The sequence below is a fragment of the Mirounga angustirostris genome, unplaced genomic scaffold, assembly GCF_029215605.1.
Source record: "Mirounga angustirostris isolate CCGP_5_RB_7025 unplaced genomic scaffold, mMirAng1.0.hap1 SCAF_11, whole genome shotgun sequence".
Classification (NCBI taxonomy): Eukaryota; Metazoa; Chordata; class Mammalia; order Carnivora; family Phocidae; genus Mirounga; species Mirounga angustirostris.
The window spans coordinates 885,948-956,821 of record NW_026991719.1 but is presented as its reverse complement, the minus strand read 5'-3'; the positions used below and the strand labels follow the sequence as shown (position 1 = coordinate 956,821).

General features: G+C 51.0%; 1 protein-coding gene and 1 long non-coding RNA gene across 4 annotated transcripts; both read right to left on the bottom strand.

Moving 5' to 3' along the window:
• Positions 1-19,931: 19,931 nt before the first annotated feature.
• LOC123851100 (uncharacterized) lies at positions 19,932-31,419 on the bottom strand. 2 transcript variants are annotated; one of them, XR_006792489.3, is made up of 3 exons: positions 31,141-31,419; positions 24,363-24,456; positions 19,932-21,641 (listed from the first exon to the last, which is right to left on the bottom strand). It is a non-coding gene; the product is annotated as an uncharacterized LOC123851100 (long non-coding RNA). The 2 variants fall into 2 exon arrangements; XR_010406295.1 differs by lacking the exon at positions 31,141-31,419 and adding an exon at positions 30,487-30,992.
• Positions 31,420-35,092: 3,673 nt separating this feature from the next.
• On the bottom strand, positions 35,093-60,233 carry CSF2RA (colony stimulating factor 2 receptor subunit alpha). Of its 2 annotated transcripts, XM_045873835.3 has the most exons (13): positions 60,133-60,233; positions 55,045-55,146; positions 53,302-53,444; positions 52,066-52,189; positions 49,022-49,151; positions 48,761-48,933; positions 46,482-46,615; positions 45,648-45,677; positions 44,700-44,835; positions 42,818-42,914; positions 40,749-40,830; positions 39,091-39,956; positions 35,093-37,887 (listed from the first exon to the last, which is right to left on the bottom strand). In XM_045873835.3, the coding sequence occupies exons 1-12, from the start codon at positions 60,194-60,196 to the stop codon at positions 39,861-39,863; spliced, it is 1,311 nt and encodes a 436-aa protein (XP_045729791.2). In that variant the 5' UTR covers positions 60,197-60,233; the 3' UTR covers positions 35,093-37,887; positions 39,091-39,860. The 2 variants fall into 2 exon arrangements, with proteins under 2 accessions (XP_045729791.2, XP_054362946.2); XM_054506971.2 differs by lacking the exons at positions 52,066-52,189; positions 60,133-60,233 and having other exon boundaries at positions 55,045-55,122.
• Positions 60,234-70,874: the final 10,641 nt, after the last annotated feature.

Here is a 70,874-nt window from a genome sequence, read left to right as displayed (position 1 = left end):
GTGCAGATACTTTGCGCCTGGGGGTTCATGAACGCGTCTTCTGCTCGGACAGCTTTGCTTTCTTTCTTCTTTTTGATTTTTCCTTTGTGTGTGTGTGTGTGTGGTTTGGATGAACAGCCACTGGGTAGCGTGGCTTCCGTGGACACGGGGCAGCAGTTATCTTGATCCCCGACACTTCTCACATCCACGGGGAACGCGTGTCTTCTGGCCCCACTTACCACGGAGACCGTTGTCTTAAAAGCAATGGCACAACTCTGCAAGTAACCCAAACAGGTGCCGGTCCCCTAATGCAGACGCAGAGGCTCATCCGGCGGAAGAAACGCGCGCTCTCTCTTTCCGCCCTCGCCCTCGGCCACTGCCCGGCTGGCTCACGGCACAGTGAGCATCTCCAGGGCTTCGTCACGCTGGGATGTGCTAGGTGCACGATGGGGACGGGCGACCCTGGTGCTCCCAGCCTGTAGGACCAGCCCCGGGGACCAGGGGAGCATGGCGGCCTCTCTCCACGTCCTCGAGCCGCCCACACCGCCCACCCGCTTGGACACGTGTAGAAAGCTAGAAAGCCGTGCTGCTGGGTTTTCGGTGGTGGCGATGCAGGTCAGGTGAGAAATCTTGCCCAGACGGGAGTGGACGATGCACAAACGCGACGTTTTCAGGAATGGCGGGGGCAGGGGATGAGGCCGAAGCCACAGTTTCTGCTAGTCCCCATGCCAGTCACGACATTTCCTCCACCATGAGGACGTCCTCGGGTTCCTGGGAGCCCAGTGGTGGCAGGCGGCCGCCCTCCCAGGCGACCTGAGACAGAGAGAAGACGGGCAGCGTTGAGACCACCCATGCATGGGACCGTGATTGTGCCACCAAGAAAGCTTCAGTGCAGAGCTGCATGGCTCCCCGTGGCCGAACGGTGGACACACCCTCCCCCGCCCCAGTGCACGGATGCGTAAATAAACGTGTGCATGCCCGCAGGGGTACGGGACTCAGCCAAGCGCAGGAGCACAGATCGGACACCTGCCGCCCCGTGGATGGACCCTGACCACACGATGCTCTGGGGGAGAAGAACGCACGCAGGACCTCGTAGTGTGGGACCCCTTGATCCGAAATGTCCGGAATGGGCAAATCCACAGACAGAATGTGGACACGAGCTCGCTGAGGGGGGCGGGGGGCTGCGAAGGGGATGAGGCTGACAGCTCATGGGGATGGGGTCTCCTTGGGGGGGATGCGAATGCTTGGGAACCAGAACTCCCTGGCGAATGTGCTCACTGCCCCTGAATCGGGCTTTCCGAAGGGGCGAATGGGATGGCATGTGAGTTGAGTCCCAAGAAAGCCACGTCATCCATGGAAACGATGTGTCCATGACACACTCATCTGGGATGCACATCCGGGCAGCCGTCCCTTGCCTGGAAAGACCTTTGCAGACGTCCCACCCTGCCCACCCCGGGCGCCCCTTGGGGACCCATGCAGGCCTCCCTGGCTCCCCTCCATGCAGGGGTGATGCCCCGGGTGGCAGTCTCCCTGGGAGGACAGGGCTCCCTCTAGCCTGATGGTGGTGGCCGTGGGGGGCCCAGGCGGAGGGCTGCTTTAAGACTCAGGGGGCCACCCCAATTTAAGAGGGGGTGACCCCGGCCAGCCTGAGGCTGAGAATTGTGTTTCCAGCTGGAACCTTATGGGAGGGGTCCCTTTGCGCCCACCGAGAAATAGGGACCTGGACGTCCACCCGCTGGCCACTCTTGCCTCTTAGACAAGCGGCATTTCCTGGACCACACGTTGCAGAAGGGCATCCCAGGAAGGCTTTGGGGACCACCTGTACCAGCCAGAGTGTGGGCTGTGGACGGGACCCCGAGAAGTCAGGCTGGACCCCTAACTCAGCAACGCCTTCCCCTGGAACGCTGAGACCCACAGAGAAGCCCCCTGCAAAACCCCAGAACCTCACCCCAATTTTATCCATGAACCCTAAACCCCGATGAGGTGGCAGCCAGGCCCCGTGGAAGCCCCAGGGGTAGCCCGAGGGGATGGGTTTCCTGAGGAAACAGCCTCAAGCCTTCAGCCAGAGCCCCTGTGTTGGGGGCATCCTTCTGCTCATCACAGGTCAGCACATGGGGCTGATACACGAGGAAGGTCAGATGGGGTAGGGGTGCCACCCCAGGGAGGGCCCCTCACCCGAGAGCCAGCGGCAGCCCCAGCAAACCATGGTCAGGGATTGAGTGGGGGCCCCCAAACCCCACCTCCATCCAGAACCACCACAGGCAGCTCTATGTGCAAATAAGGTCTGTACCCATGTAATGGGTTCAGAGTCTCCTGATGAGGGGTGCCCGACTCGCAAGAGGGAGACCAACAGTGGCCTGAGGACCAGCCCAGGATTTCCAACAAGGAAATAGGGCCACCCCACTTCCCCCGCCCCAGGAGCTGTTTCTGTCCTAAGCCCCGAGTTGTGGCTTTTGTGGTGAATTCCCCCCGGGCGGTGGAGTTTTGTGCTGAAGGCTGCTGGATGCAGGCCCGTGGCCCCTCCGCTTCCCTCTGCCCTCCAGCCCTGGCCCGGAACTGCACGCCAGTGTTGGGGAGCACAGGAGACCCCTGCCCAATCACACTGCCCCCCCTCCCCCCCCCCCCCCGCCCCCAGCAGCCCCCTCCTCCAAAGACTCGGAACCAGGAGGGGAGGACGCACCCACCTCTGGGAAGAGAGTGTGGCAGGCACTCACCTCCGGGGGCGGCATAAACGTCCCGGTGATTTCCTTCTTCACCTGCGGGATTCGGGGGAACAGCCTGGACCTGACGGAGAACCTGCCGACCAGAGGGACATAGTGAAGGGCCCAGCGAGCCGGGCAGCGCACCCCAGATCCGCCGGCCCCCTTCCCTTCCTACAGAAACCCCGGGCGCACGTTCAGCGGCCAGGCGGGGTCTGCACCTGCAGGACCGACCTCACCACTGTGGCTATGTGGCCCCGGGCAGACGTGGCTCGGGCAGCAAGAGACCCCCCCCAACCTGCCGACCAGGGGGACACAGTGAAGGGCCCAGCGAGCCCGGCAGCGCACCCCAGATCCGCAGGTCCCCTTCCCTTCCTACAGAAACCCCGGGCGCACGTTCAGCGGCCAGGCGGGGTCTGCACCTGCAGGACCGACCTCACCACTGTGGCTATGTGGCCCCGGACAAACGTGGCTCGGGCAGCAGGAGACCCCCCACCCCACGGGCAGTCTCTCCCTGTTCCTCCCCAGCCCTCAGATTCCCTGGAATCCGCACCTTGACTCCGGATTCACCCTCCCCTGGGCATTCCACGGGCACGGGGTCCTGCGCCCCGGTGGGGAGTGGGGGGTCCTGGCGCCAGTGTTGGGGCTCACCATTTGCACAAGCACATGAGGACCAGAGCGAGCACAGCGGTGGCCGCCACCACCACCTCGACCAGGACGCCGCGGAAATCCTGCTGCGGGAGGCCTAGTGCGGGAAGAGGAGCTGAGGGTCAGAAGCGCAAGCGCGCGCGCGCGCGCGCGCTCGCGGGGGGACGGACGGTCAGCTTTGCGCGCACCCGCCTCCCCTCGACGCTGTTACCGATTATGCGTGCAGGGCGTGCTGCGGGGAGCAGGGCTGCAGCGGACGACCCTCCCTCCGGTCCTGTGCCCACCCCGCCCCCTGGCCATCCCCGCCCGTTCCCTCCACGCCTTGCTCACAAGAGAGCTCCCGCCGTATCCACTGGCACCAGGACACAGCTAGTACCGCGCAACGCATTCTTTCTCAAGGGACGTTCGCTTTCCACACCGCGCTGCCTAGCCAAAGGAATGAATGCGTAACTGTGAAACTCCAGGGTGGGACAGAGGTGTGTTTCCTGTTGCCCTGCAGGCTTTCCTTGGGGAACCCTGATTTGACCTGTGCGGTCTGTGCAGCTTCTGCGGGCCGTGAACCCGTTTTCTGGAAAGAACGAGCCCCACACGTGCGTTCGGGGCCCCCGTGGGAGGGGGCTGCCAGCCTGTGGAGCTGTTAGGCATCAAGCTGGTGCGTTCTTCAAGCTCATGCCCTGTCGCCCCCCAGAACAGATGTGTGGGACCGCTGGAGGGGCGCACCGAGTGGACCCCTGCCTTGTGGGGTTTCCGCTGTCCCTGCAAGCAGGTGCGCTGAGAGGCCCGGTGAAGGACCCCCGAGACCCCCAGAGCGCCATGAACCTACATTTGTGTTTCCTGCCGCCAGCACTTCTGCGTGATGGGGGCTGCTACGCTGAAGACCACTGGCTTTGGGATACCCGTCCCTGACCCCAGAAAGGAGAGGGGGTGACGGAGCACCCAGGGAGATGGATGGAGCACCCCTGGGCCCTGGCTGACCCCTCGGGGGAGGGGGACACCGCTGGGTTGGGGGTGGCCGGCGACCAGGGTCTTTCACACGCCTGAGTGGGGCTAAGGGAACAGTAGCCCAGGGGGCTGGTGCTCTGTGGTTCGGTCTGGGGGTGCGTCCTCCCAGGGTGACCCGGAACACGGGAGGGCGTACAGGGCAGCGGGACATGCTGCAGATGGTGTGTTGGCAGAGAGCCGGCAGGGACGTCCCCGAGCCCCTCTGCTGGGGGGGCTGCCGCGGGCTCAAAGCATCCCCCAAAAGATGCATGCGCCCTAACCCCGAAACCTGGCAACGGGACCTTATGGGAACAGGATCATCACAGGTGTGATGAAGTGAAGGGTCCCAGATGAGCTCGCCCTGGATCCAATGGCAGGCGTCCTCGTAAGACCCAAAAGAGGAACCGTGCAAGGGGACCCCAAAGAATATCCCTCCGCCGCGCGCGGGGAGTGGGGCCCTCACCAAGACGCAGCGTCGGGCTCCATTCGCTCCAGAGCTCATTATGCAGGTAGCGCACCCTCACTCGGAACGTGGTGTCGGGCCTGACGGCAGAATGGGGCATCAGGTACACATTCGGATCTTGTCCCCTCTGGAAAACCTTGAAGAGAAGAAGGCACGGTCTGTGAGCAGCGCTGGTGAGGCGAGAGGCGGGAGCGTCCCCTGCAGTGTGAGCTCTGGGGGTCCGTTCAAGGACGACTGACGCCTGACGCCCGGGGCCTCCGTCCATCCGTCTGGCCCCAAGCAGGGGCCCTAAGGGGCTCTTCCCTGGGGAGGTGGACTCCATGCCTGGGCCCCACGGCTCCCCGAGCTGCGCTCCACCCCTCGCACAGAGTACCCACGCCCTGGGGACCTGGCTTGCGGTTATTCCACATCTAAACACTGGCAGCCGGGGGTGGGGAGGGCAGGAGCCCCACCTGGCCTTGCGGTTCCTAGGGGCACAACTGGACTCTGATTCCGGTTCCTAGGGGCACAACTGGACTCTGAATCAGACACCAACCACTGGGCGCCAAGGGTCTGCCATCCCCTTCTGCCGTCCCCCGGGGCCAAAATGAGGCCAGTTCTGGGACAGGCCCCTTGTTGTCCCTCTGGATGAGGGCCATCTCTCTGTCACTGCACAGGGGATGTGCATCCTGGTGTCCGGGGATGTGCAGGTCTGCAGACACTGTCAGAGTAAGACTGACCAGAACACTAGGTGGTCAGTGAGGAAAAGAGGCATGGCCTGCAGGGTCCACAGGGGAACGGGGATGCATTTCCTCACTGGGCATGCCCCGGTGCAAATCCCAGTCTCATCCAACCACATCCTGGGGCCGGAGCTGAGTGGGACACACAGAGTCCCTGCCAGCCGGCTCGTTCCAGAGCCCGCGGTGTTTCTTTGCAGCCTAGGTATGAAGATGGACTGTGACCCAAGTTCGCACAACCCTGAAGCCCCGGGACATGTTCTTGACTGTTCCTCTCGCCTCAAAGAACCCAGTTTCTTCTCACGTGTCCACGGCTGAAGTATCTTGCCTTTATCAGCTGTGCCAATCCTTTTGGACCTTGAGGATCCCATGCTACCTGCCCGCTCAGCCACAGCAGCCCTGGGGCAGGTACCAGAGGGGCCGGTGTGGACCTAGGGATCTTCCAGGTCAGCCCATGCAAACAAAAGCCGAGGGCAACAGCGGGATTTCCCCCTAGTTCCCAAGGAGAGGCCCCTCGGCATTGGGAAGCCACACATGGTGCTGCACCCACCCTCTTTGCACTTGTCCTGGCCGCTGCAGGTGTGGTCCACGGGCAGCATCCCATCAGCAGCATGGGCATCCCCTGGGAGCAGGTAACACCTCAGGAACCCAGGTGATGGATGAGAGAGCATCTGAGAGGTGGGGGGGGGGTTGCTGCTGCCCTTGAGAGGGTACAAGGGGATGCTCATCTATGTGCGAGAGTGTCCTGGGGCTGCAGTGACCAGCAACCACGTACCCCACAGCTTAAAACCACAGAAACCTCTCCTCTCCCGGCTCTGGAGACCGGTGGGGTCTGAGATCCAGGTGGGGCAGGACCACTGAGATCCAGGCGGGGTAGGACCACTGAGATCCAGGCGGGGCAGGGCTGCTGAGATCCAGGTGGGGCAGGACCACTGAGATCCAGCGGGGCAGGGCCATGTTCCCTCCAGAGGCTCCAGGTCCTTCCTGCCTCTTCCAGCTTCTGGGGCTCCAGGCATCCCTGGGCTTGTGGCCGCGTCCCTCCCGTCTCTTCCTCCATCCTCAGGTAGCTTCTCCTCTGTGTCTGTGTCTCCTCTTCTGTCTCTTACAAGGACACCTGTCATTGGATTTAGGGCCACCCTGATCCAGGATGAGCTCATCTCAGATCCTTCACTGATATTTGCAAAGACCCTATTTCCAAATAAGACCCCATGCTGAGCTTCTGGGCAGACATGCATTTTTGCAGGACACTGTTCAGCTCATGACAATCTTTGAACTGAAAACGTCCGAGGACGGGGTCTGGAAGAAGGACGTTGCTCTGTCCACGGGGTGGATGATGAGCAGCGACTTGAGCTGAGTCAGAGGCTTTCAAGAAAACACAGCTTCTCAATCCGAGACTAAAAGCCTGACGGCCACTAAGGGGCTAACTGGGACCCCACAGCCGAGGTGATCAGTGAACCCTGAAGTTTGACCTGCCTTTGGGCCCAAGCACAGGAGTCGCAGAGAGAGGAAGAGATACTTACGGGGTTTGTCTTGGAGGCGCTGCCCTGTAAAAAAGGAAAGATTGTTACCATCTGTGTTTTCAGCATTGTATGCAAATGTGGGAACCCACCTGGAACCCCAGAACTGGTATGAAGAAGCCTTCTCAGAACTTCCCTTATGTGCCAAAGAGCAAAAGACTGGGAATGAGGCGTGCCATGAATTCCCCCTTTGGGGAGACTTCATTTCCAGGAAGGACGGTGAACGTATCATCAGTTCCATCTCCAGGGGAGTTCTATGCCCATGAAGAAGACAAAAAAGACCCCTGGTACCTGCCTCAACAAACATCATCACAATTGTTTTTATCCCCTATTTGTTCAAGCCCCTGACTTGAGCTACTTAAGAGTCACTTCTTTTGTGAGCTCTCATATGCATATGAGGACCTTTTGCTCCCCCCTGCCCTGCCCGTTCAGCTCCCTTTTATTTAATTTGCAGCCCCTAGGTTCAGGACCTAAGAGGGTAGAGGAACAGCTTTTCCTCCTCAACACAAAGTTTCCTTATTGTGAATTTATCTCTGGCTGGTGAGTTTGCTCCGGGCATATTAATGAGGGATGAGAAGGCAGCGCCTCCAGTAGCATTTTGTTCTGCATCCGTGAATGTTCAAATGTCTGCTAAGGACTGACCGCCTCAGCAACCGTCCACCTCCTCCAACATTGACCGCATGCACCCACGAGGTTCTGCGGAGAAAGCCAGAGGGGAGCTCGCTACCAAAGGGTTGCTGTTCCTGGTGGTCCTGGCGCCTGGGGCTTGACATGCACAGGATGCTCAGGGCTGCACACTTGTGTGAGGTCACGTGTGTTATCACCTGCCTGAGATCGCCGGTGGGGAACCAGTGTGAGGTCAGTTATGTGAGGTCATCTGTGTGAGCTCATCTGTGTGTAATTACCTGTGTGAGGTCATTTGTGTGATGTCACCTGCGTGAGGTCACCTGGGTGATGTCACATGAGCACCAGGGAGGAGGATGCCGGCGGGCAGACACCACAGACTCTCGGCGGCCACATCCAGGGCCCTGACCCAAGACCCACCACACCCCACCCGGCAAGGGTTTTCAGGACCAAAGGGAAACGACCTAATTTCTGTTCTGAAAGATGCCCACAGCTAAGTGGTTCACACCTGGGCTGGGCCTGGGGGTCACCTGCAGAGCTTTCAAGCGTGTGCCAAACTGTGACGTCAAGGGCCATACGGGGTGTGGGATGGGGCCAGTGGGTGCCTCGGGGCACGTGGATGAAGGTGGACCCCCCGGAGATGCATCAGGGACTCAGATCCAGGGCTTGTGGTGGGTCCCGTGTGGAGGACAGGGGGCTCTTGCTTTGCCACGTGGGCCACCCACGGATAGTCCTGACGTTCACTCATGCAGCAAGATGTGCTGAGCACCCCCGGTGTCGGCGTATGCATACTGACAGAGTCCCTGCGCTCAGGGAACCTGCTTCCGGGAGGCGAGAGGCAGAAGGAAAGGCACAAGAATGTTTCAGGTAGTGGCCGATCCCACATCGGCGCTGGGAAGAAATCGGACGAGGAGGCAGAATCGAGAGAGCCTGGCGGGGCAGGCGGTGTTTTGGTGGACTTGGAGGAGGACCCAGCACTTGGGGGTGGAGGGAGCACCTGCTGGCAGAGGCGGCAGTACGTGCAAAGGCCCCAGGGTCTGGGGTGCTCGGGACCAAACCCCCACAGCAGGGGCACCGGAGTAACCCTCTGCCCCTAGCTCTGGGCTTGGGGTGCAGGTTGAGGCCCCAGGCCGTGGGGAAACAGAGATGCCGAGTGCCTGGTGGAAAGTCCCCAACTTCCAGGAGTCGGGGATGCATCCAGATCTCAGGTTGCGGAAGCTCCCTCAGCATGAGTGGGCTGAGGGGACGGGGAGCAGGTGGGTGAGCTAAAGATTCGGGGGAACACCCCCTGCACCTCCCGTGAGCCAACCATTCTCAGCCCATTTTCACGTTTTGCTTCAAACAAGGTCACAAAAGGAGCTGTGTCCTGTGGGGTCGCAACTCTGATATTCTGGAAAAGGCAGCTAATGGGAACAGTAAAGACATCACGGGTATGGTGGTTTTGACGCGCCGGACCAAGGGGACTGTGACCAGGGGGCGAGGCAACGAGCGGGTGGAGCACAGGGGATTTTTAGGGCCGCGGGACTAGAACGCCCTGTAACGATGCGTCCATCCTGCTGTGCATTTGTCCGAACCCACAGAATGGGCACCACCAGGAGCCAATCCTACTGCCCATGACAGACTCTGGGTGAGGCACAGGCGTTCATGCACGTTTGCCGATCACGACAAATGCACCATCTGGTAGGGACGCTGATAATGGGGCGGACCGTGTTTGCGTGCACGCAGGGGGTGTGCGGGACACCCTTTTACCTCTCCCTCAGTTCTGTTATGAACCTAAAACGACTCAAAATAATAAACTATTTCAGGGCTCCCTGGCTGGGTCTGTCGGACGAGTGTGTGACTCTTGATCTTGGGATCCTGAGTTTGAGTCCCACGTTGTGCATAGAGATTACTTTAAAAAATAAAAACAGAGAAGCGATTTCATGGGGGTGGGAAGAAAAAAGGATGAGCCGCCCATTTAGGGCAAAAACACCACAGGAGCTCCCAGAGAACAACTCTCCGGAACAGAGTCGCCTGCCCGTGAGCCGGGATTGAGCTCAGCATGAGAAGACAGGGCCGAACATGGGGGTTCTTACCGCTCTTTGGATATCCAGCTCATAATACAAGACGTGACTCGAAAGCTCATATCTGATCTCGGGATTCTCCCACTGGATAATGTGATGCGATCTGTTGTAGGAGATCGTGATGTTTGTTGGCGGGTCATACTTCTCTATGGAAAATGAAGCAGAAACAACAATGACAAAAAACCTCGCAAACAGCCCAGCATGTTTTAAATCTGCAACACAGAGCAGTCAATCAGGGGGTTCTGGCGGGATGTGCCTCGGTAGGAACGTGTCCCGTTTTTCTTTGCAAACAAGCACCCCTTCCGTGGCCTGTTGAGTGTGGTGTTGTTCCTGCTTTTGTGCTTTGGGTGGGCGATGTCACCGTTTAAAATGGCCCCCAAGCATACAACTGGAGTGCTGTCTGATGTGCACGAAGGGGACAGGAAGTTCACCTCCAAAATAGGGCACTTTGGCACACGGGTTATTTGGGACTAAAGGCAATTGAGAGTCACGGATGCAGAACGAAGCCTTTGTGGAGATTCCCTTATCCAACTAAAACCAGAAACTTCCGAGAAATTTGGATTGCCATGAATCCTGTCTCTGGGCAAGTTTTCTGTCCGTGAAAGTCAGCACCAACATGAATTTGCACAAACAAACCTTACTAATATAACTCTCTCTCCCATTGCTTTCCCTATATATTTACCACCTCTAAAAGCGCAAATCCTTTATTCTTTAACTCCACAATTAATTGATTTTTATTAAAATGGTAGATAAGTAAAAAAAATAAATAAATAGAAATAAATGGTGTATAAGTCCCCGAGTCTAACTACTTCTTTGGGAGGTTTTCATTTATTTTCTATGAAGCCCTCTCCCCATGCATATCAAACTTAAAAATTGAAATTACATTTGTATGCTTTTCTCCTGTTAGTAGAGTGTTTGTCAGGTTAATTTGCAAGCCCCGTGTACAGAACCTAAGAGGGTAGAGGAAAACTTTTTTCTTCTTTTGCATTCCTACACACAAGAAGGCCATGATGTGCCTCTTGGAGAAAATACACGCATTATGTAAGCATTGTTCAGACTTGAGGTATAGGGCTGTGGGCCTCACGTTCGGTGTTAATTCAACAACAATGTACATTACGTAAGATGTCTTTAAACAGAAACCCACATAAAACACGATGAACCCTGTATTTCCACCCCGGCAGCCATGATGAGTCAGGATTTGCAAATTCAGGATTTGCAGGGAATTTTCAAAAATTAGCAAAAATGGGTACGTGACATGAACACATGCCTCTCTCTTTTTTCCAGAACTTTTAAAAATTAATATATAATGTATTATTTATTTCAGGGGTACAAGTCTGTGATTCATCAGTCTTATACAATTCACAACGCTCACCATAGCACGTACCCTCCCCAAGGTCCATCACTCAGCCACCCCAGAACACGCGTCTCTCTTGCATCCCACTGCCAGGGGACAGTTGGGACCACCGTGCCCGTCTCTCTCTCCCTATTTCCCAGACTCCGAGTGCAGATTCTGGATCTCGCTCAGGCTGGTCCAGAACCCAGCGCTGCGTCCCACACGGCGGTGGCGTGAGCCCAGATGAGTGAAGCCAGCTCTCCTGGGTGGGAGGTGGGGGAGAACACACGTCCAGGGAGCCCCTTACCCATTTTATAGGCTTCAAATGGAACAAAGTCCAAAAATGGGATTGCCGTCTCATTGCTGGTCCCGTTCACCAGGAAGAAGTAATTATCCATATGCTGGGGTTCACCAAGTTGATCGAAATGGCAGCCCACGCGTGTCCCCGTGGGGTCCATGATGTAGTGGACGCACTCCACCTCATCCTTGTCCCTGTCATTTGCAAAAGGGGCACAGGAAAAGCCTGACTGGGTATCCTTCTGGGCAGACATTATCAACAACAAAATCTCCTCCCCAACCCAGAAAACCCTCTAAAAAAAAAAAAAAAAATTCCTGACACAAATCTGTCCCCGAATAAGCACAAAACCAGAACGGGATATGCATCCCAGGTAACCGGCCAAGACGTGGCACGGACAGGGACAGATCCCGCCCTTCACAGGGTGAACCCATTACAACCCATTCTGTGCACGATAAAATCATGAAACTGTGGATTTCCTCCTCTCTTTAGGACGGGAGGGGGGTTTGCATTTCAGAGCCAGGCGGCAGCAAAGGTAAAACCCTTCTCCTCCCAGGGTTCTGTGATTTTTGGGACATTTCGGGGAGGCACCCCCAGGGACCCCACGGCTCGCTTGGCATTTCCCACTACGGTCCCCACATAGATCCCAGGTGCTCGGAGGGAAGGCTCCCGGCTTACAAGGAGGTCCACCAGAAGACCTGATAGCGGACATCAGCTGGGGCGCGGGGGCCGGGCACCCAGCTGCAGTTCATGAGGCGGACGTTGTAAATGAAACAGGAAAAGTTCACGGCCCCGGAACCTTCTCTGCCTGGGAAGACACCGACCGACATCCTCAGCGGCTGCACCGCCCCCCACAGCCCCTGAGTGGTGACACACATGGGTACCTGTGGGGCGTGGCGGGAGCCGGGAGCTTACCAGCGCAGGGACCTCACCTCGGTTCTCAAAAAGCAGGAATTCCTGGGACACGATCCCATCACAGGTGACGTTCACAGTCAGCTGGGCCCCCCTGTGAAGCACGCAGTTATGGAAGATGCAGAAGTACGTGTTGTCCTCTTTGACCTAGAAAGGGAATCATCAAGAACCTATATAGGTCATGCGTTGGCTTCAGGCGCCCCTGGACCCGACTCCGTCCCGGGAGAGGTCCACAGAGGGGCGTCCGCAACAAGGACCTCCCCGTCTTGGATCAAATATCACTCGGACCCCTTTCGAGGCCTGTTGCACACTGGGTCTCATGCCTGGCCTGCAGAGCCCAGCTTTGGCAAAGAATCCCGCTCAGTCGATTATCGAGAATCCCCCCCACCTCTGGTGCTCTAGAGGGTTCGGAACACATCACCCCAAAAAGGCCACTTGGGCACATCTGACAAACAGCAGATGCACACACACATGAAAGCTCTCTGCCCTCCTGTCTGCCTAAAACCAGGGCACACATTTCCTTTTCAGAAGGTGCCCCTACCCCGTCAGCCCGTCTGTCCGACCGGGAAGGGCAGAGTGAATCTCACCAGTGGAGAGACAATTCTAGACACCCACCAGCCCAGAGATGGACCCCAATCTGCAGGACAAACTTTGCCGAAACCTTCCATTTGTTCCCCCAAATGATCGCCTTTCTCAGGTACAGAGCAGAACTCGGCCTCACGACCTGCAGGAAACCTACCTGTTACCTATAAAAATCAGCCCACAAGTCCTGCTACATGAGATGCACAGGAAACCATTATCCCTGAAATAATGCACGGAGCTCACAATGGCCAGGACTTGAGTAACACCAACAATGTCCCTAATTCTGTCCCTGCTTCCAATGTGGTGTAAGGATTATTCTGAGCCGGAAGCAACTGAGAACCAACAGATACAGAAAGAAACCTTCCTGGAGATTCCCTCATTGGACTAACAGCAGAAACTTCTAGAAACACACATGACACAGTCCCCTCTCTCTCTGGGGGAAGTTTTAGTACCATGAAGAAGACAGAAATTCGGCACCAAGACGGACCTGTACAGACAAACCTACTAAATAAACCTTCTCTTCCAATAGTGTCCATTCAAATATCTGTCTTCCCCAAATTTGCTGCTCTTAGCAGTCTCAAAATCTTTTCCTGCACGATGTATGTGCTCTTTGTGAAAAATGGTACACAAAGTCTCAGGTCTAACTGCCTCTTTGGGGACATTTTCTTCTTTCTATCAAGACGCCCATGTCATGCCACCTAAAATTTTAAACAGCCTATTGAACGCGCATTCCTCTTCTCAGTTAATCTGTGTTCTGTCAGTTTAATTTGCAGAGCCCCGCTGACGAACTTAAGAGTGTAGACAAAAGTGGTGTTGCTGCCTGCACCACAATAAAGTTTTCCCACTCCTCTGCATGACTCTGAGGCTCTGTCAAAGGTAAGAGCTGGTGGCCGAGCCTCATTTGTCCTCATTTGGGTGGTCTTGGTTGATGTGTGATTAATTGTGAATGCTTTTTATTAATGCTCATGAAGTAATACAGCTGTTTTGTCTGTGTAGGGGAGGCTTCCTGGGTTGGGGGGTGGATTTTGTGTTTAAGTTTCCCCAACAGTGTCACCAGGGATGGAAGGGGGTGAGCAGCCATAGGGCACTGGGGGATGGGGAGGGACCGCAGTGGAGACAAGATGCATGAATATTCCTGAGAGTCCAGCCAGGCCTGCACTCAGGAATCTGCCATAGGAAATAATAGAAGGATTTTGTTTGTTTGTTTTTTCCTAGAAATGGAAGTAGAACACATTCCACATCTGAGTCTATAGAAACCCTTTCTTGTGAAAAGGTTTTGCTCCACAAAACCAACCAACCAACCAACCAAACAAAAAACCCCAAACAAAAACAAAAACAAAAAAAAACCAGTTGCTTGGGAATCCTAAAACAAAAGCAAACATGTATTTTGAAACAAGGATGATCGGCAAAGACCTGGAGGGAAACAGGGGCTGCCCCGAAAGCCCAAAGCCTGTTCTAAGAGTAACAGCTTAAGAATTACAGAGATGACAAAGAGCCCCTTAAAACACCCAGGCAGAAAAATCTGGGATTTGCATAAAAATCGGGTGATTGACAGCCTTAAAACACCAACCAGGAGGCCACCAGCAGGCAACCCATTCAGAGGTTTTTTGGGGGGAAATGTCTGAAAAGAAGTTTCAATAGAGCGGGGCCTGTTTGTGACCAAGATGAGGAGAAAAGCACTTTCTTAGATAATCAATGGCTCACAAAAACGTCCCAGTTGTGCATTGTGAGGGTGAATACAAATCTAAAAAAAAAAAAAAAAAAAAAATATATATATATATATATATGTATATGAAATGTTTCTAGTTCCAAAAAGGACAGAGAACGCCTCCCACCTCTTTCTCATTAGCATTCCCTTTACAAAATGGGCAACAGCAAGGGGTCTCCTGGAGACGTGTGCAAATCTCTGTAAAAGCTGAAGGACCTGCGGCCAGTTCTGGGTCCCAGCGGAGTCTGTCGTGGGGCCCAGGAGCCTCTGCATCTGGAGCATCCGTAAGGGGTCCTGCCTCCTGCCTCTGGGAACTTTGCTCCCACATACAATTTCCCGCTTGTCTAAAAGATGGGACTTTTAATATAATAAAAAATTATAATAATAAAATAAAAATAAAAGATGGGACTTTGATGTTTCCTTTGGGTCAGGACAGAGAACAGGTGCATCACGGGTTGTGTCTGGCAGAAAAGGCGAGGTCCCTCCCATCTCTGGCAAACACTAACCCACTTTCTTTTAACAGGATTTGTCTCTTCTTGCCGTTTCATGTAAGTGGACTGATGCACAATGTAGCCTTTCGCGTCTGAGAAGCAGACACAATTGCAAAGTTCATACACATTGTACCAAGTGTCTGAGCTGGTCCCCTTTCATGGCCGCCTGGCAGTATTTACTTTTAATCCTTTCTCCCCCTACGGCGGCATCTTCCCCGAGCACTGCTACGTGGACGGGGACAAAATGAGGAACTGGAAAAAATGGGCAAAGCAACCCTGGCAGAGGAGTGACGGCGAGGAGCCCAACATGGTGTCACGTGCTAAATACTGAGCACAAACATGGTGACCCACGGAGGGCACGAGATTTAAAAAAGGCTCGGAAGGAAAAACAGACCACGAGGAAAAAAAAAAAGTCAGCACATCAGCATCCTGTTTGTGAAATCCCAGATTCCATGGGCGTAGGGCGGCCAGCGTAGACTTACTGCCCATGTGGCTGGTCAGGTAGAGTCCGTCCAGGAGGGTCATTATATACACTCAGAATTCCTCAAATTCAAAACGTAGGAAAATGAAATCAGAGCATCATCGACATCTGTTGTGTCTGTACCAAATCTCGTGCCGAAAGCCAGAGGCAGGACCCCGGGGCTCCGGGAAGGTCCTCAGGCTGCAAGAAGGATGCCTTCAGGGATTGAATCAACCCGCGCCTATCCCGTCTTCCCTGCAAGCATCTTTGTGCAGCCTCATGGAAAACCCAAAATTCCAGTGAGAAATTCTGCAGCCCCATTTTCTGAGTCTGCAAAAAAACAAAACAAAACAAAAAAACAAACCCAGTCAACTCCAACTAAAAAAAAAAAGAAGAAGAAGAAGAAGTCTGACTATTTAAAAAACAGAATTATGTTTTCCCAAAGGAAGTCTTGGTACAGGAGGGGATTAGAAGCACAATGCAGGCTGTTTAAGATAAAAGTGGCCCCAGGAGGCCGCCCAGCACCTTCACTTTCTAACCAGCAGGAAGGAGCTCGCCGCCACTCACCACTTGGTTAATTTAAAACATTAGCACCTCTCTCTGCAAAAGAGCTGGCATTTTCCTCCCCCCATTTCCTGCAGGAGAAAACCCTCAAGCCAAATCTGCTCAGAGCAGGCGGAAAGAAATGAACCAGAGATTAGTAACTCAGAATACGCACATTGGCAAAAATGACGGCCTTTAAGAACATACAGAGACTCGATTTTATGTCCCCGGCAGAGCTCAGATCTAAGACCATTCAGAGGATATTTTATTGTATTTTTTTAAGATTTTATTTATTTATTTGAGAGAGAGAGAGACAGGAGGAGGGGCAGATGCAGGGGGAGAAGCAGACTGAGCAGGGAGCCCGGTGCGGGACTCGACCCCAGGACCCTAATATCATGACCTGAGCTGAAGGCAGACGCTTAACTGAGTGAGCCACCCAGGCACCTCTCGGACAATATATATATTTTTTAATTTTTTTATTCTTATGTTAATCCCCATACATTACGTCATTAGTTTTAGATGAAGTGTTCCATGATTCATTGTTTGTGCACAACACCCAGTGCTTCATGCAGAACGTGCCCTCCTCAATACCCACCACCAGGCCAACCCATCCTCCCACCCCCCTCCCTTCTAGAACCCTGTTTGTTTTTCAGAGTCCATCGTCTCTCATGGTTCGTCTACCCCTCCGATTTCCCCCGCTTCATTCTTCCCCTCCCGCTACCTTCTTCTTCTTTTTTTTTTCTTAACATAGATTGCATTATTTGTTTCAGAGGTACAGATCTGAGATTCAACAGTCTTGCACAATTCACAGCACTTACCAGAGCACATACCCTCCCCAGTGTCTATCACCCAGTCACCCCATCCCTCCCACCCCACCGCCCACTCCAGCAACCCTCAGTTGGTTTCCTGCAATTAAGAATTCCTCATATCTGTGAGGTCATATGATACATGTCTTTCTCTGATTGACTTATTTCGCTCAGCATAACTCCCTCCAGTTCCATCCACGTCGTTGCAAATGGCAAGATCCCATTCCTTTTGATGGCTGCATAATATTCCATTGTACATATATACCACCTCTTCTTTATCCATTCATCTGTCGATGGACATCTTGGCTCTTTCCACAGTTTGGCTATTGTGGACATTGCTGCTATAAACATCGGGGTGCACGCACCCCTTCGGATCCCTACGTTTGTATCTTTGGGGTAAATACCGAGGAGTGCAATTGCTGGATCGTATGGTAGCTCTATTTTCAACTTTTTGAGGAACCTCCATACTGTTTTCCAGAGTGGCTGCACCAGCTTGCATTCCCACCAACAGTGTAGGAGGGTTCCCCTTTCTCCGCATCCCCGCCAGCATCTGTCGTTTCCTGACTTGTTAATTTTAGCCATTCTGACTGGTGTGAGGCGGTATCTCATTGAGGTTTTGATTTGGATTTCCCTGATGCCGAGCGATATTGAGCACTTTTTCATGTGTCTGTTCGGACAATATTTTTTAAAAGAACCAGTTTTATTAAAAAAAAAAAAAAAGTGAGTCACCTGGCTAGGTCAGTCTGTGGACCGTGCCACTCTTGATCGCTGGGTTGTGAGTTTGAGCCTCACCTTGGGTGGAGATTTACTTAAAAATAAAATCTTTAAAAAAATGTAAAGCTATAAAAAATATAAACCCCAAAATGTTATGCTTATGCACTGAATTCAACATTATTTTTTAAAAAATTCTATCAAGATTGTGCACGGTCTGTTTTCATAAGGTCGATGCAGTGGGGGAAACAAAGTGATAAGGTCCAAAAACACATTTTCAAGAATTTGCAAAATCTGTGCTCGAGAAAAACAACACTTAGAACAGCAGGGACCTAAATGAATCTCTTTGACAGGACAAAGAAGATTTTTGCTTTTGGGTTTTTGTTGTTGTTGTTGTTGTTGTTGTTGTTTTTCATCAACAGCCAGTATTGTAATTCATACGGAAACACTAAATGTAGGAATGTTTTCTTGAATTCACAATGAAAAATGAGATGAAACAGAAAGCCAAGATAATTATAGAGGGGAGAGGCACATTAGCACTAAATTACAGGACATTTGGAAAACCAGATGCTTCCCCCAAACACATTGAATTTATTTAAAACAAAACAAAACAAAACAAAAACCCTGGACAGGTAGGCCATTAAATCAATGGCTTCCGTGCACCAACAGAACACTTAAAATCGAAAAAAGAAAAAGAAAATTCAAGCAAGCAAGAGACAACTATACAATGCATAGAAATGACCCACTTATAAAAGAAGGTTAGCGGCCCATTTCTATCTGTTTCATTATGTTAAAATTCAATTTCATTCCTTTTTAAAAGCACAGATGCATAATGACGCCCACAGCTGGGTCTCCATGAGCCCCTCCTTCTTGCCTCCTTCTCTCGGGGGCCATAAAACACTGCTCCGTTCATGCACATTCTCTCACACCTAAGGGGTGACCTTAGCAAAACATAGCACCCCCAAAATAAGCACCTCTGCACAAGGATTATTTTGACCTGAAGGCAATCGCAAAGAGCAGATAGAAGACAGCCCTAGTGCAGGTCACTTGCCTAAAAGCAGGACATACCCTGGGAAGGTGTCCCCCGCTCCCTCAGGACTTAAATTTCCGGAGACAATGCAAGAGCCTCCTCAGCCTGGAGGTGGCGCCAGAGGAACCCATATAAAAAATCCTGCTAAAGGGGCGCCAAGTGGCGCAGTGGGTTGAGCGTCTGACTCTTGGTTTCAGCTCAGGTCATGATCTCAGGGTTCTGAGATACAGGACCGCGTTAGGCTCCGCGTTCAGCCCGGAATCTGCTTGGGATTCTCTCCCTCTCTCTCTGCCTCTCCTCCCCCCCCCCAAATAAATAATAAATCTTTAAAAAAATTCCTCCCAAAATGAGCTGTAAATACACGGGAGCCCTCCTCCCCACAGTTTGCATTGGCAGGGGTATGGGGGCACTGCCCACCTGCTCATTCTGCGTTTTGGCTTTTCTCAGGGCAGTTTGGATTCACATTTCACCCTAGAATCGTTTTATGGAGAGATCCCAATGGGTCTCCCAAGGTACCGTTGTCCCACGGAGGGATGGAATCTCAGGGGCTGAAAGCACCCCAGGGGCTGGGTTTGGGGCAGAGGAGATGGATCCCTTGCAGCCCCGTGTCTAGAGCACACCCCCACCTGCTGGGGGGAATGCCCACCCACCCCCAGGAATCCCAGAATTGCTTTGAAGATTATTTTAAGCTGACGACATTTGGATTCAAGAGATGCAGAAGAAACATTTTTGGGGGGGAGTTTCTCTTATCTGACTAAGAGCAGAAAGTTCGGAAAATGGGGCTGCCATAATTTCCCTCTTTGGGGTCGCTTTTAGTGCCAGAAAGGACACCAAGGGTAAACCTACCATGAATACCCTCTCTGGGCAGAGTTTTGTGGTCACGAAAAAGACTGAAAGACTTCTCACACTTGCATGAACAAGCATTATCACAAAATTTCTTTTTTTTTTAAATTCTTATGTTAATCCCCATACATTACGTCATTAGTTTTAGATGAAGTGTTCCATGATTCATTGTTTGTGCATAACACCCAGTGCTCCATGCAGAATGTGCCCTCCTCAATACCCACCACCAGGCCAACCCATCCTCCCACCCCCCTCCCTTCTAGAACCCTGTTTGTTTTTCAGAGTCCATTGTCTCTCATGGTTCGTCTACCCCTCCGATTTCCCCCGCTTCATTCTTCCCCTCCCGCTACCTTCTTCTTCTTTTTTTTTTCTTAACATAGATTGCATTATTTGTTTCAGAGGTACAGATCTGAGATTCAACAGTCTTGCACAATTCACAGCGTTTACCAGAGCACATACCCTCCCCAGTGTCTATCACCCAGTCACCCCATCTCTCCCACCCCACCCCCCACTCCAGCAACCCTCAGTTGGTTTCCTGCAATTAAGAATTCCTCATATCAGTGAGGTCATATGATACGTGTCTTTCTCTGTTTGACTTATTTCGCTCAACATAATACCCTCCAGTTCCATCCACGTCGTTGCAAATGGCAAGATCTCATTCCTTTTGATGGCTGCATAATATTCCATTGTATATATACCACATCTTCTTTATCCATTCATCTGTCGATGGACATCTTGGCTCTTTCCACAGTTTGGCTATTGTGGACATTGCTGCTATAAACATCGGGGTGCACGTACCCTTTAGGATCCCTACTTTTGTATCTTTGGGGTAAATACCCAGTAGTTATCACAAAATTTCTTATCTCCTGTTTTCTTCTGGAAAACTGCTTCTTCTTCCCATAGTGAGCTTTACTCTCTCCTCCCTTTTTCCTACTGGTTAGGTACATAAATCTTTAACTTTATCTATTTATTGAGCTACTTTTTTTTTATAAGCTCCGTATGCATGGGAATACATTTTTCTCCCTCTTGTTCATCTATCTTTTGTCATGTTAATTTGCAGGCCTCCAGAGACAGAACCTAAGAGGGTAGATGACAAAGTTTTTCCTTCCTGACATCCTTAGAATGAAACTAAGGGAGTATGGGAACTAGGTGATGAGTGAATAAACATAGCCCAAAGACATGGACTGAATCCAGGGGGCCTGTTTTAACGTGAAGGGGGTGGAGTCCATTTAATGGGCAAGTCCACATCTTTCCCCCTCCTCCCTCATGGGAGGGGAGAAATCAAAATGAAGGCAGGCGCAGAAAAGACAGCTATTATATTCTCACTCATATGTGAGATTTAGTGTGTAAGTTTTACTCCCACCATATAGAAGCAGAGTGAAGGAGGCCATCCTATATATGGAATTTGCCCCAATCCCAAATGGACCACTTTGGCATAAGGATCATTTTGAGCTGGTGGCACCTGAGCATGGACAGATACAGGAGGAGTTCTCAGCCTCCTTATCTACATAAAAGCAGGGCACAGAACCCTTTGTGAAGGGTTCCCCCACCCTGTCCTGTGCCAGGAAGAGGAGAGTGACCTTTATCACTGGAGAGGGGCCACCAGCACTGAGAAGATACTTCACAGACAGACCTTACTAAAATAACCTGTATCAGCCATTAGTTCAACCACTGATTCCCTAGTCACGTCCCCACAATTTATTGGGCCCAGAAGCTGAAATCCCCATTCCTGTGTCATGGAATCTCCTCAATTTCTCACCTCTTTAAAAAATGGCAGGAAAGCTCCCTAGTCTGACCACTTCTTTGGGTGTTTACTTCTCTTCTGTGCATCTTCATGTATGTAAAAAGTTAAACTAAGAACAAATCTATATGTCTTTCCTCCTGAAAAATCTGGCATTTGTCACTTTAATTTGCATGTCCCCATCCCAAGATATAAGAGGATAGAAGAAATGTTTTTTCTTCCCTGATGAGAGAAATAGGAGTGGAAATCAAGAGCAGGGAGGGGACTCAAGAGTCATTTCACAGGAATTCAAGATTTACAAGGAGTAAAGCCATAAGGCATGAGCCATGAATGCTTACCCGTGGGATTTGCCTGATGGTAAAGTTGGGCATGATGGAAGAGTTCAGCGGGCTATAAGTGCATTCTTGCTGACTCACATTTCTTATGTAATTCCAGGTTAACATTCTTTTCCTTGGATCTAGCTGCATGTTTGTAATAGGAGATATATTCTCTTGTGCTGTAATTAAACAACAACAACAACAACAACAACAACAACACTTAGTAGGAATTAGACCCCCTCACCCCCAAGGTGATGTTGTAGTTACAGGTGAGAGGAGACAATCTACAAACATCAGGTGTGGATTGTTACATTTGTTTACTGAGGCCGAATTCACACACAAAATTAACCATTTCAAAGTGAACAATTCAGTGACATACAGGAGCCCATGAAAAAAAATGCTCAGATCCATTAGTTATCAGGGGAATACACATCAAAACCATAACGAGGAGTCACTTCATACCCATTAACTTAGCTTTGGTAATAATAATTTGAAAGATACAGAAAACAGTTTGAAAAGTACAAGTTAGCTATTGCAATAATTTGAAAAATAAAGAAAATAATTTGAAAAATACAGAAAAGTTAAGTATAGTAATAATATTTTGAAAAATACAAAAAATAATTTGAAAATATGGACAAGTTAGCTATAGCAACAATAATTAGAAAACTACAGAAAATAATTTGAAAAGTACAAGTTAGCTAAATAATAATGTGAAAAATAAAGAAAATAATTTGAAAAATACAGAAAAGTTAAGTATAGTAATAATAATTTGAGAAATACAGAAAATAATTTGAAAAATACAGACAAGTTAGGTATAACAATAATAACTTGAAAAATACAGACTACTTAGCTATAGTAGTAATAATTTGAAAAATACAGAAAATAATTTGAGGGGTGCCTGGGTGGCTCAGTAGGTTAAGCGTCTGCCTTCGGCTCAGGTCATGATCTTGGGGCCCTGGGATCGAGCCCTGACTTGGATTCTCTGCTCAGCGGGGAGAGCAGATTCTCCCTGTCACTCTCCCTCTGTGCTCTCTCTCAAATAAATAAATAAAATCTTAAAAAAAAATGAAACTGGTAAATATTTTTAAAAAAGAAAATAATTTGAAAAATACAGACAAGTTAGCTATAGTAATAATAATTTGAAAAATACAGAAACTGATTCTTAAAATACAGAGAAATAAAAACACAAAAAATTTTTTAAAATACAGAAAAAAGTTTAAGTACAGGAAAAACAATTTGTAATACAGAAAAAAAGTACAGAAAAAATTTAAAATCACAGGGCAGGCTGTGGAGACATTGGGACCCTCTAAACCTTCTGGGAGGGAAGGCAAAGTGGGCCTTACTGTGTCAGTCAAATTGAGGGGCTTCCTTCTCAGGCCTTTGGGATGAGCTTTGCCCCTTGGGATGGGGTTGGGAGTGGGGTACCTGATGCATTACCTGGGCCAGGAAGGAACCTGCCACAGGTGAGGACAAGTAGAAACTAACCATGAGGACTTTAATTCTCCCTGTCAGGGGGGAAAAAAAAAGGTGGGGAAGGACCAATTAATTTACAACAGAGCCAAGAATATAGAATGGGGGATGAATAGTCTCTCCAACAAATGGTGCTGGGAAAAGCAGACAGCCACTTGCAAAAGAGTGAAACCAGACCACTAACCAGATTCACAAAAAACTGACTCAAACTGGATGAAAGACTCAAAGGTACCACCTGAAACCACAAAACTCCTAGGCAAGAAAAAAACCCAAAAAACAAAAAGCCAGGTAGGTAACTTCTTGACATTGGTCTCAGCAATGATTTTTTTTTTTTTTTTTGACTTGACACCAAAAGCAAAGGCAACAAAAGTACAAAGAAGAACATGATCCTTCATGGAGGGACTATGTAAGTGTCACAAATCCAGAATGTCTGGCCCCAGATCTGGAGCATCTGTGAAATGTGATCATCAGAGAAGTGAACGTCCACCTTCCCCAGGAAGTTTAAATACAGGAAAAACAGTTTGTAATACAGAAGAGGCGTGTACACACCAGAAGAGGCGCCCACCTTCCCCAGGAGCCTGGCTCCAAACCAGGGGGGATTTCTCTCCCTGCCTATGCAACCTCTTTACTGGGTCACCCGCGGTAAGACTTCTACATTCTCTTGCACCTTTGTGGAGAGGCTTTGTGGGTTAGCAGGAGATTTTTTTTTTTTAAATACATTTTTTAAAAGATTTTCTTTCTCTCTTTCTTTTCTTTTTAATATTTTATTTATTTATTTGTCAGAGAGAAAGAGAGAGAGAGAGCACAAGCAGGGGGAGCAGCAGAGGGAGAAGCAGGCTCTCTCATGAGCAAGGAGCCCAGGACCCTGAGATCATGACCTGAGCCAAAATTAAGAATGGGATGCTTAACTGACTGAGCCACCCAGGCATCTGAGACTTTTTCTTTTTGTAAAGATTTTATTTATTATTTATTTGACAGAGAGAGACAGGCAGAGAGGGAACACAAGCAGGGGGAGTGGGAGAGGGAGAAGCAGGCTTCCCGTGGAGCAGAGAGCCCGATGCGGGGCTCGATCCCAGGACCCCGGGACCATGACCTGAGCCGAAGGCAGACGCCTAATGACTGAGCCACCCAGGCGCCCCGAGACTTTTTCTTTTTAATAAGCTTTTCCCAGGACAAGCAGAAGGCCTGACACCCCAGCTGGGTTCAGGGTTTGGGGATAGAGTCTTCACCTTTTGGTCCTTGATTCTGCCAGAGGATAAACATCCACCTATAGTTTGATTTACAAAAGGACCCCTTCCTCTACCAGAGCAGGGGGTGGGGTGGAGATGTTTCAGGTCTGGGGGAGGGATGTTTGTCTCCTTCCAGCGTTAGGGGGTATGGCAGTCCTGCCCCATCCAGACCCTGGCGTTGGAGCACCTGCCTGTACCTACCCAGCTGTGCTTGTCCACGGAATGCTGAGTTCAGGAGGACCAGAAAGCTCACAAGATCCAGAATGGTCGCCATGCACGAGCCCTAAAGCTGCACCTAAACAGGAGGAGACTCCAGGTCAGAGATCAGATTCCAATGAAGGCAGGAACCCTCCCTTCTCGGCATCCCCCACACCCCCTAGGGGAGTCACCAGTAATGAGCCTCTACAGAGCATGCAGGAGCTCTTGGGGTGCATCCCGTGTCCCTATTTGGCTGGCAGTACCCCATCGGAGCATTGTGTGGGGCCACCATCCTATTGCCACACCCCTGGGTCCCCCCCACAAAATCACAGCACCTCTAAAACTCTGCTGGAACTCCCTTCACAGCATCAATACGTTCAACATGCATCCCTGATGACCACTTTCCGCAAGCTGGGATTGAACCAACTTTTCCCAGCATGCATGACTTTTCCCTAGCCCACTGTCACTGGCCGTTACTGGTCCAGTCCACATTCCTGCTGCTGAAACACTTGTGTGGGGACCCATTCCAAACCCCAGAGTTGCTACTGGGATTATTTTAGGCTGCTTCTTTTGTACAGGGTGGCTGAGGGGTGGGACAGGTGAGACCTCCAGTAAAAAGAAGAAGGAATGTGTGGTGAGGATACTGATCCACAGCAGCCACTTTGGGGTATGAGGCAACTCTGTCTGGCCTTGAGCCAAGCCCCTTGGGCTACCATTTTCCTATATCACAAAGGTCCCAGCAGGTAGGGACACTCCTGGCATCATCCTAAGGGACCAACCACGGTTCAGAGGGAGGTCACCTGCCTTGGTGTCCATGTGATGAGTAGTGTCTTTAAAAGCCATCTGGAGGTGGGCAAGGAGCTGTGGAGCTGGTTGTGTTGCAAAAGCCAAAAAAAGCAATGAAAGTTTCTGGAATATTCTGAGGGAACCTCTTCCTGTGTCTGGTGATGGCAGAGGCAGTGTTTTGTATATTTGATCAGATTTTTTTCTAATAGCTCTGCATCAGTGCAGATTAGCAAGGGCTGGACACAAAGACAGGGGATGGCCTCAATGGCTGAACTGAAGTCATGGGGAGTGAGGCCACAGGTGACCTGGCTGGGGATGGAATATATTTTTTTTAATTATTAATATTATTATTATTACTACTATTATTTAGAGAGAAAGAGAGGTGAGGGGAGAGGCAGAGGGAGAGAGAGAATGTCCAGCAGACTCCCTGTTGAGCACAGAGCCCACTGCAGGGCTCGATCTCATGACCTGAGCTGAAATCAAGGGTTGGATGCTTAATGGATTGAGCCACCCACATGCTCCAAGGAGGGAATAGCTTTGTAGAAAGAGCCAGTACAAACCTGGAGGTCACCAGAGACTCGGGGTACACAAACCCCTTAGGACATTACAGTGTTTCAGCCCTTTCCAGAGACCGTTTCCAACCTCCTGGGATGAGAGACATTTATCTTCCTACCTGGAGGAAGCAGGTAAACTCCTTTCTGCTCTGTGTCTCATTAGTGAGCAAGAAGTCTTCGTGCATAGGACAGACCAAGGGAGAAGGCTGGGAAAAGGGAGAGTCAGAGAATAGAGGTTGTACAGGAGGAAAAAAACAATAACCTTTTCCCTCTAACTTCTTAGATTCTGTTCCTGACACCTGCAAATTAAGTGGATAAAAGATTAACAGGAAAAGCAGCCTTAACTACATATATATGCATGGAGGTTCACAAAGAAAAATGCGGCTCAAGGAGACAGCCAGATGATCAGGGCTTATAAAGCATCTTTGATTCAACATCAGAAGGGGGTTTCTGGGTTCCGATCGGGGAAGGACAGTTATGGAGAAATGGAAAGCAGGAAATGTGTGGTAAATACGGGCTGTTGTTAATAAGAATCTCTCAGATGATAGTAAATCTCTGGGTGTAGTCATGTTCCTGGTAGAGAACCATTTTTACCATTAGGAACTTCATTTACAAATGTCCTTTTCCTTTCCCAAGGGGTACTTGATGTCCTCTATTTTCTGGCAGTTAGGGAGGTATATAGAGCTTTTTCCTGCTTCTGCTGGTTCTCAATGGCTTGTGTTCCAAAATCATCCATATGCCCAAGAGGTACATTGTGGGGTGGGGTGGCATGGCGTGGTGCCCTTCAGGGCTGACCTTGGCCCCTCCGTGTGGGGTGCAGGGCTCTGTAAACCAGAGCAGTGGGTGGGAGGGGGGTGCTCTGGCTCAGCCCGGCGGAGACCACCCCTCCTGGAAGGCGTTCTCAATGCACCTGTTCTGGGTCAGTCCCAAGGCAGGGGATGGTCTGCCTGTGCCTGATGGTGGTGGGTCTCAGGTGCGTCCCGGCTCACAGCTTCCCGCCTTCCCCTTAAGGGGGTGGCCCTGCCGTGCCACCAACACGGCTCAGGCACTCTGGGATCATTGCTGACACGTTCCCCCACAAGGAAGGAAACCTGGGGACATATGTGAGCTACAAAGGGAGATCCGAGGTCTCTCTGGAGGCACATGTCCAGGGCAGGAAGAGCCCACGTGGCCAGGGCTGGGGGAAGTGAGCTCTTTGGGGAAGGGCCGGTGCTGAGTCAGTCTCCGTGTGAACGCAGACCACAGAAGGGCCACACAGAACCTCAGGGTCGGCTGCCGGAGAAACTCAGAGGGGACAAAGCCAGGCCCAGCGATAAGGTTCCAAAGGGCGTTTGAAGCCTGTGGAGGAGAAAATGCTTTGAGGGGAAAGAGTCCTTTTCAGCATCAGGAGCTGTGGTCTTGGCCTAAGGGGACCTGTGAGCAGTCAGGTGGGTATATCCCTTCTCCAAGAAAGGGGCTTCTCCTGGGGGCTGAGTCGTGCCCCCCTAAAATTCACGTGTCGAAACCCTTGCTCCCAGGACCTCAGAATGGGGCTGTATTTGGAGGCGGAGTCTTTAAAGAGGGGATTAAGGTAAAGTGAGGCCCATTGGGTGGATCCTGATCCCATAGGATGGGGGTCCTTATAGGAAGAGGGGATAAGGACACAGACAAGCACAGAGGGACGACCACGTGAGGACACAGGGAGGACACGGGGTCTACACACCAAGGAGAGAGGCTTCAGGAGGAACCAGCCTCAGCGGCCCCTGGATCTCGGACCCCCAGCCTCAGCCCTGCCTGGATCTCAGACTCCCAGCCTCAGCCCTGCTTCGATCTCAGACTCCCAGCCTCCAATCCCTGAATCTCAGACTCCCAGCCTCCAGCCCCTGGATCTCAGACTCCCAGCCTCAGCCCTGCCTGGATCTCAGACTCCCAGCCTCCAGCCCACCTGGATCTCAGACTCCCAGCCTCCGTCTCACCTGGATCTCAGACTCGCAGCCTCCAGCCCACCTGGACCTCAGACTCCCACCCTCGGCCCCACCTGGATCTCAGACTCCCAGCCTCCAGCCCACCTGGATCTCAGACTCCCAGCCTCCGTCTCACCTGGATCTCAGACTCGCAGCCTCCAGCCCACCTGGACCTCAGACTCCCACCCTCGGCCCCACCTGGATCTCAGACTCCCAGCCTCCAGCCCACCTGGATCTCAGACTCCCAGTCTCCGTCTCACCTGGATCTCAGACTCGCAGCCTCCAGCCCACCTGGACCTCAGACTCCCACCCTCGGCCCCACCTGGATCTCAGACTCCCAGCCTCAGCCCTGCCTGGATCTCAGACTCCCAGCCTCCAGCCCACCTGGATCTCAGACTCCCAGCCTCCGTCTCACCTGGATCTCAGACTCGCAGCCTCCAGCCCACCTGGACCTCAGACTCCCACCCTCGGCCCCACCTGGATCTCAGACTCCCAGCCTCAGCCCTGCCTGGATCTCAGACTCCCAGCCTCCAGCCCACCTGGATCTCAGACTCCCACCCTCGGCCCCACCTGGATCTCAGACTCCCAGCCTCCAGCCCACCTGGATCTCAGACTCCCAGTCTCCGTCTCACCTGGATCTCAGACTCGCAGCCTCCAGCCCACCTGGACCTTAGACTCCCACCCTCGGCCCCACCTGGATCTCAGACTCCCAGCCTCCAGCCCACCTGGATCTCAGACTCCCAGCCTCCGTCTCACCTGGATCTCAGACTCGCAGCCTCCAGCCCACCTGGACCTCAGACTCCCACCCTCGGCCCCACCTGGATCTCAGACTCCCAGCCTCCAGCCCACCTGGATCTCAGACTCCCAGCCTCCGTCTCACCTGGATCTCAGACTCGCAGCCTCCAGCCCACCTGGACCTCAGACTCCCACCCTCGGCCCCACCTGGATCTCAGACTCCCAGCCTCCAGCCCCACCTGGATCTCAGACTCCCGGCCTCCAGACCCATCTGGATCTCAGACTCCCAGCCTCGGTCTCACCTGGATCTCAGACTCCCAGCCTCCAGCCCCAGTTGGATCTCAGACTCCCAGCCTCCAGCCCCTCGTGGGTCTCAGACTTCCAGCCTCGGCCCCTCCTGGATTTCAGACTCCCAGCCTCGGCCCCACCTGGATCTCACTCACATTCCCAGCCTCCAGCCCCTCCTTGGATCTCAGACTCCCAGCCGCCAGCCCACCTGGATCTCAGACTCCCAGCCTCCGTCTCACCTGGATCTCAGACTCGCAGCCTCCAGCCCACCTGGACCTCAGACTCCCACCCTCGGCCCCACCTGGATCTCAGACTCCCAGCCTCCAGCCCCACCTGGATCTCAGACTCCCAGCCTCGGTCTCACCTGGATCTCAGACTCCCGGCCTCCAGCCCCTGGATCTCAGACTCCCAGCCTCAGCCCTGCCTGGATCTCAGACTCCCAGCCTCAGCCCTGCCTGGATCTCAGACTCCCAGCCTCCAGGACCGGGATCAATAAATGTCTATTATTGAAGTCGCCCCACCTGGGCTATTTGTTACAGCCGCCCGAGCCGACTCCCACAGCCTAGTCTCCAGGAAAGCAATGTATGCTGACGCTGGGTGAGTGTCCAAGGCTGTCCCCACCCTCAGCTGTGTCTGCACTGTGAGTCCTAGGGCCGAAGGATGGGGTCCACTGTCTGTTGCATGCAGGGACCAGGAGTGGGGGCTCCTGTCTGGACCCTGGCACGGATGCCTGGTGACTCCGGAGGTGGGAGCTGAGGGCAGGTGTGAGGCTCTGTAAATACCCATCCTCGGGACAGGCCACCCTGCGGGGGGAGCCAGGGGAGGGCTGGATGCACCCCTGGCATCTTGGGGCATCCAGCAGGGTGGACAGAATTAGAATTCAGGACCCCAGGCCCCTGCTGGGAATTAGCTGCCCCCTCTGCCAACTCCTGATTTGTCCTGAAATGGCTGCATTCGTCAGCTTCGATGCTCTCCTAGGAGACGGATAAGAACCATGACGTGCAGACTGTGTCACTGAGGCACAGAAAACAAATGTGTACGTTTCTGCATTTTGCACGGGGCTCGGCATCCCCTGGAGGGACGTGGCGGCGTCTGGGCATGGGCAGGTGGAGAGGCCCACGCGGGACATATGAGTGGCTGAGCACCAGGCCTGGGACTTTGGCATTTTCAGAGTCTCCAATTGCCCTTCTCATGGCGTTGACCCAACGACATGCCCATTAACCCTTCTGGGCACCCCGTTTCTTCTGCACATCTTACGAACAAATAAGATTCCTTTTGCTTTTGGTGTGCATGCGCACAGCCATCCTTGATAAGACAACTCTTCTCCCTGAGCCTTGCGCAGACTGCAGGAATTTGGAGACATGTCTGCACTGAGCTCTCTGCACTTTTGGAGGGTGCACGGGGGAGGTGGGACCCTCTATTCTCTCTGACAGTTGTCATCGTGCCCCCTCACTCGTCCCCTGTACCTCCCTGTCTCCTTTCCCCCGTCCCGTGGGATGTTTGAGGCAAACCTTAAGCCCATATCTGATTGAAAAATATCTTGCTGTGTATTTCTAAGCCACCAGGGTGTTTCCAGAAGTAACCCCAGTGTCATTATCTGAAAATATGCAAACACAAATAAAAGGGGTTCGATGTATTTAGTCCTAAATTGGGCATTGGCCTGCTTTCTTTCCCGCGTCTCAGCGATCTATCCCCGATCTCTGGCTGCCGGCTACAGGTGGCACCCGGCCCCTTCCCGGAGATGCTGAGAGTCTTCTCCGTTGGGAACAACGCTTTGCCTCCGTCGGCAATCCCCCCCCCCCCACCCCACGTAAGTCTCACCTTTGCCCTTTGGTTCAGTGGTTCCAGCTTCCAGGTGGACAGATCGGAGCTGTCAACATTTGCCGCAGGGACGAGTTGCGAGCTCGCCCATCGCTGCCGGCGGCTGCACGTCACGGCCTCGCCTTGCTCGGGATGGAGCTAGGTGGCCTCCGTGCTGTCCTCCCCAGGCCACACCCTTCCTGGGGACCCCCGCCCCCGGGGAAGCTGCAAGGGAAGGCAGCTTGTCCACCCCGTGCAGACCTGCAGACTAGAGCCCGTGTCCCCGCCTGGACCGCGGCTCTGGGACCCGTCAGTTTCGAAGCCCGGCCCTCGGTGACCTTAATCCTTAACCCCCGAGGAAATAGCGTGTGATTACCCAGGAGTAATATGCCTTCTACACACTAGCCAGACCCCGCGACCATTCACGCACACGCCGCCCGCCCTACCGGCTGTGTGTTTCATAAAGCAACACAACGCGGCGGCTTCCCCAAGACGTGGGTTCCCGTCTTCCTGCCGTGGGGATGCTCACCCCCACCAGTTCGCCCTCCGCCCCCCACCCCGCTCCGCGAGGGACGCACCGAGCCCCGCACCCGTTTCCCTCCCATCCCGATCCCGCCCCGCCGTAGGATCACGCCAAAGCCACTGCCCTACCGATGCGAGAAACGTCCAACTTACTGGTCAGCCGGCTTTCCGGAACGTTCTTGGAGCGTTGCAGCACGTTTGGAAGGCGCTGTCTTGCCCGGTTGATTGGCAGCGCCGCAGGCCGCGGTCCCCAGGACGGCACAGGGAACCAGCAGAAAGAGCCCGGCCAAGAGCCTCCCGCATACGGACGCCCACCCGCAGTTCGTGCTCAGGTCAGCATCTGCAGAGACGCCTTATCTGCCATCCGCTGGGTCCTCCTTCTCAATGAGCGACCAGCCCGCGTTATCGCCCCGCCGGACAGGAAACGTTACAACACAGCCCGCCGTCTGTCTCAAGCTCGAAGCCGGCCCCTTGCTTTTATCAGCATCTTGGGGTTCCTCTTTTTTTTTTTTTTTTTTGCAGCAGGATGTCTCTGGCCACTTGCCCACCTATTCCCTCTGGGGTGGTCAGGGTTTCTGTGCTCTGTGTCATGTTCTGGAGACTTCTGGCCCCCGTGTCTGTGCTCACATACGCTCCCCTCCACTCGCGGGGAGGCGAGCCCTTCCTACGCACTGAGCTCTGCTCGGTGTTGTGCGTGACGTGGTCCTGGCGTGTGTCCCCGAGGCTCCCCCGGGCGGGGATGCAAGCCTCCAATGCTTCCGCTCTGAGGGGACGGCTCCTTGCCACTTCGGGAGGCTGTGCCTTCCTTCTCTGACCACCCTCCTCCGTGGAGCCTGGATGGACCGATCCAGTGGGAGAGCTCGGGAGGTGGTTGCCCCCAGCGCTCTCGGGAACGGGGACAACCATTCCCTGGGTTTCTCCTCCCTCAGAAATGGTGTCCTTTGGAGGCTTTTCTCATGAAATGTGCCTATCGCCTTGTTTGCTCTTCTCAAAGACCATTTCATCCCGTGGTGTAGACAAGAGAGATCCCAGAGATGCCACGTGAAGGGAGTGCATGGCTAGAAAGGCAGCTCTTGGGATGCCTATGCTCTGGAATGCCTTGTCTTCGTTGGGTCTACAAAGTCCAAACCATGTCCCTCGGTAGGGAATGGGTTACCATTTGATGGGTGACGTGATCCCCCATGGCCTTATGCAATAGTTACACTCCTGCTCTTTACTCTAGGAGCAGGTGACTCTTTCACTCCCAAACCCAGAAGCAAGTGGGAGGTTTGTAGAAAAGCAGGAGTGTTGGCGGGAAGGGTCTCTCTTTGCTTTGATTTGAAAGGGAAAGCGCCTCGTGCCTGTGGATTCAATACGGCACCCTCTCCGGCCAGATCCCTGGTTGTGGGGAAGAAAGACCCCCACGCGGGCGCCCGCAAAGCTGAATGGGCAGTAGGGAACTGCCCGTGGTAGGAAGGAAAGGGGGTCTGGACTCCTCAGCCACCCTGTCATTCTATAAATCCCAGAAATACGGATGGCAGATCTCGCCGAGTCTGGGGTCGACCGCGGCGTTGGTGACGGGGGGATGGAGAAAGGGATGACAAAGAGCTTGCTGTCACGGGGTTGACGTTCCAGGGCAAAGCATGGCCACGAGGAGGGAACTTGTCAGGGATGGTGGGGACGCCGAATGCACAGGAGCGAGGCAGGAAACGGGGGCTCTGCCGGAGCAGGGCTGTGCCCTCCTGGCTACATGCGTCAGGACGCTCTGACAAGGTCTTACCCAGTAGGACACGGTCGAACAGATGCATTGATGAACCAAGGGAGCCCGTGGAAGATTCGGGGGGCATAGGAGGCACGGCTGCAAAGCCTTGGGGCAGGGATGACCTCGGGGTGTGCGGGTCTGGAAGGTTCTAGAACACACAGCAAGCCGTCAAGAATGCAGAGCATGGTGGACGGTGCAGGCTGGCGGGTCCTTCTGAGCTTCGTGGGAGAGTCTGGGCAGTGGGTCACGTGGTCGAGTCTTACCCACCCCGACCCCCCAAATTCGCCGTGAACGTCGCGACCACGGGGATGGGCTGGCAGCAGGAAAAGGAAGCATGGCTGACGCCCACCATCGGCGGATAATTGAGGAATGATGGCGGGTTGCCATCTCTTGGTCGGTCGTCATGGAGGCCAGGAGAACGGACCCCCTTTGGCAAAACCATCTGATGCCTCAGACACGACCAGAGGGCACAGAATACGGACCCTGGGCACGGTGCGTGCTTGGCGGGGGTGACCTCGATGCTCCCCGGCACAGAATGGACAAACCAGAACACTTTACAATTATTTAATTATTCAAACCTCCCCTAACCGTTGTAAGAGTTATTAATTGTTCAGAAATCGGGCGACCCCTCGCACCACGCGGGTTTGAAATGCCTGGGTCCACTTACGTGCAGATTTTTTCTTGATTTTTTTCTGATGAATACACGACGGGACTGTGAATGTATTTTCTCTTCCTTATGACGCTCTTCACCCCATTTGATTTTCTCCGGCTTGTTTTATTGTTAAGAACACAGCCTATGATACACAGAACACGCGCAACTGTGTTAATGGACTCTGCACGTTATTATTGGTCAGCCTTACAGCCAAGAGCAGGCCCCTCCTAATTAAGTGTTTGGGGGAGTCAAAAGTGTTATCTGGGTTTTCCACCACGCACGGGGTGGATGCCGCAATCCCGTTGTTTACGGGTCACCTGTGTGTCCCGAGTCCTGCGTGGCATTGATGGGGTGACGTAGGTGTTCACCATCCGCACCGTGGACATGATCTCGCAGGTGTCTGCATAAATCACGCGGTGTCATGCCTTACGTTTCAATCACGTGGAGAACATTCTACCTCTGTGATACCTCGTTAAGGCGCTCTTTAAAAAACTAAGCTTCTCGGTGGTCACCAAAAATCATGTCACATCGCTTACATGGAATGTGTGCCTTTATTTTTTTGTTTCTGAGTGATCTCGCCACCCGGCGTGGGGCTCGAATCCACGACCCCGAGATCAAGCATTCAGGTGCTCTTCCCACCAAGCCCGGCAGGTGCCCCCAAATCGGGACCCTTGTTAGAGGTGGAGAAGCAACGTTGGTTGGGTGGGAACCACGTTGTTACCGGTTTTAGACACGATGTATGAGGACGCGGGGTATGTGGGAAGAGGTGTTGGGGTCTTTTCCAAATTTAACTTTGCCCCCCAGGTCCGTACGTGAGCCTTCGAAAGGTTATCATTGTAGGGGAAACGTCCAGAGTTGTTTGCAGAGCTGACACACTTGCTCACACTCACCTGACCGAATGCCCGCAATGCCCAGCCCAGGGGACGTCCCCGGAGTCGTGAACCGCGGGACACGTTGAATTCCGAGGGATGCGAAGGTCTGCAGCCGCGTCTGTACCTGGTACTTCGGTGACGGCTCTGGGGACGTCCCCCAGGACGTGCGAGCAAGGTGACAGCCCTTGTGGGGTTCACGGGGACTGCTTGGGAGCCGTGCGGGGAGACAGAGCTTTGGGGCGGGGGGGCCCACATGCTGTGTTAGCATGCTTCGTTCGTGCTAACCCCGGGTCCCGAAGCTCAGGGTGGGGACAGCCCAGGCCATCCGGGCAAACACAGGCCTCCCTGCAGGACCCCGCGTCCCGCCCCACAACGAGAACTCGGACAGCAGGGCGGTTGAGACACGGGGATGGTGAGTCAGAGCCTCCACATCCTGTTTCCCCCCCTGCGCCTGCCCAGCCGCCTCGGACGGACCGGGGTCCCCCGTGTGGCCCCTACATGCAGGAGGTGTTACTAACTTTGGGCCGGGCTCCACGTGAGGGAGGGGGTCCCCGAGACCCTCAGATCCGACTGGTCAGCTGGCTCTGCCCCACAACATGGGGCCTTCTGCCGGCAGCAAGTGGTGGGTGGGATTCTAGAATCTTCTGCTGCCTGCCGGGGTCTCCACAGAGAGACAGAGACACAAGAGCTGGGAACGTGTCCGTGCACGTTGGAAGTGACTCGATTTGCGCTGAGATCCACCCAAAAATGACACTTTCCGAGCTCACTTTTCTGTCCTGTGTCCCGTCCGTGCGTCCAAACCTAAAAGACAGAATCTTCCAAGACAATTGTTTTGCTTCGGATGACCGTGAGACACTTTATTTTCTGCTTTTCACCTGCTTCTCCCTTCTGGGACTTTTATTGTCAATATTATTATTATTAGACTTCTTTTTTTTTTTCCTTTTTAAAGCAGTTTCAGGTTCCCAGAAACACTGAGCGGAAAATGCAGGGTTCCCATGACCTCCCCAACCACCTCTTGCACTTCCCTGATTATGAACATCTTGTTCTGGGCAGTACATTTGATACATTTGTTACATTTGTCACAAGTGATGTCGCTACACTGTTACAAGCTGAGCGGTGCATTCTTGGCTACAACGCACTGGGGACAGACCCCATGATGTCACACACCCTCGGTGACAACATCACACAGAAATGTTTCCCCGTCCTCACCCATTGGCGTTAAAAGCAACGGGTCCCAGGTTTCAAATGTTTTATTTCTGAAGTCCCCAGCCTGTGAATCGGAAGGGACAGGAGAGGCCCCCAGACTCGCTCCCCACATTGCTTTCCTGGTCCCCCGTCTCCCCATCTCGCCATCTACGAAAACTCTGAATGCAGTGGCACCCTTCATGTGGAGGACGTGCATGGGGACAAGGGGTCCAGGTGCAGTTGGGGACAGATTGGGACATTGGGGGCTCACCCAGTGGGGAAGGGAGTCCTCATTACAAGGCTGTAGTGAGTGGGATTTTCTCCCCCACAAAATATATGCCCATGTTCTAGCTCCTTATACCTGGGAAGGGAACCTTATTTGGGAATAGGGTCTTTGGGATGTGATCAAGTGAAGGATCTGACATGAGCTCATCCTGGATCAGGGTGACCCTAAATCGAAGGACAGGTGTCCCTATAAGACACAGAAGAGGAGACACACACACAGAGGGGAAGCCACGTGAGGACAGAGGCAGAGACGGGAGGGATGTGGCGACAAACCCAGAGACGCCTGGAGACCCAGAAGCTGGAGGAGGCAGGAAGGACCCTCCCCTGGAGCCTTGGGAGGGAGCTTGGCCCTGCCCCGCCTGGATCTCAGGGGTCCTGCCCTGCCTGGATCTCAGCCGCCCTGCCTGGATCTCAGCCTTCTGGTCTCCAGAGCTGGGGAGGACATATGCCGGATGTTTTGAGCCCTCCCACCCCCTGGTTTGTGCTGCTTTGTTATGAGCACCCTGGAAACTTGTCCAAACACCCCTGCTTAAACCCCAGCTGCCCTGCCTACATATCTAGACTCAGATTATCTTCCACAGGGTCCCCGTCTCCCCTACACATGGCCAACAGTTGCCCTGCTTTCCGGGCCCCTCTCCCCCTGTCTGTGCAAGGGAAAGCACCCCCACTCGCCTGCCTGGCCTCCTATGATCCCCCAGGGCATGCTCAGTTCTCATATTTCCTGGAGAACTCCTCCCACCACGGGCAGAGAGCTTGCTCTCATACATGGGGCATTTTCTCATGCATCTGCAAGAACATGGGGTACACCCCAGCTCTGTTCCCCTGATCTGTCAGCTACTCACCCCGCTGCATGCCTTCCCCTGATGTTCTTGACAATGTGAGCACATGGAAGCCGAGTGTGACCCCAGACCGTTTATCTCAGGAGAACACGCTTCAGGGAGGCTCTCTCCCCAGAAGCGGGTGTGGCCCCAGCCTCTAAGGAGAAAGGGTTCCAAGGAGGAGCCCATCTAACCCCCAGGTTGCGACTGGCCCTCACAGCCTGCTGACCCCCTGAAGGTCTTCCTCCTGGACTCCTAGTCCTCTTGGGCGTCCTCTGGGTGGGACCCAGAGCTGGGGTGAGACCCCCCCCAGCATCCAGACAGAGAGCCATTTCCAAGATCCTGTGTGGAGTGGGGTCTTAGGGTCCCTCTGCACCTGGAATTGCTTCTCCTGGAGCTTCATCCTGCTCTGACACTGCACCCATTTTCCAGTCGAGGACTTCACCAGGGGATCTTTCCTACGGGGTTATTCCAGGGACACTGAAAATGTCTCCTGAACGAAAGAAGTCTCTCCAGCCCCCCCCCCCCCAAGTTTAGACTCTTTTAAACCTCACAAAACCATCAGCCCTTACACCTGATGATGAAATGCAACCAGCCTGGGAAGGTGCCTGCCAATTCATACTAAGGTGATAATGACTGATATCACAAACGCTCATAAATGCAGGAAGTCACTCTTTCATAGAAGTTAAGGGTTAGAGGGGAGGGCGTCATGGGAGGCAGAACGGGGAAGGAAAGCAGGAACTAGAAAGTGGAAAGGCTAAATATAAAATGTCTCTACTTCACAATGTGATTTAGATTCTCCCGAATCCATTGTTTGCCGGTGGATAGTTTTGTTCACAGAAACCTGGTTTTTTGTTTTCTGTGCATAGAATCTTCTGGTCCCATCTGGGCCGCTCCAGGGCAAAATTTCAAAGTGCCTTGATTCTGCCATCTGTGCTTCTACCCCTCACACTCCTGCATGGGCCCCTTGGGCGGCCAGCCGTACTCCTGCCACGTGGAGGCCCTGTCCTCTGCTGTCGGCCTCCGTTGGGCTGGCATCTGTCGTCCTGGAGGCCAGGTTGGTCCCTCAGGACTCTGGGCAGCATTTACTTTCCACGGACAATTCTTGGCGTGAAGGGACGCCCCCACGTGTGAAGGCGTGATGGTGTTTCATAGACACGAAGGAAGGCAAACAGGTTTCCTGCATCATGTGCATGATCTTACGGATGGACAGATGGACAGGACTCATGGGAAGTGCTGGTCGGAACCTGTGAGGCAGGGGCAAGCTGGAACCACCTAGTACACACTCGGGGAGCCCGCGCTGAACACCCAGGAGAGGTCACAGCTCCTGTCAGGCCATCGGACGATCTGCAACACAGGAAGCAGAAAATGCTGTAAATCAGTGCTTCTTTTGGTTCTGTTTTCCTTTTCATTTCCTGGTGAGCTGACTGAGGTGAGGCCCCTGACACCTCTGAAGTGGGGTTCAGCAGCTGGGGGATCACTGCAGGCCCTGAGCATATAATTTTGTTCCTTGAAACTTTATCAGGAGCAAATTGCAGAGCAAAGCTCCTGGGGTAGGGCCCCCTCACCCTGGGCAGACCCACCCGATCACACAGGAGCCCCTTGGGAAGGCACGGGTGGTGGTGGTGGGGCACTACCGTAGGGAACAGGGCCCCATCGCCCTGGCACGTGTCACCTGGGACATGCACAGGGGACCCACTGCAGAGCACATTGCAATGCATTCCCAATTGAAACGGTTCCATGAGGATCCGTTCGTGTGTTCACACAGATAGGCGACAAGCCCCCTGTTACTCAATCAAACACTCAGCTAGAGGTGTTTTGCAGGTGGGACAAAAAAAAAAAAATCCACAAGGAAAAAAAAAAAGAAAGAAAGAAGAGAGAAAGAAAGAAAAAGAAAGAAAGAAAGAAAGAAAGAAGAAAGAAAAAATCCACAAGCTGCTAACTTGAAGAGATGTTACTTCACAGGGGGGTGGGCCTTGTCCAATCAGGTGACGGTCTCAAGGGCAAACACCGAGGTTTCCCAGAGAAGCACTTCTGCCTCAGGTGTGCAATATCACCTCCCACCTGCGTCTCCAGCCTGCCCACCTGCCCTGCAGGTTTCACACGGACCAGCCCCACCATCGCAAGAGCCCCTTCCTTGAGATCGGTCTCTCTACCATCTTCATATGTATCTTCTTGTATATATGTCCATACTTATTTCTCCAAATATGTATCTGCCTGTCTCTGTCTCTCTCTGTGTGTATATGTCCACATACACGGTTTACTCTCTCTTCTGTATATATGTTTCCATATCCATAGACCTGTGTCTGTATCTATATGTATCTTTCTATATTTCCCGATACATTTTGCTCTCCCCGTGAGCTTCATCCTCATCAACAAATCCAATGCCTAGGCGAGCCGTGATTTCCATAGCACACTCTCACTGGCTTCTAAAACTTTCCGTAGGTACCTGCTGCATGCACACCATGCGGTCCCTCGCGGTTCACTCCCCGCGTGGGACTTGCTTCTTGTCTCAACAAGACCCACATTAAACACTTCCTCGTCACTTACCTTCATGGGGGTGGCCGTGTCTCAAAGGTCAAGGTGCAGAGTTGGTTTCAGGATCCTTGCGAGAAGACCCCTCTGATCCCTGCCCATGCCTGCAGATGAAGATGTCCACATCCCGATCCACGTGTGGTGGATGGAGCAACATCCCCAAACACGTCTGCATGTGGTGCACGGAATAATGTCCCCAGAGACGTCTACATCCTGATCCCCGTGTGGTAGACGCAACCCGATTCTTGAGTGGTGCACAGAATAATCTCCCCAAAGGTGTCCACGTCCTGATCCCCGCATGGTGGATGGAACAATGTCCCCAAAGATGTCCACACCCCGATTCCTGGAGCCTGAGAACATGTCACATTAGGTGGCAAATGGGACTTTGCAACGGAGACAACTATTCAAGACCCCCAGACGGCCCGCATATGGGGCTGAGCTGCAGCTGGTGGAGAAACAGGGGGAAGGCAATGTTCCCACGGCAACAGCAGACACGCCAGAGACCCACGTCCCAGCCCCACTGGCTCCTGGCAGGCGAGCGCCTGAGCCGCCATCATGCAAGGGAGAATTCTTTGTTTCCCTGGGGGAGAAGCAGGTGCATCACGGGTTCAGGATCCAAGGGCATTCAACAATCCCCCCGACTATAAGCATCTTTGCAAAATATCACATTCTTTTAAAGTAAAAAAATAGAACACTATATAAATAATGGCTCAAAACAACAACAATAATAATTAAAAAAAAAAAATAGCTTCCAGAATGTTCCGGGGCGGAAGAGTCCATGCAGTTCACTTGCTCGCCAGGGCCACTGTGACTTCTTCCACAGTGAGGATCTCTTCGTTGTCACCTTTTTCCGTGTCCAAGGTGAAGTTCTCCCAGATGACCTGAGGAGGGGAGGGAAGATGGGGATGTTGGGGTTTCAGGAGCCCAGAGAGCAGGACCCTACTGGGCCACGGATGTAGATGGGAATCGGGGACCCAGCGGGAGTGAGATCTTGTAGCGGGACCGCCCGTGGAGATGCCTGGGATAGGTGCCAGCAGGTGCAAACGTCCTGGGGCATGATGGAGTCTGGGGACCAAGGGAGGGGAAGAGGGCTTCTCCAGACCTGGTGAGCTAGGTGGGACCCTGGGCTGGGGAGGGGCTCAGGGTGTATGATCATATTGCTGATATTGATCATTGATAACAAGGAAACGAGACGTCCGTCTGGCTCGCGGGTGGGGGTCACGGAGACGGGCGGACATGATGCAGACGGTAGGGACTCCCCCTGTGGGGCGGCCCTGGGACAGAGTTGCAGCCGCCAGTGGGAGGAAATGTGTCCGCCGCCCCAGGGCCGGTCAGAGGTGACGAGTGCACGCATGGGGTCTGGGGAGCAGAGCCCTCGTCCTCCCTGGTCCTTCTGGACGCCCTTGGGTTCTCTCTCCATGAGATCAGGCCAGACCCCTTCTCCCCGCCTCTGTCTCTGTCCCCAGGGCGCCCCCAATTTCCCTAGACGCACCTCACAGAGAAGACCCTAACCCCTGACACCCAGGGTTGGCCGGCGAGCAGGACACGGGATCCCAGCCACATCGTCCATGAAGGACAGCACAGTCCCCCTTGGGCGGACATGCAGGGGAGTCCCCGGTGGCACTGCCCCCTCCCCGTCCTGGTTCTCCGCTCTGCCCCCCACCCTTACCCACCTGGTGGTCAGGCTGATGGGTATCGTTCCATTTGTCTTTGATGTGCGGAATCGGTGGGAAGAGGCTCTCTGACGTGAGGAACCTAGGGAGACAGGAAGCATGTGAAGGAAAGAGTGTGAGGACACGTGTCCTTCTCACAGCGAGGAGTGACACGTCCTCCTGCCCGCGGTGCGAGAAGCCTCCGGGGCCGCCGGCTGTAGAACAATTTCACGGAAGGCTCACAGCAGGGCAATTCAAATCTGAGACAGATGAGCCAACAGGAGACGCTATAGGATCGCATAGTGATAGGATCTTTCTAGAACCTTCACTCGCTCACTCGGGTACGGGGATAGGACGGGGGGATGTGGCCAGTCACAGGCAGCCTGGGGGAGCCCAGGGTCCCTCGGACCACAAGGCATGTGTCTGTCTTACATCCATCCAACCGTGAAGAGCACAGTTTCCGGTCTCGCAGGCTTCTGTCTATATGCTGGCTTAAGGGTTTGCCCCTTATTTCCAGCGTTTTTATTTAAACAGCAGACTTCCTTTTTGCCAAACATCGGAGTCTTGCTGCATTTTCAAAGGGGCGTTTGCTTTCTCTCTTACCGAAGGGAAAGCACCTCACATTCTGTGACCTGGAGGTGCCTCTGCTGAGCTCAGTAGTGTCCCCCCAAAATATATATTCAAGTCCTGAGCCCCAGAATCTGGAAATAGGACCTTGTTGGGAAATCAGATCTTTGCAGTTGCAATCAAGTTAACATGAGCTCATCGATGACAGTGGCCCTAAATCCAAGGACAGGTGTCCCTATAAGACACAGAAGAGGAGACACACACACAGAGGAGAAGCCACGTGAGGACGGAGGCAGAAATGGGAGGGACGTGGCCACCAGCCCAGGGATGCCTGGAGCCCCAGAAGCTGGAAGAGGCAGGAAGGACCCTCCCCTGGAGCCTCAGGAAGGAGCACGGTCCTGCCCTGTCTGGATCTCAGCAGCCCTGCCCCGCCTGGATCTCAGTGGTCCTGCCCCGTCTGGATCTCAGACTGCTGGTCACCAAAGCTGGGAGATGATTAATTTCTGTTGTTTCAAACCATCTGGTTTGTGGTCATTTTTTCCCCTGTGACCACAGGAAACTCAAACAGCTTTTCATTAAGATAACTGTCCTTGGGTAAGGCACGCACTCCATCCCCATTCTGGCAGCAGGTTGTGGGGCTGCCCCTGTTCCCCTTTGCCCCCAGGTCCAGGGTCCCCAGAGCACGGGGTGGTGCCATGCCGTGACTGGGGCATCCAGCAGGCAAGGCAGAGTCCTTGTCCTTAGGGTCCATCCCTGTGCAGTTAGTCACGCGGGTCCATCCTCAGGGAAATGCACACAGGACGCCCAACCAGGACTGGGGGGACATCGAGGGGTACGCACAGGAGAACACCCCCTGGGTCCCCACAGTGTGCAGGAGGATCACCAGTGGCAAAACTCTCCATGCTTTGCAAAGCATGCTGTGCAATCTGCCTGCAGCTAAAGAATTAATTCTTCCCCGTATGCATGTTCATTTGTGAGGTGCCCCCGAGGCATTTGTGAGGTGCCCCCGAGACCCTGCTTGGTGCTGAGATCACACATCTGACAAGACGTGGTAGCTGGCCACAGATGAGCTCATGGAGAGGCTGAGGGTAAGCAGGGAGATGTGGATGTGAAGGCTCCCAGGAGGCCTCGGGGAAGGGAGTGGGCTTTGGCGGCCCCGAGGATTCCAGGACTCGGTAAGACTTATAGGGGGAAATGAAGGGCCAGACGAGGGATTGGGCGGGGAGGCATTCCAGAAAGACGAAGCTCAGTGGGACTGAATGCAAACCCTCAGAGGAGGTCCAGCGTCCAGCTGAAATGTGAGGCCCAGACAGGTAGGCTCAGCATGGCCCCGGGGCCTGGAAGCATCTGAGAATGTGCATCCAGGGCTGCCCTTCAGGGGTCAGGACTAAGCCCCCGTCGGCTGCCCGCTAGACCTCCCTGGAGGGTTGTCACACCAGTGGGCTCCCTGCGCTCCATCTGAACGAGCGCCCTCTCTGTGTTGCCCATCTGCAAGGAGGATGCCAACCATCAGCGGAGGTTACCTTTTCAAAAGGCAGCCGAGGATCAGGGCAGTGATGAGGGTCCCCAGGACCACCAGTGCATAGATGGGCACGAGGCTGGGCTCGGTTTTCTCGGAACCTGGGGAGAGAGGGGGACACACCCCTTCGGATGAACGGTCAGTGCACGGCCTGCTCGTTCCCTCGCCGGCTCACGGCTAACGAGAAAGGATCGGAGCAGGAGGGAAATGCACAGCAAAGCGCCCATCCCGAAACCTTCCCGCAAACCTCCGGGAGCCAAAACAACCTCATGAACGTCCAGACCATAACGCGCTCTGGCAACGAGACGACCCGATTTAAAAAAATGGGTAAAAAAAAAAAAATCAATTAATAAAAAAATTTAAAAATAAATAAATGAACAAAAACGGACCCCCTCCCTCCTCAAATACACTTTTCCAGGCGTATGGTTTGAACCAAGTTACCTCACAGCTAGTATTAGATCTTCCGTGTTGCTTATCATCTGGAATGTGCACTTTTTACAACTCATTATTCTTGTAACAGGGCACATTTTATCTGTTACTATTTAAAAAGTCCAATTTTAAAAATCCAAGTAAGAAACCCAGTCCCTTGGGACGCCTGGGTGGCCCGGTCGGTTGGGTGTCTGCCTTCGGCTCAGGTCATGATCCCAGGGTCCTGGGATCGAGTCCCGCATCGGGCGCCCCGCTCAGTGGGAAGCCTGCTTCTCCCTCTCCCACTCCCCCTGCTTGTGTTCCCTCTCTTGCTGTGTCTCTCTCTGTCAAAAAATGGGTGAAATCTTTAAAAAAAAAAATCTTTTTTATCAAGGGAGCACCTGGGTGGCTCAGTCAGTTGAGTGTCTGCCTTCGGCTCAGGTCATGATCCCAGGGTCCTGGGATCGAGTCCCACATCGGGCTCCCTGTTCGGCGGGAGGCCTGCTTCTCCCTCTCCCACTCCCCCTGCTTGTGTTCCCTCTCTCGCTGTGTCTCTCAGATAAATAAATGAAATCTTTAAAAACAAAACCAAAACAAAACAAAAAACCCCAGTCCCATCAGGAGGACCATAACCAGATTAAGGGTCTGGCGTTTTGAGAGTTTTCCATATTAACATATGAAATGTGCCCTCTTACAAAATAATAGTAATACTAATACTAATAATAATACATTTGCTTAAAAAGCGGTCATTCCAGATGATACAGAAGTTTTTAATTTTGATGAACGCCAGTTGACCTATTTTTTTTTCATTTTGTTGTTCCTCGTTTTGGAGTCATAGCTAAGAACCCACTGTCCCATCTCTTTGAACTTATGTTTTACCTCTGGATAAACATTTCACATACATTTTATACCAGCCCTTATTAAAGTCTCCGTTTTTGGATCAGGAAAAAAAAAATCCATAAAATTATATGCATAAAATGCTTGCTGAAACACTTTGAAAATATTTGGGAGGGAGGGGTAGTGTGGAAATGCAGACTTCTTGAGTACCCGATTGGCTTTTGGTCCAAACCATTAAATTCGTGCCAACCCATAAAGGTTCCAGGGAGGAAGGTGGTGGAAGGTGTTGGTAATTGAGTTCCCTGGAATGAATAGCTCCCTCTTGATTAGGCCAAAACACGCTCGACTTTGATGTCAGTGTTCCCCTGGCTGGGATTATGACAGGAACGGGGTTGATGGGGACCAGGAGCGATTGATCATTTCCAGCTGAGGCAGCCCCTTCGGAGGCTGGGCGGATTGTCCCTTTCTTTGAAGGAACTGAGCCCCATGGAGACCCGTGGATGGGGAACTCCTCCCTCTAGGAGTCTCTGGGGACGGTGACAGGGACTGGGACAGGGACAGGGATGGGGACAGGGACAGGGACCAGGACTGGGATGGGAAGGGCTCAGAGACGAACTTAGGGACGCTCCCAGGACACATACCAAACTCAGTGGGCTGGCTCCAGTAACCCCAGTTCTGGATCCGCGCATCCGAGGTCCTTATTTTCACAGTATGCTTGGGTCTGGGCTCCGGACTTGGGAAGCTGTAGTTATTTTCCAAATTACCAGGCACCTCAATCTTTGGACAAAAGAGAAAGTTTGAGAGCGGGGTGTCCTGTGTTCAGAAAGGAGGGGCTGGGTATGTCTTTTCGGCGGCACCAGTGGGACGGATGACGGTTCCAGAAGCATGTGGAAAATGCACCGTGGAAAGGGACCATTTTGCTAGTGAAGCAGAACCGTGCCCTCACGGTGCGAAACGTCGGTGCTGTCTACAAATACATGGTGTATAAGATTAATGCGTTGTCTGCGCACCAAAAGCTTCAGGGAATCAGCACCGTGAGCATGTGCTGTGTTCACGACAGAACCCCTCCTGGGGTGCTCGTCAACATAGACGCAGAAATCATGCAGCAGGTACACGGGACAGGAGCAGAGCCACCGGTGGGTAATGTCCCAACAAGGACGTTAACCAAGTAAAAGCCCCCCATTGGACGGAGGAGGAGACGGAGGTCACGGTGGCACGGGGACTTGGGACACGCCACCATAAAGGACTTTGATGATCTTTAAGAGGTATTTTAAAGGAAGAAATAATCTCCTTAAAACCCAAAGGAGTATTTTCTTGGCCAACACGTAATCTCCTTAAAACTCTTGACCAACATGGGTGGTCACTAATTTCAACAAATGGGACAGGGCAAGCATGCCCAGATGAGCCCCCCTCCCACAGCGGGCCTGTTGGGAGCACCTCTACATCACTGATGGGACTGTCCTCCAGGGAGCCGCCACTCTCCCACTCATTGCCCCCCCATCTTGGCCACCAGGGGGGCCACGTGTCCACTTGAGTAACATTTAAAGTTACACTACAGGGTGATAGTTTGGGTCAGAGTTTTAACTCACCGGTTGATCCTCACTGTGTTCCTTAGTGCTCTAGAAGAAAAATAAGTAGAACTAGGTTTACTTTTCTCCATTTTGAAGATTTTTACAGGATCCATTCATTGAGTGTGCTCACGGGTTAACCCGAATAGTCGGGGCCACGTGAAGGGCAGAGCTCCCCCTATACATCCTTCTCCTCAAGTCACGTGGACGGTGGGGATGGACTCATTCACCAAGGGAGGATGAACCCTGATCATGCTTCATCCTTGGACCCCAGCTGCTGACGGGTCCAAATAAGGGTCCGGGTGGACGTGGAGCAGAGGGGCCTCCTTATCTGCCCTGAATCCATGTGGTCGTGGAGCAGAGAGTCCCCCTTGTCTACACTGAGTCCATGTGGTCGTGGAGCAGAGTCCCCCTTGTCTATAGTGAGTCCATGTGGATGTGGAGCAGAGACTCCCCCTTGTCTACACTGAGTCCATTTGGATGTGGAGCAGAGAGTCCCCCTTGTCTACAGTGGGTCCAGGCAGATGTGGCGCAGACAATCTGCCTTCTCCAGGTGGGGTCCTAGTGGACAAGTAGCAGAAGGTCCTCTCTTTTCTGCATCTGCTTGGAGATCTCTAACAACCGCCAAAGGCTTTTAGGATCCAGCTGGGTGTATGGACACCTCTCTTGGGTTTGCCATGGCGGTGACCGTCACGCCCAGGACATCCTGTCCACCACAGCCGCCCCTGTGTTCCTTCCCATGCATCACGGAGCCCTGCCTATCTCCCATGACCTGGGCCCTCATGGTAGGTCACAGGGGCTGCTGCCCCCTGCTCCTCGAGGCACGATGTCCTGCTTGGGGCAGAGTCCACTCACCTGTTTCTGGATGTCCAGCTGGTACTTGAACTCCATGTTGGACAGCTTATGTCGGGTCTTGGGCTTTTCCCATCGGATCACACAGTAGGACTTGTTGCAGTGCACGCTGATATTGTTGGGTGGGCTATATATTTCTGTAACGAGATCCCAGGACACTCCCCTGAACCAGCAGGCTTCTGCTGGGCCACGGAGGTCAGACCCACTTCTGCGGCAGCTCCCAGGGGTTACCCAGAGGCCCGAGGGCGAGTGGGTCTGAGTGTTGCCTCTTGGGGAAGAGGATGTGCGCATACAGGATGGTCTGGCAGGCTGCAGGGAACCCCAAGTGAGGGAAGGAGGGAAATACGGGTCTGGGCAGGGACGGGGCCACCATGGGGACAGCAAAGGCATGATTTCCAATGGGAGGACCGGATGCTTGTCAGAAAAGACCAAGGAGCTCCAGTGTCCTTCAACAATGTGACCGCCTACTGTGGGTTCCGCCAACGATCAGGATGGGCGTTCTGTGTCTGATCCCACTTAGGTAGCATGCATTCTGATCTTGACCCCGTGGGTTGATTTCATTCCTGAAACCCTTCAAGGGCCACTTGGCTGTTAAGTTCACATCCAGTGTATCTTATCACACCGAATGTTGCACAGTCACTGGGAAGTTCACGCTGGATCTCCAAGCTCACAACAGGACGGGGGTCCTTCTTTGTTGTGATGTGTATGTAGGATTCTGCACCCAGTTCTGACAGGTGGAGTCCCCCCTTCCCACCTTCAAGTTATTCTCAGACAACTGGCGGGGTGTCCTACAATTCAACGCAGTTCTGATCTATCTACCTGGATATGGCGTCAGATCCCACAGGGTAGGGGGCTCAGCCCTACGAGACTGCCCTTCACCCTCTGGGTCAGACGCCAGTCACAAATCCAGGTTGACACCCATGGTTCTGACCCACCAGCTACAGATCGGAAGTTTCCAGGACCTCCTCCTCGGGTTCCGTTAATCTGGTAGAGCTACTCACAGAGCCCAAGGAAACGTGTTACTCACTAGATCATGGGTTTATTTTAAAAGACTGTAACTCAGGAACAGCCAGATGAAGAGATGTATGGGGCCCAGTGTGGGGGAAGGGCGTGGAGCTTCCATGGTCTCACCAGGTGCACCTCTCTCCCCAAACCTCCACATGTCCACCAGCCTGTAAGATCTCCAAACCCCATCCTTTTGGGATTTTAGGGAGGCTTCATCATGGAAACACAATTGATTAAATCATTGCCTGTTGGGGGTTGAACTCAAACACCAGCCCCTTTCCGGTCCCTGAGGTCATAGGAGGGGACTGAAAAGTCCAATCCTTTAATCACCCAGTTGGTTCCCCTGGCAACCAATGCCCATCCATAGGGTCTTTTCAGCTGTCACCTCCTTAACATAACAAAAGGCACATTTACCGCTCTCCTCCCGGGAAATTCCTAGGGTTTTCTCAGCTGTGTGCCGGAAACAGACAGAGACCAAACATGCATTTCTTATTGTAAGTCACAACTGCACAGGATTGAAGTTTGAAATAATATTGGGATTTCCTGGGTTAAATAAAAATGTTAAAAACATGGGGAGGGAAAGAGAAAGGCGGGGATTCCGCTGGAAGGCGGGTGGCCGAGTCAGGGCCACGGGAGGTTTGTCTGCAGCGAGGAGCAGGAAACGCAGACCCTGAGACACAGGTAGAACACCTGCCACCTGGCTGGGTACACACACCTGGAGCTCCCCCAACAGGTGAGCCCGGAGGTGGGGAGCGGGGGTGGGCGATGGCCTGTGAAGGTTAACTGGAGAGTTGGCATCTGTTTGCCAACGGCGTCCCCCAAAACGGCAAGAGAAGGCTGTGCGTGCTACTCCATGGGGGAGGTCCAAGGACAGGTCAGTATTAACCTCCATCTCCTGGTCTGAACATCTTCCCTTTTGTCTTGGTGGGGCTTCACTGCCTGATTGCAGGCAAAACCCCTGCCTGGCTGGGCTGTCCCAGTGCCAAGATCAGCTCTTGGAGGCTATGGGGGCGTTGGAAGAGCCCTCGTTTCTTTGGGGCGGTTGGGGGGGGGATTCATTAGCAGTGTAGGCACTTCTTGTCACCCCGTTTAATTCAGAGTAAAAGGATGGGTTGGTCTCTTTCCACAAGGAAGCAACCATTGGCAACACCTTGATTCAGGGTCTCTAGCCTCCAGAACTGGGAGAGAGAGTAAACTTCCATTCTTCCAAACTTCCCACAAACTCTGTTCGGTTCACCTGTTAAGCATCTGTTGACACCACAGGACGTGGCTCTTACCGATTTTCTTCCACGACAAAACCGAATCAAAGAACTGGATTCCTGTCCGTTGGCTGGTACCGTTCACCAGGAAATAATTGTAGTACGCTAATCCTGAGAGGTCATCCAGGTGACAGCCCACGTGGGTTCCTGAGTCTTCTATGTAATGAGGACACTCTCTTTCCCTTTTTCTTCTATAAAATTCAAACTGTTCAGAGAACAATCAGGGCTTCCCCCGCCCCCCGTACTTCTCAGGATTGTCTACATGAGATCAATACCTACCTCGAGTCTCGTATATACAAAAAATATTGGACGTCATCAGGGGCAGCTTGACCCTTTGCCCAACTGCAGTTCATGAAGTTCGCATTGTAGATAAAACAGGAGAAATTTTGGGCAGCTGTGCCCTCCCCACCTGAGAAGACACACAAACAAAATAATTTGTGGAAGTGGACCACATGGCTTCATAGTTGGAATGTCTACCAAAGATTCAAAGAATAATTAATTCCAATCCTTTTTTTTAAGATTTATTGATTTATTTGAGAGAGAGAGAGCACGAGTGAGAGGGGCAGAGGGAGAGGGAAAGAGAATTCCAAGCAGATTCACCTCTGAGCACAGAGCCTGACTCGGGGCTCGATCCCATGACACTGAGATCAAGACCTGAGCAGAAACCAAGAGTCAGATGTTCAACCGACTGTGCCATCCAGGTGCCCCTCCAATCTTTCTTAAACTCTTCCAAAAAAAATAGAAGAAGAGGGAGCACTACCAAATTCATTTTATGAGGGCAGGATCACCCTGATACTTAAGCCAAAGGGATGAGAAAAAAAAATCACATCCCAATATCCTAATAAACATAGTTGTAAAAATCATTAACAAAATACGAGCAAGCAAATCCAACAGCACGTTAAAAGGAATGCACGTTGTAACCACGTAGAATTTATCCCTGGCATGCAAAGATGGTTCAACATATGCAAATCAATCAATGTGTGGTAGCATTTTAATACAATGAAAGAAAAAAAATCACATAATCATCTCAGTAGCTATAGAAAATGTCTTTGACAAAATTCAACATCCATTCATGACAAAAACTCTCAGTAAAATAGGTATAGAAGCAATTTACCTCAACACAAGAAACGGCAAATATGGAAAGCCCATAGCTAACGCCACACTCAATGGGAAAAAAAAAACCCCAAAAAACTGAAACCTTACCTTGTAAGGTAAGAAACAAGGCCAAGGTAGACACTCTTACCACTTCTATTTAATATAGTATGGGAAGTCCTAGCCAGAACAATTAGACAAGAAAAAGAAATTAAAGTATCCAAATTAAAAAAGAAGTAAGATTAGCTCCGTTTGATGATAACATGACCATAATGTGTAGAAAAACCTAAAGACTAAACAAACAAACAGAAGACATTGTTATAGCTAATAAATAAAGGTAATAAAGTTGCAGGATATAAAATCAACATACAAAAATCAGTGGCATTTGTATACACTAACAATGACCTATTCAAGAAAGGAATCAAAAAAATAATCCTGGGGCTCCTGGCTGGTTCAGTCAGTAGAGCATGCAGCTCTTGATCCTGGGGTTGTGAGTTCAAGCCCTACATTGGGTGTATAGATTACTTAAAAATAAAATTTAAAAAAATGAATTAATTCCATTCATAATAGCAACAAAAAGAATAAAATACTTAGAAATAAACTTAACCAAGTGGATAAATTGAATATTATAAAATTATATTGATGAATATTATAAAACATTGATGAAGGAGATTTAAGAACACACAGGTCAATGGAAAGAGATCCATGTTTGTGAATTGAAATAACTAACAGCGATAAAATGTCCATACTACCCAAAGTGATCTATAGATCAACACAATCACTATCAAAATCCCAATGGCGTTCTTTACAGAAATAGAAAAAGAATCCTAAAATTCATATGGAGCCACAAAAGACTTCAAATAGCCAAAGCAATCTTGAGCAAGAAGTACAAAGCTAGAAGCATCACATTTCCTGACCTCAAAATACATCGCAAAGCTACAGTAATCAAAACAGTATGGCACTGACATAAAGGTAGACACATAGATCAATGGGACACCAGAGAGCCCAGAAATAAATCCACAGACCTATGGTCAACAAGGTTCACCTTCAACGAGGGTGCCAAGAACAAACAGTGGACGAAGGATTCTCTCTTCACTAAATAATGTTGGGAAAACTGGACACCCATTAGCAGGAGAATGAAATAGGCTCCTTATCTCACACCGTATATGGAAATCAAGTCAAAATCAATTAAAGACTTAAACACAAAACCTGAAACTGTAGAACGACTGGAAGAAAACATAGGGAAAAAGATTCTTGGCATTGGTCTTGGCAATGATTTTTTGGATATGACACGAGAAGCACAGGTAACAAAACCAAAAATTGACACCTGGAATTGCATCAAACTATAAAGCTTCTGCTCAGTGAAGGAAACAATCAGCAGAGTGACAAGGTAACCTATGGAATGGGAGAAAATATCTGCAATCCATATATATCTGATAAAAGGTTAAAATCCAAAATATATAAAGACCTCAAACAATTCAACAACAAAAAACCCAAAGCCCCCAAAAACCCAAAAACAGAAAACAACAAAAACAACAACAACAAAAACTTAAACAAACTGAATAGGACAAAGGACCTGAACAGACATTTTTCAAAAGAAGACATACAAATGGCCAACAGCTACACAAAAAGATGCTCAACATCACTCATCATCAAAGAAATGCAAATAAAACCACAATGAGCTATTACCTCACACCTGCTAAATGACTATTATATATATATATATTATTTATACATATATAAAGCAGAGATAAATACTGGCGAAGATGCAAATAGAAGGAAACCCTGTGCACTGCTGTTAGGAGTGTAAGTTGGTGCGGCCACTGTGGAAAATATGGAAGTTTCTTTAAATATTGACAGCAGAATTCCTATATGGCCCAGCAATCCCACTTCTGGGTATATTTCCAAAGAAAATGAAATCTGGATCCCAAAAAGATTTACGCATCCCCATGTTCATCACAGTATTATTCACAATGGCCAACACATGGCAAATGCATTGACACAGAGAGTAAATGGTGCTTTCTGGGGGCTGAAGGGAGGGATAATAGCTTAATTGCAGTAATTATTTCTCAATGTATATGTATATCAAAGCTTTAAGCTATGTATCTTAAATATGTATAATACCTAGGTGTCAGGTATATCTCAATAAAGCTGAAAAAAAAAAAAAAAAGGGAAGAGATCTACCTTGAAGCTAGTGATGTTCAGAAGGATCACTGTGAGGTTTTCCCTACCTGAGTTAGTGTAGACCAGTGTTTCTGGAATCGGTCTTTGGGTGCTATTTACTTTAACCATGAGCGTGACTCCATCATGGAGAGAATAATCCGAAAACTTGCAGTGACATTCTTTCTCCTGGGGCTAGAAAGATGCAACCAGCCAGTGCATTAGGAAACCCCTTTTTTTTATTCTCCTCTCCATGTTGTTTGCTCTTCCACCAACCCCGAGACGCCACCACCACCCATGTACATTCTCTGGGTGGTTGGCGGCATGCCCACGTGAAGGTGGGACCTCGACTCGGGTAGTCTTACAGTGTTGAGGAGGTCGGAATACAGGTCTCATTTCAGTGTGCCCTCAGTCACCGGGGATCTTGTCAAAATGATTCTGGTTCAGCACGTTCTAGGCAGGGGATTCTGCATTTGTAACAAAGCTCTGAGGTGATGCTGATGGACCACCACCCTGAGCAGTGAGATCTCTCATCACATTAAGCATTATGGAGCTTGACGCACGCTCTTTTATGTTATTCCATTTTCTTGTCCTATCTCATATCCCTTTCTCCCGCAGGCTTAACATTTACATTGTGTCTGTTCAGTCTGGTAACTTTGTTTTCATGGAACACTGGGGACCAACTATTTCTTTCTGGGGATTAAGTCGGCCACGTGGATGATTTTTGATGGATCAGTTGAGCAGAAGCTGCTGTTTCTGGTGGTAGGGGGGCAGTTCCCCTATGCAACACCCCTTGAAGGGGTACAGAAGCCTGAAAGTCACAGAATAAGCCATTCGTCTTCCCCTTGATTACGGTCCCTGAAAGTGATGCCTGGAAATTCTGGGAGCATTTGGGTGCCCGACTGGAATCTACCTGTGTTGCCCTGGATCCCCCATCCCACCAGCCTGCCTCATTTCATCTTCCTTGGGTGGTTGAGCGTCCCCAAGGATCCCACCCTACAATCTGTACCAGGTCTAACCTCATAGGAGCTTTGGGCTGGGGCTCCTCCCCGGGAGCCCTGAACTCCCTTTCCTTTTGGGAAAAGACATTTTCCAGGGAGTTTCTCAGTCCCCCAGGGAATCAGGCCACCGGGCACCTCTTGGACACAGGCCAGGACTTACTTCCCTGGTGCACCCAGAAGCATGGCTCCTAGACGTGTCCCCCAGGGTCACACACATGCTGTCTGTTTCCACCTATTGCTGCCTTGTTTCTAATGTAATGAGAGCTTGGTAAAGGACAGCAATTGTCCATAACAAATCCATCTTACTGTTATTTGGATCGGCCCGTTCTCCTTGTGAATCATCACGCATTCGAGGTAGGTAGCGTTTTCTTTGCAGTCCCAACTCAGTTCCATTCTCCAAGAATCAAACTTCATATTTAGACTGGGGACCCCTTCCACATTTGGAAGATCTGAAAGACAGGACCACCAGAATCAGAAATTACCCCTTTTCTGCCTCTACCTGCTGCCTGCTGACCTATCCCATGTCTTGTAAGCAAAGGTCAAGGCTGGGACATGCTGTCCCCTTCCACTGTCCCCTCACGTGGCCCCAGGGCATTGGCACATGCACAGAATCTCCCCCTTATTGATCTCTTCTTCCTACCTGGACCTCCGTGCCTTTTCTCCATGTGAAGATGCCTACCATGTAAGTAAGGCAAGACCTACCAAGTCAGAGCAAGCAGAGGCTGTTTATTCAGAGCCTGCTGTGGTAAGGACATTGGCCACCATCACTGGTATTTCTCAGAGATCAAGGGCGGACAGGGGGGTGGGCAAGTTTCACAGTGGATGAAGGAGAACGTTCGGTTGTGCCCTAAGCAGAGTCTGTGGGTGTGGGGAAGATGCAGGTGGCTCATTACAAGTAGAGCATCATATGGGATTCATTAGGGGACCATATCTGGTTTCTCTGGTTGGTCCTAAATAGAAAGTGGGGTCAACACGTAGGGAAGCCATTGGTTACTGATCAAGTCCTGGCCATTTGGAGCCTGTTGTTCCAGATGGGATTGTTTAGCTTTTCAGATTGTCATGGGGACGGACAACTGGCTTCTTGCTCATCTGACGTGGAGACACCAGGCTGGCTCTGTGGGCTGGTCCCCCGGGCAGGTTGCTGCAGGTTGTGGGCCAGAGTTCTGTTCTTAAGGACCCTCTGCCCCTTGTCCATTTGTATATTGAGTTTCTCAGCCCGCACGGCCTCTGTGCTTGGTGTCTCACATCCACGTCCTCCTTTATTTAAGGTGCCAACCACACCTCCCCCAGCACAGGGACCACCTCTCTCCAGGTCTCCAGGGCCTGAAAATAAGTCACTTACCTCCTGAGTTTCTTGGCCCTCCACCCTCCCTGGCATCCCCTTGGCTTCCTGCAGACTTCTCCTACTTTCCCAGCACAAGACAACAATGATCATCCGTCCCCAACAGTCCTATGGGCCTTGGTCTTAGCCTGTGGGTCCTGCAAGAGCTGCATATGCCCTTGAGTTCATACTCAACCAAGAGAGTCTTCAATGGTCAACAGAAATCCGATGGCACAGATGCATCCAGAGCACATCTCCCTGTGCTGAGCTAGCTCCTGCCCATCCCTGGACCTCGGGGCTCCTGAGTGCAGATAGTCTATCAGTTCCATATGCAAAACCCACAGGAGAAGGGCCAGGCTGGACTGCATGGATTTTGTGCAAGTGAATGAAGATTCCTATAGGTCCTCTGTGTGGAGGACGGGGAGATAGCCATTCCCACTGTCCCCTACCTCCTTTCTTGGGGTGGCAAAGACTGGTGTCCATACTTTAAAATCAGAGCCCCCTCTAGAAAGACTGGTGTGGGTCTGAGTCCCGGCTCTGTCTCTCACCAGCCATGTCACTTCCAGCACGTTGCCTGACATCTCTGTTCCCTGGTCTCCATTTTCACCGAATTGGGCAATAACATCTCTGCCCATGCAGTTGGACTCAGGCATCAGGATGTGTCCCCAGATACGCAGGACATAGGAATGAGACAGGCAGAGAAGGGTCAGACAGGTTCACACCCTTACCCTGCTGCTCCAGAGTCTGGAGTAACACTGGGTCCAGCAGCATGCAGAATAGGACGGCTGTGGCCAGGAGTCCCATGGGGCTGCCCAAAGGATGAGGAAAACCTGCAGGAACAGACAGTCACACTTTGAGGAAATCAGCTCTCATGGGGACGCTTGGCAGGGGGACCCAGCGAGGTTTCCTTGGGGAGATTCTCTGGGGAAAAGTGCAGGACCATCCCCAGCCTGATGGTCAGCCTACTAACCTGGCCAGCCGGGGGTCACTGCTGGCTGTCGAAGGGTCTGCAGGTTACAACCAGCCTCGGGGTGAGGCAGAACCAAGGGCCTATCCCGCAGCATGGGCACGGGGCTCCAGCCAACCTTGTCATTCTCCGTGTCACTGGGGCAAGTTGCCCACATGCTGTGGCTTTATTCCTGTCTGGAACCTGGGAGGATGTCTCTGGGGCCATTATTCTCTCCACCACATGGGGATCAGGATGTGGACGTCTCTGGGGATATTATTCTATCCACCACAGGTACCAAGATCCACTCCCTAAGTCTTAGGGACGAGTCTAGGATGGGCAGCCACTTGATGGGCGTATTGTCCACAAAAGAACAGTGGAGACGGTCAGGAAGGGTTGTTCCGAAGGTGCTGGACCATGCTTCAGGCTCTGGCTCCACACACCTGGCCTCCAGGACACATCCTTCCCTCTCTAAACAGGGTTGGGGGTGGAGCACAGGCTCACCAAGCCCTTCCCCAGGCTAAGTCTTCAGGTGTCAGAGACTGGGATTCTAATTCCTCCTACAGAGAATGGCCTGGGCTGTCCACCTACTCCAGAGCCCATAAGACGTACAAAACAGGAACCCACCGCCGACTTCTCTTTTCTCCAGGATGAACTTCCTGAGAGAGGCAGGTTGCACAACAATCGCCCACACAGCGTGGAGAAATACTACTACTGCCCCGGGAATCTACCCTACAGACCTACCCATCTGCCTTCTGTCAAGCTTGACTCATGGTTCAGATGAGCCTTGAAGCCATGGTTGACACGTGTCAGTGATTTTAAGACGCTTTTGGGGAATATTACACCCACTTTGATTAGTTTCTCATTGTTCTGACTCTCTTGTTTTGCTTGAATAATTTAAATTTTTACATTTTTATGTAAAAATTTTAAGGTAAGTATAGTTGACACATGCTCTGAGTGTTTTTAGAATGGATTTTTGGGGGAGAAGAAAAAGGAATGATAGGTCGGGTTTCCATTACGGTAATAACAGTTTTTTGAGTTTTTTTTCTCTATTTAAAAAAAACTTGAGTTTTGCAGCAATCAGAAAGGATATTAAAAAAAAGAGGAAGAAAATAGAAAAGGGTAAGTGCACAGAGAGACATAGAGGATGTCTAAATACATTTACTAAGTGAAAGAGGCCGGTCTGAAAATGCTACATCCTGTATGATTCAGACTCTATGACATTTTTGGAAAAGGAAAAACTATGGAGACAGAAAAAAAAACAACAACAAAAAAACCCCCAGGACTCACCAGGGTTTGGGGGAGGGACAGATGAGCAGGCAGGGCACAGGGGATTTTTAGGGCAGTGAAACTACTCTGTATATCACTAATGATGGATATATATCACTATACATCTGTCCAAGTCCATAGAATGTCCAACACAAAGAGTAACTCTAATGTAAACTGTGGGCTTTAATCAATAATAATGTATCAGTATTGGCACATCAGTGATAACAGATGCGCCCCACTGATGCCAAATATTAATAAGGGTGGAGACTGGGTCAAAGGGGAAGCGCATATACAGGAATCTCCTGTACTTTCCACTTAAATTTTTCTGTAAATCTAAAACTGCTCTTAAAAAAAAAAAAAGTCTATTAAAAACTTTTTAAACACGTAAGTACAAAAGCAAAGGGCTCTGGTCCCATAAAGCTGCACTCAACAGAGAACACCTGATGCTCTGTTTAGGTTTGGGGTGGCATCTTGGGTCTGTCCACCATTGCCCTGGTGGTATTTTTACTGGTGTTTGTTCTTTGGCTGTTGTTGTGATTCATAATGGGGTCTTACTTCTCTAAGTATTTCTCTTCCTCTTGGCCACTTACTGTCTCTGCTGCTCTTCATCTCTTTGTGTTCCCTGTGACCTCATCCTTATAAAGGCTTGTCTTTTCTTGGAGGTTCCTTTCTCTTTTACCATGCACAATCAGGTTTTCTGTAATTTCCTTGGGTTTAGAGTTGATCGGTCTAAACAATGTCTCTTTTATCTTGGTGTATTAGCTTCCTGGGGGCCGATGGAACAAATGACCACAAACTTCTTCCCTCTTTCCTTCTTTCCTTCCCATTTCTCTTCCCTCCCTCCTTCCCTTCTTTCTACTTTCCTGCCTTCTTTCCTTCCCTTCTTCCTTCCCTCTTTCCTTCCTTTTTCCTTTCTTTCCCTGCTTCCTTCCTTTTCCCCTTCATTCCCGCCTTCCTTTTTCCTTTCCTTCCCTCCTTCCTTCCTCTTCCCCTTCATTCCCTCCTTCCTTCCTCCTCCCCTCCCCCCTTTCTCCTCCCTTCCTCCTCCCTCTCAGACATCGCCCTCACCAATTAACTTCCCTATTTCATCCTGTCCAGTGTCTGCTTTTTGGAGATCCAGCCATCACACCCCCAAGACCCGCCCCGTGGACCTCCATGTCCTCACCTCTCAGTTGGTGTCTGTCTTCACGGACTCTCTTCTTCTTTGCCCAGACTCCCCTGAAGCCTGGCTCTCACCAGAACACAGCATCTCCCTCCCACATGCAGCCAGTTCAGCACATTTGGGCTCCTCCTCTCTTTGATGTCTAGCCCCACCCAGGGGGCTCCTTTGCCCTCTGTGGGACCTAAAGGATCCCCTTACCTCATTGATCCTGCCCCCACAGACCTCTGAGCTGTGAGGTTCATTCTGTATATCTCCTCACCACCTGCCTCCTTTCCCACCCACCCTGTGCAGTGATGGGTCGCCTGTCTATTGAGGGTCAACTGGCTTGTCTGGATGCTACAGCCCCTTCTCCCCCCTGCCCCTGCCCCAGCTTCTGAGGCTGGAGCCCAGTGATGCAGAGTCCAGCCAGCTCCCCAAGCCAGGTCAGCCTCATGTTCCTGCCTCCCAACCTCCCCAAGCCCACTCCCTCCTAAGGCACCACCTTTGCTCTAAAGAGGAAATAAAAACCATGGACCAGACCTGTCCCAACGTCCCTGCCTCCCACACACCTTGTACTCCAGTGCTATGGGGGAGGTTCCCAACTTCCTCCATCTGCAAGCTAGACCCTGCTCCACCCAGCCCTTCTCTGGGTCTTGTCCAGGGTTCTTGGCACTGGGTGGGGGGGCCTCCATGTTGCACCCGAGAGCCTCTTGGGGTGGACCCTTCCTCAGTCTGGGCTGACTCTACCGTTCCCCTTTGCTATTCCTGCCTTGCCTCAGCCCAGCTTTTCACATCTGCAATCTGTGTGAGCACCCTGGCTTTGAGAGGAGCTGCCCTTAATTAGGAGGGGTGGTGCAATGCAGCGAAGCAGGGAGGGTCCTCATTCCATTCACCCCCTGTAAGCTTCTGGAATCTGCTTTTCTCCTCCTTTTTCAAGCCGCCTCCCATAGTACCTGCTTTGGGGCTGTACATGAAGCAGGTGCCTGTGGATGCCCACACCCCCCACCCTCCACCCCCGCCCCACCAGAGGGAATCTGCATGGAAATACGCCCTTAGCTGGACAGTTCCCCATTCCGCTTCCTCTAAACTGAGCTCCACTTGCTTCTCATCATGATGGAGCAAAAGCATAAACCTCTGTAAACCTGACTTAAAAAAAAAAAAAAAAGAACACAATCAAAAAACCAAACAATGATGTTCTCACATGCTCACTGTTGGAATATGATCTAGCAAGGGTTGCTGTTTTAATTAAATGGTTAGTCACAACGTGGGGGCTCTTGGCCAACGATGGTGACAAACCCTGCGGAGGATAATTCGCGGGCAGCGTCAAGTCATCGGCGCCGTGATTTCTCCATCGCCTGGGCGTACCAAACGTAGGCACGTTCCACTCGGCTCCTAGTTTCTCCCTCACATTCGTCCTAGGAGGCAGTTCCTAGGATCCCCATGCAAGTGGATGAGAAACTGAAGTCCGGGGAGATCTCACGCTTCATTTAATTAATTTTTGCCTTGATTTTTAAAAATGGAGGTGAAATTCACACGGCATAAAGTCCACCCCTTGAAAGCATACAACTCAGCAGCCTTTACCACATGTGAAATGTTCAACCATCACCTCTACCTGAGCTGGGACATTCCCATCCCCCCAAAGGAGAAGCCCATGCCCATGGAGCCGACACTCCCCATTCTTCCCTCCTGTTCTGCGGATTTGCCTGGGGTTTGTGTTTCATATGACTGAAAACTCAGACGTTACTTTGCTATTTTTTGTCCACTGACTACCCACTTTCCCTTCTTCTTTCGGTTTTCTCCAGACTGAGTATTCTTCCCTTTTCTATAAACCTCAGGTCTACATAGATGCCAGCTCCATCTGTCAGACTAGGTCAGATCAGAGACCTGGGACAGCGCAGGTGCTGCCCATATGTGGGCATCCCTTGGATGAGCTTGGATGTTGAGCTTCCTGCAGTTTGGAAGGGGGGGTACATAATCGGTCACAGCGCTCGGGCGACACATGGAATGAAATGCTGTGGTCCCCAAAGACACCTGTCACCCAGCAGCTCTGCATTTGGTAGCCGGGGGATTTAAGATAAGCGATTGCCAGCAAAGTGCCTCCCCAGGATCCAGGGACCAGTGGTTCCCCGTGTGGACGACGGCATGCATCCAAGCCTCTGGAGTAATTCCAAAGTGGCTTCTAATGCTCACATACACAGAGTTGCACGAGGGGCTCAACCTGCTCCCAGTGCAAGTTGGCTAATCCCTGGGGCCAATTCAGACCTTCCGATGCAGTGTCCACATGCTATTGGAGTGACCCCACCTCCCTGTTGGGCACCTTCGTTCGGAGATTCCCATCTCCCACCCCCAGGTGCTCCCTGACCTGCAGTCTGAGCTGCCAGCACCAGCAACAGGAGCAGGAATAGGTACCCTCGTGACAGGGCACACTTGAGTGTCAGAGAATGAAGGGAGCCGCCTTACCCCACCGCACCAGGCTCTGCTCCGGCCACCTGCTTTCTTTCTCGGTTTCCCGGCGCCCCAACATCTGGCCGTTCTCTTGGACAGCTCTCTGCCTGGTCCGAAAGTGAGGATACGGATTGCATTGCCGAGACATTTCAACCCTAGACTTCCCTTTCCTCCTTAGCACCCTCCCTCTTCCTGTGATGTTTTCTCATTACACACACTTGAGAAACCTGTGAACGGTGAGTGAATTCATCAGCTTCTCAGCTCCCAGAAGAGAGCACATCAGGGGTGTGACACCCACACCCAAGTACACACCCCCACACACAGCCCTCGGGCTGGCTGGGAGATTCTGAGAAAAGCCAAGCACAGAGGAGATGTGTTCAGATATGGGCCACTGGTGCCGATGAAGAACCCAGACAAGATGCTCAGGAAATTCAATAGCCATGTCAGTCAATGAAAGGCAGCTGGGCGGGATACACCTCCATGGCTCCCCATTCCTGAAGGAGCTCCTCCTCTTCAGCATCGATATGGAGAAGCTCATCTTCCCAAGGTTTAACCAGACGGCTCACTGAGTCTGCCCAGGATGTTATAAACTTGCTGGCTTTGGGCATGGGGCTACTTTCGTGCCATTGAACTCATCAGAACTGTATCGAGCACCTTTATTGGTTAGAACCCAGCGGAGTGGGTAGGAAGCAGGTTTGCAGCTCATGGCAGGACAAGGCTAAGTAGAAGGGCCATGGGGGCTGGTGACACAAACATAGTGCTGGATGTCCCCAGTGTGGGGCCTTGGGATGAGGACATGCACAACAGTGGGCTGGAGAGTGGGCAGCATTTCATCTGGACCATGGAGGACACACGAACTCCCACTGGGATAACGGTGCTCATGGTCAACTGAGCATCACAGGGAGTGGGGGACATCCTGTCATGGGTAGAGATGTATGGATGGGGGCTGGATGGGAAGGTCACTTGTCAGCAGTCATGGGGTGGGATGGGCCAGCTCTGGTCAGGTGCATCTCTCTCGATGACACTGTTAATGTGACCGCCAGAGAATCCGCCCTCGTTAGTGGTCTTGGAAACCGAGGAGCAGAAGAAATACCAAACGGGAGACCACTGTGAGCAGCATGGTTCAGGCACAATGGCCAGGACAGAACCAGGCGAGGGAACTGCAGGCACCCACTCTCACCACAGCTTGAGGACTGAGAAGGTGCAGTAACAGTGGTGCCTCGTCTGAGTTGAAGAAATAAGAGGAGCTGGCCAAGGGCATGGAGCCGGGGGAGGAGATGCCATGTTCAGTCTTGCCATGTTCAACGGGCTTCTCGGGGGAGACAGGATGTGGAGGCATCTGGCAGGGAGCTGGATGCAGGCATCAGAATCAAGGGAGAGCTTTGAAGAACTCAGTGGGGGATGTTCCACTGAGTGTCTTTCCTGGTGGGAGGGATGTTCCGGATTCTTACATCATTTGAGTCTCTGAAGTCTGAAAAATCTCACAACACACCTCCATGGTTAAGAGTTAACTCAGCAGGTCTGGACTGTCCACACCTGCCCCTTCCACACTAAGGTCTAGCCCTTGACCGGCTCCTAGAAGGTCACCTATGAGCCCATGAAATGTCCTGCCTGATAAGAGTGTCTTTGTTTGCCTGGAGCCATGGCACGTGGTTTATGCTACGATGTGATTTAGGATGGGGCTTTGGGTCATGCCATAGCCAGCCCTCTGGAGGGGCCAGTGATGGAATAACTCAGGTCAGCCATGTGGGCACTCCATGCTGTGTGACTAACCCCAAGAAAATGCCTGGACATCAAGGCTTGGTGAACGTTCCTGGTTGGTAATATCTCATGCATGTTGTCACACATGGTTGTTGGAAGACGTAAGCAGCATCCACAAGTCCATGGGGAGAGGACACCTGGAAGCTCACGCCTCATCTCTCTGGGACTCTGCCCCATGCACCTTTAGGTCTTCCTGATTTTCATCTGTATCCTTTTGTTGTATTAAACCAGAGCCATGAGAGTAAGAGCTTTGCAGAGTTCTGTTGAGTCCTTCTACCGAATCACTGAACCCGAGGAGGGTCTCAAGGACACTGACATGATACCTCTTCACTGTCACAAAGGCCACCATGTCTGGCTGAGCATGACATACACAGAAAAACCTTAACAACTGGGGTGCCTGGGTGGCTCAGTCATTAAGCGTCTGCCTTCGGCTCAGGTCATGATCCCAGGGTCCTGGGATTGAGCTCCACGTTGGGCTCCCTGCTCGGCGGGAAGCCTGCTTCTCCCTCTCCCACTCCCCCTGCTTGTGTTCCCTCTCTCGCTGTGTCTCTGACAAATAAATAAATAAAATCTTAAAAAAAAAAAGAAAAACCTTAACAACTATTGATTGGTCTGAAGGAGTGACAGCGTGATGTTTTTTGGGACCACTTTGTTCCATCTTTTCTTCAAGTGCTTTTGCGTTGGCCTTTTTGTAACTGCTCGGAGTTCTGACCGGGATGTGGAGAAGGGGAAGGAGGGTGAAGGGACCTTGTATGGCTTGCGGTGGCTTACAAGGGTCCTGTAGGACTGCCTGGGGAGAGCACAGAGACCAAGCAGGGGGACTGGGGGCCAGGGTCAACCACAGCGGCCACACGAATACTAGGCTGCTGGCAACTGGACTCTCTGCAAGTATAACAAAATGCACTATGTCTTCTCTCTTCTCTCTCTATTTGGGACTAGGATTTTTAACTGACACAATAGGTTTTAACTTTTGCTAAAGGTTAAGTTTAGCCCTTGTTGTGGGTCACTTTCTGAGAATTTAATGTGGAAGTAGATTGACACACCATGGTCTTCTAGGAACTCCTAAAGAGAAAAAGGTTAAAGTGTTCCCAAAGCTGCAACCCTCCTCCACATTATCGCTCCGGTCAGATGGATGTACTGGGTTGGATGTCCCCCAGGGCCCGGTGGCAGGTCACCATGGCTGGTGTTGTTGGAAAGTCAGCGCCTGTCACTCTGAGGAGCTCGTTCGTGCCTGGATGTGCAGGTGGAGACTTGGAGGCTGTCTTTGTCTCTGCACTGTGCCAATCAATGACTCATTTCTGGACTCTCTACTGCTCTTCATAGCCTCCTCTTCCATCTGCAGGATGAAGTATGCGGGAGAAGAAATTTAGGGGGAAGACTCAGGCCCCCTTCCCCTGAAAAGAAAAATAAGATAGTTCTTCAAGGAGACTTGCTAAACAATCCATCTATCAGTGATGACAGGGGTGGGGATGGAGATGGTGGTGATGGTGATGAAGATGGTGATGGTGATGGTGGTGAGAAGTCACCTGGGAGGGAAGGGAATAGAGATTAGGACAGTGGGAGGGTGTTATACATGTAGCTTCAGGCCACCTGGTTAAGCCTCAGCCCCACAGTGGAGATCTTCACCAATGAGGGACCCCCGCACCCTTAGTCTCTTCACTGGTAAATGGGAGGATGTTCCTCCTTCCTGCAATGCATGGTGAGGGTCCATTCAATTCATATGTCGAAACTCTGTTTCACTGTGTGGCAAATTTTATGATGTGCAGTCGCACTAATAAACCGCACACATTAAAAGTGAACACTTGGAGGACAACTCGGGATGTGTACGCTTGCCTGTGAAGACAACTCACTTTCCAGACGACGGGCATGTCCAGCAGATCCACACACTTTGCTGCTCATGCCCCTCCTGTCCCTCAAACCTTTGCTTCCCCCTCTTGCCCTCAGACCCTCTGCCCTCCCGACCCCCTGTCATTTCTGCTGAAAAGTGCGGGGACCCCTCCTCGGATATCTGGGTTCTCTTTCTTGTTTAGCTCTCCCCTCCCTACTCCCTTGACCCACAGTCTCTTAATCCCTTGTATTCCTAGGCCATCAGTTCTCTCTCCCATGTTCTCACTTCAGGGGCTCTGCCTGGTCTCTACCTGGGGTCCCCTCCTTAAGCCATGCCTGGAAACTCCCCCAAGCCTTCAGCTACGGCAGTCACAGGGCTTGCCTGCCTGCTTCCCATTTCTTGGGGTCACTGTCCTCTGTCGCATGAACTCCAATGACTTCAAAATCATTGCTTTATATTGCATAGGGTTGAATGGTGTCTCCCCCAGATTTGTAACCAGCTGGAACCTTGGAGTGGGACCTTATTTGGAAATAGGGTTTTTGCAGTTGTAATTAGTTAAAGATGATGTCATTTTGGATTAAGGTGGCCCTAAATCCAACGACAGGTGTCCTTATAAGGCACATAAGAGGAGAGACACAGACACAGAGGAGGAGCCATGTGAGAATGGAGACAGAGATGGGAGGGACGTGCCACAGGCCCAGGGATACCGGGAGTCCCCAGAAGCTGGAAGAGGCAGGAAGGAGCCTCCCCTGGAGCCTCTGGAGGGAGCACAGCCCTGCCCCTCCTGGATCTCAGCAACCCTACCTGGACCTTAGACTCTGCTCTCCAGAATCCCAGAATCTATAAGCCTTCTTCCCAATCCTGGAGGCATCTGCCCTGTCCTGTGGACATAGGGAGGGTGACATATTTTCTTGACTTAAAACATGGCTGGGAGGGCACCTGGGTGGCTCAGTTGGTTAAGCGACTGCCTTCGGCTCAGGTCATGATCCTGGAGTCCCGGGATCGAGTCCCGCATCAGGCTCCCTGCTCGGCGGGGAGCCTGCTTCTGCCTCTGACCCTCCCCCCTCTCATGTGCTCTCTCTCTCATTCTCTCTGTCTCAAATAAATAAAATCTTAAAAAAAAAAACATGGCTGGGAGGGAGCAATGGTTTGAGTGGTGTGAGCCTTCCCTGCCTTTGTCTCCTGATGCTGGCCGGGAAGTCCAGCTTCCTCCTTTACAGTGTGGGACATGAACATGTAGGGGGCTTTCCATTCTCCTGAAATATAGTTCCTCTGAGCTGATGGCAGCTGTGGTCCCTGAGTTCCCTTCTGTTCCTTTTCTTAGAGGCAGGACTAGGCATCAGCAGGTGGGTGAGAAGGGGTCAGAAGCTCGGTGACAGAAGTGAGAAAGACACCCCCAAAACCACAGCCCATCTTGAGGAGAAGCCCATTTGATGCCTAGGTGACATCGGGATGTGTAAGACCTCAGAGAGAGAGGGTCACAGAGAGAGCCATCTGGCCACTTAACAAGGGGACACGGTGACAAACAAAGCTACTGACTTAAAGACGGGTGTCTAGAAATTATTTCTACCACTGTTTCTTTTTTTTTTTTTTTTAAGATTTTATTTATTTATTTGACAGAGAGAGACACAGCGAGAGAGGGAACACAAGCAGGGGGAGTGGGAGAGGGAGAAGCAGCCTTCCCGCCGAGCAGGGAGCCCGACGCGGGGCTCGATCCCAGGACCCTGAGGTCATGACCTGAGCCGAAGGCAGATGCTTAATGGCTGAGCCACCCGGGCACCCCTCGACCACTGTTTCTTAACAAAATGGATGTATTGTCAATATCAGCTTAAGCAGAGTGAGGCATGAAATGGAGAGAATACTTTCTAAAATAAGAGGTCTCCTTTTGCACATGGAAAATCTGATGTTGTCACTTTGGGTCAGCCACAAATAAGAAAGATCCAGGTGGGAGAACATGGGGGAGCTGGGATCCAGCCTTGCCCATACAAGAGTGTTCTACACCATAAGCTATTCCCACAACTTTCAGGTGGTCCAAGGGAAGAGTGTTTTATCAATGTTGTCCCCAAAATTACCTTTGAATGCTCTTATTCCACAAGGTCTAGGATTGATGAACAAAGACTATAGGAAATGTGGTGGGTCATTGACATACTGGCTGTACTGAAGCCAGGGGCTTAATGGCTTTGCCTGCTGATCTTCTTTGCTTTGTAGGCCTACACAGTGACTATTTCCTGTTCTCATCCTCAGCTTCAAAAGCTCCTGCTCTGCCACCCACAGATGGAAAACCAGCCCTGGTTCTCCAGTCGGCAGACACCAGCGTCTCCAACCAGCACCCAGTATCTTGTAGAACCAAGACTGCCCTACGGGAATCCAAGGGGTTCTCTGCTGTGCCTGGGTCATGCATGGTGAGAATCTGGGCTTCAGGAATTTGGTTCTGTGTTGTTTTCTCTCATTTTCAAGAAGGCATAAGCAAAGTGGTGCTGGGAACTTGATTTTTTAGCGACCAATTTACAAGCCAACTCTAGGGCTACTCATTGGAGATGATCCAACCAGCCACCGTTTGACCACCCAATGGCAAAATTCTAATTCCTTAGGAGGATGACAGCTTCATTATTAAAATAGTCTTCATATTTGAAGTTTTTTCAGAGTTCCGTGGAACATATTTCTTTTCCTTAGAAAGCCAACAGATTAAAAAGGAGAAATAAATAACAGAACTATTGCAGATAAAGCAGGATTTTAAAAAATCTGTTGAAAACCAGTAGTGATATAAATGATAACGTGCAGGAGAACACGTCAAGGGTGTCTGTTGTCACCAATGCTCTTCAGCCTAGTGTCTGAGGGCTTGGCCAGCACGAAAAAATAAGATGAACAGCAAAGACAAGGGAGAAAACTGCTGTGCTGCTCAGATGGTGGGATTGATTGTTCATGCAGAGAAATTCCAGAGAGGAGTGCCTGGTTGGCTCAGTCAGTAGAGCACACAACTGTCGATCTCAAGGTTGTGAGTTCAAGCCCCATGTTGGGCATGGAGCCTACTTAAAATATTAAAAGAAAAAAAAAAGGAAAAAAATCCCAGACAAACTATAAGGTAAATTGGCCAACCTGTCTGCTACAAGATCTATATGTACAAATTAATAATGACTCTTAAAGAAATGATGACACTCTGTCTCAGCTACAACATGACAAAGTAGGAGGAATTAGAAAAGACAACTATTTATTTCTAATTGCACCAAAAGCTATAAATTATCTAGGAAAACATTGAAGAAAAAAAAATGCATGGATTTCATACAGAAAATCATAATAACATACTGAAGAGCATGAAAGAAGATGCAAGTCTATGGAATGTTATACTATACCACTGGATAGGAACACATAATATGAGAAGTTGATGTTTTTTCCTCAATAAATGCACACATTCAATATAATCTCAAAATCCCAACAGGGTTTTTCTTCAATCTTGGCAAGTTGATTCTAAAATTCTCATAGAAGAGTATAGGTCAAGAAAAAGATATGCAAGAACGTGTCTTACTGTTGTAGAGAATTATTTCTCTATCAAGATGCAGAAAAATTAGAAGCCACAATGTAAAGATGAATATATTTGGCTCCACTTTAATATTTTGGTTTAAACAAAGACACAGTCAACCATTGAAGAGAAAAATCCAACTAGTAGAAAAATGTTCTTGCATAGCATACAATGAAGGGTAGCCACACACGTATACACGAAAGAATAATGTAAATTGATATGGAGAAGACCAACACCACAAAAGAAAAACATATGCGAGAACAAATAGGCACATTTTATTTTTTGTGTATTTATTTATTTATTTTATTATGTTTTTAAAGTTTAAATTCCCATATATAGTTAACATACAGTGTTATATTGGTTTCAGGTGTAGGATTTAGCGATTCAATCAAATAGGCACATTTTAGAAGACTCACAGAAACGGGCGAAAAACACGAACGGTATGACCCTCAATGCAGAAACAGAAATTTAAATAAGCAGGAGATGCCTTTAGCCATCTGTCAGATGGATGACAAGTCCAAGTCTGATCATATTAACAAGGATGTGGAGCGGGCGTAAGACTCACACTGCTCAGAGTAAGTACGGTTAGACCCCCGCCTTGAAGAGGGATTTGACAATGCCGAAATGATGCCCATCCCGATCAATTCAGCACCCACTTCTGCACATTTATTCCCGAGACTCAGCTATGAACACAGGGAAACATGTCCAAGAGCTCACAGTGGTCTTAATACTAACAATTTTGAAATAACTAAAATGCTGTGGTGTAGACACACTGAGAGGCATGACAGGAGAGCTAACATGAATGAACTACACTTGCCTGGCTGATGAAAATCCAAATATGCTATTTTGCACATACTATTTTCTATAAATGTAATCTCTAGTGAAAAAGTTGCAAAGGCAGACGTATATTTGATGTAACATGTGCAAAGCTTTTTAAAACATGCACTCTATATGTCACTATGGATAAAAACATTTTTCAAACATTTTCACCCACATTTTCATTCACATATAATCCCATATGCAGAAAATGAACAAATAGTTAAGTGTCCAGTTCCACGAGTTTTTAATCACACTTTTGTGGTCAGTGCCCACCCAGATCAAGACGCAGAACATTAACAGCACCCTAACTTCTGATCACTGTCCCCACCAACTACTTTTTTCATAATACCCTATTGAGGGAAACAAACTGAGGGTTGCTGAATGGGAGGGAGGTGGGGGGAATGGGGTAAGTGGGTGATGGGCATTAAGGAGCGCACAGGTTGTAATGAGCATTGGGTGTTATATAAGACTGATGAATCGCGGACCTCTACCTCAGAAACCAATAATACATTACACGTTAATTAATTGAATTTAAATTTTAAAAATGAAAAAAAAAATACCCTATTGAGGTATAATTCATATGCCACAGCATCCACCCTATTAAAGTGTACAATTCAGAGGTTTTAGTCTATTCACAAAATTGTGCAACCATCACTACTTTTTTTTTAAGATTTTATTTTTAAGTAATCTCTATGCCCAGCATGGGGCTCAAACTCATGACCCCGAGATCAAGAGTCTCACCCTCCACAGACTGAGCCAGCCAGGCTCCCCACTACTTCCTAATTTTAGAATATTTTATCATTGCCCCCAAAACAAATAACATCAGCAGGTGCTCTGCCTCCCCCTGCCCCAGCCCCCAGCAAACACTAATTCACTTCGTATCTCCATGGACTTGCCTGTTCTGCCTGTTTCATATCTACGGGGTCACACGCTATGGGGCTTCTTGTGTCTGGCTTCTCTCACTGAGCATCATGTTTTCAAGGCCCGCCCATGGGTAGTAGGTGTCAGAGCTTTGCTCCTTTGAAAGGCTGTGTGCATGGATCACGTTTTATCTTTCCATTCACCTGCTGATGGGCCTTGGGCTCGTTTCTCCCCGTCGGCGGTCATGAATAGAGCTGCTCCTAACATCTGTGTTCAGGTTTTTGTGTGGACATCTGTTTTCGTTTCTCTGGGGTCTTACGCCTAGCAGTGGGGCCGCTAAGTCATGTGGTGACTCCATGTTTAAAGTCTTTGGCAAACGGCCAGACTATTTTCCAGAGAAACCGGACTATTTTTGCATTCCCACCCGCAGTGCACAAGAGGGTTCCAATTTCTCCACATTCTCGCCAGTGCTTGTTCTTTTCCTGTTTTAAAAAGAAATTACAGCCATCATCGTGAAGGGGTATCTCATTGTGACTTCAATTTACATTTTCCGAAAGACTAATGATGTTGAGCATCTTTTTTTTTTTTCAATTAAATTTTTATTTAAATTCCAGTCAGTGAACATACAGTGTTATATTAGTTTCCGGTGTACGAGTTAGCGATTCAGCGATTCTACACATTACTCAGTGCTCATCGCGACAGGGGCACTCCCGGATCCCCATCGCCTATTTCGCGCACTCCCCCCACCCACCTCCCCTCTGATAACTAGCAGTTTGTTCTCTGTAGTTAAGAGTCTGTTTCTTGGGGCGCCTGGGTGGCTCAGTCGTTGAGCGTCTGCCTTCGGCTCAGGTCGTGATCCCAGGACCCTGGGATCGAGCCCCACATCGGGCTCCCTGCTCTGCGGGGAAGCCTGCTTCTCCCTCTCCCACTCCCCCTCCTTGTGTTCCCTCTCTTGCTATGTCTCTCTCTGTCAAATAAATAAAATCTTTAAAAAAAAAAAAAGAGTCTGTTTCTTGGTTTGACTCTCTCTCTCCTTTTTCTTTTGCTCCTTTGTTTTGATGAAAAGACTTTTCTGTCCCTGGTGAATGGCCTTGGCACCCTTGTTGAAAATCAACCGGCGATCAGTGGTAAGGTCTATTTCTGGACTCACGATTCTTTTCCACTGATACATCTACCATCCGAATGCAACCACAATGTTCTCTTGGTGACTGTAGCCCTTGTGGAAAGTTTTGAAATCGGGAAGTGTGAGTCCTGAAACCTGAAACCATGGTTCTTCTTTTCCTTTTTTTTTTTTTTTTTTTAAGATTTTATTTATTTATTTGACTCAGCGAGAGAGACAGCACACGCAGGGGGAGTGGCAGGCTTCCCTCCGAGGAGGGAGCCCAATGCAGGGCTCCATCCCAGGACCCTGAGATCATGACCTGAGCCAAAGGCAGACGTTTAACAACCTGAGCCACCCAGGTACCCCTGTTCTTTTCCAAGACTGTCTTGGCTGCCCTCGATCCCTTGCATTTCCGTATGAACTTTAGGATCAGCTTGTGAATTTCTGCAAAAAGATGAGGCAGTTGAGATTTTGGTAGGCATTGTGCTGAATCTGAAGACCAATCTCAAGATTTGGGAGGTGCTGCCCTGTTAACAGAGCTAAGGCATCCAATCAAACACACGGCATCTTTTTATTTACTTCAGTCTTCAGCAGTGTCTGGTACTTTTCAGGGTACGCGTCTTGCACTGCCTTCACTAAACCGTCCCTGCATATTGGGTTCTTTTTGATGGTATTGTAAATGAACTTTTTAAACATTAATTTCATTTTTGGGTTGCAAGCATGTGCTTGTGCATGGATCTTGTGTCTTGGAATCACGTTGAATCCATTTATCAGTTTCAATCATTTGCTTAGTGCATTCCTGAAGATTTTCTTTTTTTTTTTTAAGATTTTATTTATTTATTTATTAGAGAGCGAGCGAGAGAGAAACA

Coding starts and splice junctions, on each gene's coding strand:
- CSF2RA (XM_045873835.3), bottom strand. CDS start 60,196: ATGTTGGGGCGCCGGGAAACCGAGAAAGAAAGCAGGTGGCCGGAGCAG. Junction 52,190..53,301: donor ACGGGCCGATCCAAATAACA/GTAAGATGGATT, acceptor GCATCTTTCTAG/CCCCAGGAGAAAGAATGTCA. Junction 49,152..52,065: donor ACTGGTCTACACTAACTCAG/GTAGGGAAAACC, acceptor GTGTCTTCTCAG/GTGGGGAGGGCACAGCTGCC.